At 35.4% G+C, this 60,948-nt stretch overlaps 4 protein-coding genes and 1 long non-coding RNA gene across 5 annotated transcripts; 2 read left to right on the top strand and 3 right to left on the bottom strand.

Annotated features, from left to right (window-relative positions):
• Positions 1 to 791: 791 nt before the first annotated feature.
• LOC110789246 (uncharacterized) lies at positions 792 to 7,593 on the bottom strand. Its single transcript, XM_021993893.2, has 2 exons — positions 7,105 to 7,593; positions 792 to 1,380 (listed from the first exon to the last, which is right to left on the bottom strand). The coding sequence occupies exons 1-2, from the start codon at positions 7,497 to 7,499 to the stop codon at positions 1,146 to 1,148; spliced, it is 630 nt and encodes a 209-aa protein (XP_021849585.1). The 5' UTR covers positions 7,500 to 7,593; the 3' UTR covers positions 792 to 1,145.
• Positions 7,594 to 10,498: 2,905 nt separating this feature from the next.
• On the bottom strand, positions 10,499 to 22,691 carry LOC110789245 (serine/threonine protein phosphatase 2A 55 kDa regulatory subunit B beta isoform-like). Its single transcript, XM_021993892.2, has 14 exons — positions 22,151 to 22,691; positions 19,519 to 19,622; positions 19,307 to 19,405; positions 19,079 to 19,198; positions 16,788 to 16,985; positions 16,477 to 16,568; positions 15,767 to 15,885; positions 14,555 to 14,678; positions 14,319 to 14,442; positions 12,646 to 12,714; positions 12,438 to 12,529; positions 12,265 to 12,342; positions 12,002 to 12,072; positions 10,499 to 11,202 (listed from the first exon to the last, which is right to left on the bottom strand). The coding sequence occupies exons 1-14, from the start codon at positions 22,272 to 22,274 to the stop codon at positions 11,066 to 11,068; spliced, it is 1,551 nt and encodes a 516-aa protein (XP_021849584.2). The 5' UTR covers positions 22,275 to 22,691; the 3' UTR covers positions 10,499 to 11,065.
• A 3,255-nt stretch (positions 22,692 to 25,946) lies between these two features.
• On the bottom strand, positions 25,947 to 27,779 carry LOC130466177 (uncharacterized). Its single transcript, XR_008926191.1, has 3 exons — positions 27,134 to 27,779; positions 26,843 to 26,904; positions 25,947 to 26,206 (listed from the first exon to the last, which is right to left on the bottom strand). It is a non-coding gene; the product is annotated as an uncharacterized lncRNA (long non-coding RNA).
• Positions 27,780 to 38,366: 10,587 nt separating this feature from the next.
• LOC110789243 (uncharacterized) lies at positions 38,367 to 42,731 on the top strand. Its single transcript, XM_021993889.2, has 5 exons — positions 38,367 to 39,402; positions 40,735 to 40,787; positions 41,136 to 41,302; positions 41,390 to 41,541; positions 41,997 to 42,731. The coding sequence occupies exons 1-5, from the start codon at positions 38,571 to 38,573 to the stop codon at positions 42,389 to 42,391; spliced, it is 1,599 nt and encodes a 532-aa protein (XP_021849581.1). The 5' UTR covers positions 38,367 to 38,570; the 3' UTR covers positions 42,392 to 42,731.
• Positions 42,732 to 51,389: 8,658 nt separating this feature from the next.
• Positions 51,390 to 55,467, top strand: LOC110789242 (protein NDL2). Its single transcript, XM_021993888.2, has 11 exons — positions 51,390 to 51,567; positions 51,934 to 52,033; positions 52,400 to 52,497; positions 52,775 to 52,869; positions 53,179 to 53,239; positions 53,341 to 53,427; positions 53,506 to 53,583; positions 53,689 to 53,745; positions 53,908 to 53,963; positions 54,656 to 54,791; positions 54,870 to 55,467. The coding sequence occupies exons 1-11, from the start codon at positions 51,508 to 51,510 to the stop codon at positions 55,089 to 55,091; spliced, it is 1,050 nt and encodes a 349-aa protein (XP_021849580.1). The 5' UTR covers positions 51,390 to 51,507; the 3' UTR covers positions 55,092 to 55,467.
• The last annotated feature ends 5,481 nt before the right edge of the window (positions 55,468 to 60,948 follow it).

Below are 60,948 nucleotides of genomic sequence, written 5' to 3'. Positions count from 1 at the left end.
AATTGTGCGATATTTATGGAACGTATATAACATAGATATTATGACGTTTCTACTCCCAAATCCCAATTGATTTCCTAATTATACATCACTGTTACAAAAAGATACTTCATCTGTTCCCTTTGTTGGTTACGTTTGGAAATAGGGTCGTTTTTAAGAAAATTGGAATCTTGGTTTGTATTGGAATTTGAGTAATGATTGGGTGTAAGAGATTGTATATTTAAAAAATAAAGTAAGGAGAGAGAAAGTAATAGGAAATAGAAAAATGGGAGGATGGGAAGGGTATGGGAAAGGTAAATGAATTTAATATTGATAGTTAGAAAAATTAGGTGAAATTTGGAAAGAATCTTTGGTAATTTTGGTAAATAAGAAAGGATATAAAGGTGTTTTGGGAGAAAATAGGTGTCCAAAAATAGAAACGTAACCAACAAAAAGGAAACGTAACCAACAAAAGGAAATGGAAGGAGTACGTGGTAAAATTAAAAATTAAAATGAAGCACTTTAACGTTGCTTATTTTTCGATTAACATAAACACATAAATTGTAAGTTAATTGTTCAAACGTTGTAATCATCTTCTATGTATTTAACTTCTGGGAAAACAGGCGGCAGATCTATGATAATCCAAATCAAGGCAGCGTCTGAGCCCATAAAGTCCATAACTAGTCAAGACATTGGATTGCACGAAGTTGGTTTCTTCTTCATGGTGATTCCTTACAAAGCCACAAGTGTCGCAACGATCCCAAAATTCTATCTGACAAAAAGTGAAACTTAAGCCCACATAAACTATATAAAAATTACAGTAAAATGCTGCAAAATCTTTTATTAGAGATTGAATGTGGAGGTTTTTCTTCATCATCCCAAGGTACAGAACCAAAAGAGAGCTTCACTTCAGCCGAAAAACAAAAAACATTTTCAGAATTCCACTTGAGAATCTGTTGGAGCTATTAAAGAAAAATGCATATAACTATCTTATCCAGATACAATAACAAACCACAACTGAGCTTCAAAGTTCAGAGCAATTTCAAGGGGACTATCTTCAGATATGATGAAGTGTCCCTTAACAGTTACAAGTAACCATAATACACAAATTAATTATTCTCTCGCCATATTGGAGCAACGTCAAGGGAATAGAAGCAGAATGAACGAGCTCACTTGGTCCACCAGTGAAGGAAATCCTTGCGCCTGCTAATCTTCTTCTGTAGCTGCAGAAGTCCATAAAGTAAAGCCTCAGCTGTTGGTGGACATCCAGGGACGTAGATATCCACTGGAACAATCCTGTCACAACCTCGGACAACAGCGTATGAATAATGGTAGTATCCGCCTCCATTTGCACAGCTTCCCATAGATATCACCCACCTTGGCTCCGGCATCTGATCATAAACCCTGAATTTTTTTGATGTTAGCACATTTTTCAATAACAAGTTGCCTGTAATCACATGATGGGAAACAAGGGAAATAACAGGAAAAGAGCAGTTGGCTATGCCAATTGCCTTGAGCATGTGGAGCTGGTGGATCTCAATAATGTGGCTTTATTTCTCTAGAATTCACATTACGTGGTGTCGTGGTCTACAAATAGATTTTGACTACATAAATTTCACAGAAAATTCAGCTTCCATCACAAACAAGCAGGGCTTCACCAACAACTACTTCACATAGCCTGTTGAGATATTATTGTAGATTATTGTGGAATATATTACTGAGTATATTCACGAATCCTAATTCTAGCAACCGCTATCCCAAAGGTCTAATTGCATGCAGCCCTGAAGACCCTGAACCAAACTTCAAACTCAAAGAAAACAGCCAAAGCTTACATCAATGACACTGAAGGATAAAGAATATGGCAGAGGATAACATAAGGGATGCCCTTCACCAGACGAAAGTAGGTTAAGGAAAAGAATTTACAAGATGTTGAAGCATAGCTAAATGCAAGGCATGTTGAGATATACGGGACGATACAAGCGACCCGGGGGAGCTTTGGAATCTCTTAAAGAAGAAACTAGTCCGCTTTCAGATTCTTTTTCTTTTTTTAAATGAACTTTTTGAATCTCTTAATCGAACTTCTGACCTGCCTCATTCCCTTGAATAATTCACTGTTGTATTCCTAGCCCGGGATGGCAGTAATTATGTGTTTAAGGCTTAAAGCAAGGAAATTAGCAAGTTAACAACCCTTCAACTTATCCCAGAACACACAACCTAAGATTTTCAACAACATTCCTCAACAATATAGCAAACTCAGCTCAAGAGTTTCAGCTCAAAGTCCCTTACAAGAGAGAGAGAAGCTAATTTTTTCCTGATAACAATGACACTCAATCAGCATCAATTACAGTTGCTGCATTTTGCTTCACATCATCCACAAGTCAGTTATCCAATTTCAAACCAAATCCAGTTTAGAAAACACATTCATCAGATGGCACAAAAAAAAGGAACAAGCAGTGCAATAAGAAACTAAGCCCCAGTAGAAAAATAAAGGTTACGAAGGGGGAATGAGTATGGCAAGGAGAACCTATCAACCAAAATGCCTGGCTCACATGTTTTCTACATATTTATGGAGGAGAATACTAGAACCAATGCCATAATAGCTCCCTAAAAACTTCCACCTTCAACACTGACCTCCAATAGAATGAAAACACCATCAATTTCAGCAGCAAGAATCTCCAATCCTCAACACAAAATCAACAACATTCATTACAGCAAGTACTACCTCTGGAAAGTTTGGAGGGTTTTCGTATACTAGACGTGATATCTCTACATCCCAACCAGTCAATACCAGGAGATACACAACCACGGGTAACCCACCAAAAAAATACCTATAATGAGAACCCAAATTTAATTCCCAACCACCTCCTGAACACATATGATGAATTCATCCTAGAAGGAACATAACTATCACATTACAGTTCAGAACACCACGCCACTTGAGATATCTGGCATAAACAATTTGACTTAAGTCAATCTCTATAAGTGAAAAGCTGAGGTTAATATAGTAAATCCACTTTTGGTGTCCCCTTGGAATAGACTACACTACCCTCCACATAACATAATTAAATTCAATTAAAAAGGTTATTCTTTATTGATTTAAAAGGCTGCTTAGTAATTCATTAAAAAAGCAGAATAATTATTAATTTTCAAAACTGAAAATTTAACAAATAAGGAAAATTCAGTTAACTAGGGAGTAATTAATCGGTAATGAAAACTTTTTAGTATCGTGGATTCGTGGGTAGATGGGAAAAGAAAAAGTCAATGTTCTCTTTCCTCTCATAAAAATATTGGCTGTCAATATTCTATGCAAAATCACGGAGTATTATTTCACACTCCAAAAAGTCTAACTATTCATCTAATTCTTCACCATCTTCAGTACCTAAATTAGGCAAATTTCCAATTTTCTAACAATCTAAATAATAAATGATATCAACTCATCTCCTTAAATTTCTCCAATTCTCTGATTTTTCTCTTCAAATCAAATCCATGGCAACGGGAAATAAAATTAACCAAATAAATAGATGAGAAGTCATTGTATGATGCGTATGCGGTACAATACACTGCTACTAGGCTCCGGTATGCTGCTGCAGATTGACTAATCAGAAAGAAAGGGGGAAATGAAAGGATTGATGAATGTTGAATAATATTCTCATCTATTTATTTGGTTAATTTTATTTCCCGTTGCCATGGATTTGATTTGAAGAGCAAAATCAGAGAATTAAAGAAATCTAAGGGGATGAGTTGATTCCATTTATTATTTAGACTGTTAGAAAATTGAAAATTTGCACAACTTAGGTACCGAAGATGGTGAAGAATAAGATGAATAGTTTGATTTTTGAAGGGTGAAATAATACTCCATGATTTTTGCATAGAATACAGCAAATTGATAGCCAATACATTTATGAGAGGAGTATTGACTTTTTCTTTTCCCATCTACCCACAAATCCACAATACTAAAAAGTTTACATTACCGATTAATTACTCCCTAATTAACTGAATTTTCCTTATTTGTTAAATTTTCAGTTTTAAAAATTATTCTGCTTTTTTAATCAATTACTAAGCAGCCTTTTAAATCTATAAAGAATAGCCTTTTTAATTGAATTTAATTATGTTATGTGGAGGGTAGTTTAGTCTATTCCGAGGGGGAGACCAAAAGTGGATTTACTATAGTAACCTCAGCTATTCACTTATAGAATATAGATTATATAATGAGCATAGGCTTAAAGAAGCAAGGGATAAAAGGAGATGGAAACTTGATCTCTATGTTTCCATTACCACCAATGGGCAATGCGCCCAAGGTGATCAGAAATTGGTGGCTGTATATTCAATTATTCATACACAAGGCTTTTTGAGCTCGAGTTCGGTTCTTAGGGTAGCTGTACACTTATATGGTTAAATGATTCATAGAATTTGATGGAAGAAACTACATTGAAATGATCAATTGTTGTATACTGGTCTGTATACATTAATAATTTTTCGCTGGTGTAATAAAGGCAACATCTTTTACCTTTAGCCTTCATTTTATCTCCCTATACATGTCTGCATTCATTTTATCTCCATATATTGTCAATGTTATCTAAACTTATTGATATTTATGTGTGAGTTACTAATGATTTAATAGCCTTTTAATTTGATGGTTTTATGGCCAAATAAATGGTTAGTTACAAAGTCTCTCATTTTCCTATAACATTTAGTTTACATCTACACCTATCTAAAAAAGCCGACAGAATTTGCGTAAGATGAATAGTTTGATTTTTGGAGGGTGAAATAATACTCCATGATTTTTGCATAGAATACAGCAAATTGATAGCCAATACATTTATGAGAGGAAATAGAGTATTGACTTTTTCTTTTCCCATCTACCCACAAATCCACAATACTAAAAAGTTTACATCACCGATTAATTACTCCCTAATTAACTGAATTTTTCTTATTTGTTAAATTTTCAGTTTTGAAAATTAATAATTATTCTGCTTTTTTAATCAGTTACTAAGCAGCTTTTTAAATCAATAAAGAATAACTTTTTAAATTGAATTTAATTATGTTACGTGGAGGGTAGTTTAGTCTATTCCGAGGGGGAGATCAAAAGTGGATTTACTATAGTAACCTCAGCTATTCACTTATAGAATATAGATTATATAATGAGCATAGGCTTAAAGAAGCAAGGGATCAAAGGAGATGGAAACTTGATCTCTATGTTTCCATTACCACCAATGGGCAATGGGCAACGGGCAAGGTGATCAGAAATTGGTGGCTGTATATTCAATTTTTCATACACAAGGCTTTTTGAGCTCGAGCTCGGTTTTTAGGGTAGCTGTACACTTATATGGTTAAATGATTCATAGAATTTGATGGAAGAAACTACATTGAAATGATCGATTGTTGTATACTGGTCTCTATACATTAATAATTTTTTCGCTGGTGTAATACAGGCAACATCTTTTCCCTTTAGCCATCATTTTATCTCCCTATACATGTCTGCGTTCATTTTATCTCCATAATATTGTCAATATTATCTAAACTTATTGATATTTATGTGTGAGTTACTAATGATTTAATAGCCTTTTAATTTGATGGTTTATGGCCAAATAAATGGTTAGTTACAAAGTCTCTCATTTTCCTATAATGTTTAGTTTACATCTACACCTATCTAAAAAAGCCGAAAGAATTTGCGTAACTTTTACTGGATAATATTACCCCCGCACTCGATTAGTTATTAATGGAATACAAAAGGTTTGAATGACACGTGTTTCAACTTTTCTCCATACTTCCTTTTATTCTGAATTAAGGGCATGAATTATTAAATTGTTTTACTATTTAGATTATTTTAAATAGAGATGATGTCTTACATTTCTTCAGGTGAACTTTCCGAACATTTTTTTCTTGCCTATTATTTGTGGTGATTTACTGTAATAAATATAATTTCATATAATGCCGCACGCATCGTGAACTATAGACCAACAGCTAAGGCTCAAACAATAACAGAGGGACTGACCTAAAAGTCTAAAACACCCCTATTGTAAGAAGAAGACAAAAGATCATGAAACAAATGGGAAAGATGCAGAAGCAGATACATTTCTCAATGTACAGCTGAATATGTTCTACAATAAAGGAAAGTATTGTACTACCTTAACAGCACAAATGATGTCCACAAGGACCACAACTTTTTCAATTATATTTGGCAGATGAAGGTAACACATCAAATAAACTTCATCCCTTATTCTACCAAAAGAGACTAATCAGTAGATGTGGGAAACGATTACGAAGAAAATTAAATACCAATCCGGTTTAAAAGAAGTAAAGAGCATACAAGAACTCTACCCCTAATATATTCCAACAAATTTTCAAACGTCACACAACTAGTTTGTAACTGTTTCACAAGGTTCATTTGTCCAAAGCACAATAGTGCTAATAAATATGGATAACAGGAAAAGGTATAGAAACAATAAAGTGGCAACTAACAGGATTCTACAATAAACAAAGAAAAACAGTAGTTATAAAAGGGTAGTATCAAAGTGAAATATATTGGCTTGGATAAACAAATGAAGGCAACATCCCATGTATTCCAATATAAAGAAACACATATACCAACTAAAACACATTAAGATGAATTTTTACTCCCTTGCAATGCACTAATCTAAAGGTCCCAAACTAATTCCCATCATAAGCAGACTAATCCACCAAACTCATCCCATCCAATCTGATTGCAGTTGAATTCAACAATTGTCACTTCGTTCCCATAAACACCGACCTCGTCTTGATTTCAAAGTCATTAACATACTCCATCAACTATCCATCACCCACCGCCAAACCTTATTTTACCTTAATTCTCCAAAATTCACGAACTGATCATCTCAATCCCCAATAAAATAGAATAAATTACCACAAACCAAATCCAAAATGTACCTAAAAACAACGCTAATTCTCTAGATTCTCTAAAAACAACCCAGAATCACAACAGTCAAACACCTAAAACTCAGCCTCAATTACAAACAAAATCAAATCCCCAAAATCTCTGGGGGAAAAAACAACACCCAGAAACAATCCAATTGAAAATTAAAAGAACCCTAAATACCATCAAAATCGAAGCAAAAAAAAAAAAAAGAGAGAGGGGAAGGAGGGGCGTACTTGCGAAGAGCAGGAGCCATCTTATTAGTAAGAGTACCAGCAACAATCATACAATCAGACTGACGAGGGCTGGGCCTGAAGATGATTCCGAACCGATCCAGATCGTAACGGGCAGCACCAGTATGCATCATCTCAACAGCACAGCAGGCTAGACCAAAAGTCATGGGCCAAATGGAACCACGACGGGCCCAGTTCATAAGGTCATCGACTTTGGATATGACGTACTCCGCCGACTTGGGAAGCGCGGGAGGTGGAGCCTTGCCGTAGGTGGTAGGTTGGGTGGTGGTTGAGGTGGAGGAGAGAGAAGGGTGGGTGGTGTGGAAGGAGGAGGAGAGGTAAGGGAGGGTTTTTAGGGTGGTGGTGCGGGTTGCTGCCGCTCGAGCTAAGAGCGCCATTGTTGGGGAGGAGAGAGAATGAAAATAAGGAGAGAGAAAGAGAGGGGTTTGTTTAAAGAGAAGGAGAAGAGGGTCGGTTAATTTTATTTTTTCCCGGAGGAAGGAAATCGTCAATTTGGGAACATCTGTCTATTAACCGTATTGGTTTATTCACAATCAATGAATCAATGATGTTTTTAAATCGGGTCATCGGTTCTGTTTCGGTTTCATCGGTTTGGGTTGAAACTGTTTATTTTGTTATTGGTTCGGTTTGGGTCGAGTTGAAAAATTAACAGTTTGATTCGGGTTATGTGGGTCGGGTTCATATCAATTCGGGTTCATATCGGGTCGGGTCATATTTGGTCGGGTCATAAACGGGTTAAGTCGGTTTCATATCAGTTCAAGTTCATATCAGTTCGGGTTATAACCGGGTCGGGTCAGATCGGGTCGGGTTGTAGGGTCAATTCGATTCTGTTTGTTAACGGGTTTAGCCGGATTGTAATTGGGTCGGGTCCATATCGGGTCGGGTTGTAATCGGGTCAGGTTCATATCGAGTCGGGTTCATGTTTAGTCAGATCAATTCGGATACAAATTACAAACAATGTCGGGTTATACTAAAATCACAATTTTTAATACGTTTATATTATAATATTTACATTATTAAAGCAAAGTGAAAGGTAAAAGAGGTCATCTAAAGAGCCCAAGGTAGAATAGCCGCTTCTCCCCTCTCTCCCACTTTTCTCTCTCTTTTTTAGGGTTTACAAAAACTAGGGCTTTCTAGGGCGGAAATAGCCAATTTTCTTCGGAAATTTGGTTATTTTCGCCCTTTCCTTTCAATTCTGTTGTGTTTTTAATTTGGGTTAGATCTCAATAAAACTACATAGTTTCAGTGTAGTAAGTACCCCTATGGTGGGTTTGATTGTTTCAGTGTAGTAAGTACCGCTATAATGGGTTTGTTTCTAGTTAAGTTTTGTGTGTTTAGTTTAGTTCAGGTTGTTTCCTTGGTAAAGATTTATGCAGGATCGAAGAGGATGTCAATCTTTCGACTACAATCAGACGAAAATCATATTTGTCACGGCTACAACAGATCTATAGACCCCTCGTCAATGAAGGCTGTAAATCACGTGATATAAAAGAGGGTATACAAAATGTTTGATATACTAAGATCGTAGCTATGGTGAAAGGAAGTTTTTATTTGATACGATTGTTATTTGTTTGTTAGATTTAAATCTTTATGTAGATGTCGTATGACTTTTTATCAATGAATTAATTTGTTTATAAAAAAAAGGTAAAAGAGGTCATATTTACGTAATTTATAACTAATGTTATTTTCTTTTTTGACGAACAATTAATTAGGGCTAGTTGCTAAGACTAAGGGTCAGTGAAAGGTAAACATTGTTTTATTATTTTGGCCTAGTTGCTAAGACTAAGAGTAAGTGACTAGTGTATAATAGGTTTAGTGATCCAATCTTCCGCCATCATTTGTAATTTATATTGATTTTGTGACTCATTCCCACAAAAAAAATGACATATGTAGAGCCTAGTAGGCTTCAACTAATCTCGATTCAAGCAAAATCATGTCTCAGTTGGAAGGAACCGAGGAAGCTTTCTCAAGACCCAATAATTGTTGTTCCGTTCCCAAGTCTCAAACATGAGATCTTAGTTCGAACTTGAGACCTTGGCTAAGCGGGAAGCTGAAAGCATGACATAACTCCTTCATCAGCCGATCCAAGCACTTCTCGATGTTGTCATTTTCAAAAAAAGTAAGTTGAAATAATTTTAAAATATGCATAGATGTAAATTTTTGGATACTAGTTGCAAATCAAATTATTCTAGTAAAATTTTCAACTATGTAAAGAAATATTGTAATGACACGTAGGGTTAGATTTACAAGACTAAAAATGATACCGATTTAGTATTAGTACATCAACTAACAATCAAGCTTTGTTCTCCTCACTTTGTTTCTCAAAAAGACGTTTTAGGGCTCATAAGTTAAGGTAAATGAAATTTTATAGAGGAAAACATACTCTTAGAATGCATTTTCACATATTGGAATTTATATCATCTTATCACTTTTAAAGGTCAATTCAAGATTATTATGACATTAATGAAATTGTGAAATGAAATCATGTAGCTAGACATGTCAAAAATCAACATGTGCGTTTTTTTTCTGGGTTTTGGGCAAGATTTTTCAACACGAAACCCAAATAAACCTGACGCGTACAACCCGTAAAATTGCGGGTCTTAGCGGGTCAGGTTAGGGTCGAGGCAACTAAGAACTGCAGTTATAAAAGGAAGAAACCCTATTTCTCTTGACACTTCCTCTACCATAATTTTCATTTACCGACCGCCATAGTATTTTTCAAGTCTCACTTATAGATGGTCTCGCATTCGAAAAAATGTTAGAAATCATTTATATCAAGTGAGACTATTAAGTTTGTGTTATTGAACATTGAAAAATAATATGATTGTATTATTTATTGATTTGAGTATATATCAAATAAAGAGGAAACAATAGTTAGATACTCATTTATTATGAAAAATAGAAAAACAAAAAAGTTAATGAAAAGGTATCACACACTCGCATTTAAACCTAACCCTACCGAAAACCCATATACATCCAACCCGTATTTACCTGCCTGAAGTACATTGGACCCGTTTTCCACCAGAACCTGTATTTACCCGACTCGAACCCGACCCGTCTGGCCAGTTTGACAGGTCTACATGTAGCCTTTATCGAAACCGCGCAAATTATCCCAAAAACCTAAATAGCCATTAAAAATTCACACAATACAATGACATCTAACCATAATGCATCATCATTCATCATTCATCAAAGTCGTTAGATATACTAATCCTCATAAAGAACCGCTGTAATAACCACACAAATTGATCGATGTACAACTCTTTATCACCACAATAGCAAAGAACATACGCAAGTCACGAAGACAACAACACCAAAGCCTTTGCCCTAAATGATGTGGGATCGGCTAACATAACCATCCACGAAACATGAAGTATGGAAAGTAAACGGTGAGAATAAATTAAATGAGAAAGTAATGATTATCACAATATTACAAATGAAAAACATTAGTACTTGTAATCATATGATTATACAACAGAAAATTTGGGAATTAAGGACAACACAAAAGAATTGGTTAGCTGATAAATGACTATAATAACAACAGTAATAAACATTTTGCAGGAATCCTAAGAGTGCTAATGGTTCAATAATAACAATCATAACAATAATAACAATAATAATACAAAGGGCGGATGGTATTGATGTGAATGATGAACCTTAAGAGCTCCATTATAGCATTCTGCAGTTGAAGTTCGATCTCATGTCCACAAGCATCATCACTGCCGACTGAGACATTCTCGTCGTATCTACTGTTATAAAACACTTTTCTTGTAACCTGTAACTCTTTTTTCATCTGACCTAACAGCAGAGGATAACCCATTTCTGCTTCTAACATACTGCAATCTGTAAAAATCCTTCATTCTGGAATTGTTACCAAAAGAATTCTTCTAGTTCAAGATGAACTTTTTATTTTGCAGAAGCACATTCCGGTCAAAGAATATCTCTAGGCATAATACATATACAGGCTGTTTGCAGCAGCACATGCAATTGAGTTTTCGGTGGGGTGCCATGCCAAATGAAGCAACTTCATATTGAAATCAAATGCATTTCCATTTGCATCGCTTCCAGGGCTCTCCGATCCTGACAAAAACACAGTAAAACATACATAATTAGTAACCAGCAGTTTCACGGGACTACCGGTACAACTGTAATGACTTGATCCAAACTTTTGCAGCCCAGAAAATTCAACAGATGGGAGATGTTTAGCAACATGGAGTAGATGGTGATTAAAGTAAGCTGTAAAGAGAAAGAAATAAGAGTAGGACATAAATTAACATTGGATGGTGTGTGGTACGACTGCTGTTAAATACTTTGGTAAGAAAAAGTTTGTAAAGACACGTCAAAGGATCATTGTCCAAGGACCGGAATTTTGAAGTTAATCTCCTAGGTTTCTACCGACCTCAATTTTAGTAACAACAACAAAAGAACAAGTCAGAAACTATTGAAGCATTATTAGCTCTTCAACATATGAAAATTCCTTCAAGATTTGAGAATTGTCTTGATCCTTAATCCTTGCAAAGTCTTAATATATTTTGTTCTTTTATTGATTTTAGACGAGATTCGTTTCAAATCTATATCAGATAAAGATATTTTCCAACATCTAAAATCTTTCATGTCAAGTGCAGAAACATATAGGTATGTAAGTGTACATGCTAGCTTCACCCCCATAATGAAGCAAGTCAGTCTGGTTGTATCAACAATTCTACTAAAGAGACTTCAACATGTTACTGAAAACTGAATGGTTGTATCTACCATCGGTATCAAATGAGGCTTCAAGCCACCAAGAGAAAACTACAACCAACCGTTTTTTCATAAGATATTCCAGTAAACTAAAATGCTCATTCTGGAGTTTCTAGGAACAATACATATCAATGCATACCTTGCCTTGCACCACGTGTAAAGGTGCCTGTTCTTGAAGGTCTATGGTTTGTTGTGGTTGGAAGTTGCTTCCTGAAAGTAGAGCAATGCACCCAGTGAGATAAACCCAATCAACATAAATGATGAGATTGACTTGCTAGTTGATGCAAATTGCAGAGTTTATTCATTTTGTCAATAGAAAGCAACAGTAAATTAAAAAAGTGTAATATTCTCATATTTATTCAGAAAGCAAGGCAACTAAATTTCTAGGAGTAAGACTTTTACCTCATGGGGTTTTTGCTGGCTTCTAAGGTCGTGGCTTCTGCGCTACTCGAAGAGCAGCCAAAAACACGAAACAAGTTGCTGGGAGTGGAGAATGTTTTTAGACATCAAAATAGTCGGAATACAACACAATAATTGAATTGAATGGTAGTCAGTCATGAGGCATATATAATCACCTGTAAGAGCCAGTTGCTGCTCGCTGCCCATCTCCACTCAGACAGCATTCAAATTTGTCAAAAATGGAATCATTTTCATACAAATCACAGAGCTAGCAACACACATCAAATGAACTTAGCAAGATCAGCAAATTAGTTAAAGGCACACGGATATGAAATTTAGCAGAATCAGCCAACACAAGGAAGCAAAACTGATAAAAGAACTAACCCTTGGTCTGAGATGTTCATGGACCTGGAAAGTTGAAACAGGCCCAGAATCCATATGTATATCCCACAGCTGAAAGAAAAACAAAGATGTCTTACGCTTAAAAATTTGTGCAGAGTTGTACATTACGCTTAATCAAACTGTAAAACTAACAAAAAGAGTCCATGAAAAAGTCAGAGGTACATTATATATATATATATATATATATATATATATATATATATATATATATATATATATATATATATATATATATATATATATATATATATGAAAGTTGTTGCAGCAAAGTAATGTAGATGAAGAGGACCAGGTTACATGAATCCTCCCTCCAAATTCTAACTACACAAAATTGTGGACCCAACTAATCATGTAGCAAATCCGTCAAAGAGATCGCATGGAAAGCCCTAGCTTCATGAGTGCATAAAGAAGAAATTAAAGCAACCAAACCCCAAATTTCGTCGTTTCTATCAATAAAACCCACTTAATAACAAGAAAGACATTTTGCCAACAAAATCTGGTACTAACCCTACAAACCATAATTCAAGCTAAAATGATGCACCAAAAAGTTCAGAGACACACTTCTTTCATTCCTCATTGCTTCATCAACAATAGGATACCATCATTATCTTCAAAGGCATTTGGTGGCTTATTAATGTATCAGGTTTCCTAGCTCCATTTAACAGAGGACCATCTACCTTTTTCATGTTCTTTCACTTTCTCTCAAATTTCCCTTGGACAATTCATGTTTAATAAGATAAGCAAATTCAGTATGCCGGAAACATAAAAGTTATAGGAGTGGCATAAACAATGTCTGAGAAAAAAATATTATAGATGACTACAATTTTAGGAAAAAGTATATTAAAAGAGTGGCATAAACAATGTCCGAATTTTCAGATGAAGAGCAAAGGCCTTGGTACTTTAGAGAAGGTGACTTGTTTTGGCCTTCGAAAATACAACAAGGAGATTTATAACCACTCAGCAATTGGGAAAGGCTATCATCTTTTTACCTCATTCTGTTAACAATCCAGTCTTCAAAAAACCTTACCTTCAGTGTGTGTTGAACTATTTCCACAAAAGTAGCAGCCCCGACATTTAATTAGAACACAGATCTTACACTATACCGGCTATTTAATTCTGTGCTTTACAGCAATGATCAAAGCCATTAACTGCTCATCACCAAATTTACATTAATAAGTTATCCCATCATTTTATAGCATTGCTAGTGATATTATATGATAAGTATCTACCTATGATTCTAATCTCCTAAGTGCCTTTCCCTCACCCACAATAAAGGATTATACTCGCTCCAATTTTTTTTTTTTATGATTACACTTTGCGTTTCGCGGTCCCCAATCACAAGTTTGACCATCAATAAATCCAATTACATATGAACTTTTTTATAAAAAAATGATATTTGAAAATACATACTGAAAGGAATTCCTCGAGCATATTATTTCGATTCTTGTAATAGCGGGAATTTACGGTCAAAGTTTATAAGTTTGACCACAAAAATTAAAGTGTAACCATAAAAAAAACCGGAGGGGGTATCAAAATTAGCGCAAGTCACAACCTGGGCAAATTATAAGCTGCGAAACTTTTCTAAGGCATAAGATATTGTGAAGCCTGAAATGCAACTCAGGAAAATCACAAGTTGCAGAGCTTGAAATACAGACCTTAAGAGTCATATAGTCACGACTGAGCATATATCTACCATCTTTTGCAAACTTGATATCTGAAATTGAAGCAATTATCTCAGTGAAAAAAGATCTTGAACCAGGAGCCTCCTGCACCTCAAACCTGCAAGCGTTGACATGGGTTAACAAACTAACCACACATTAAAAACTTTCTGTATTCTGAGCAGTTAATAATTTATCAGAGAGAGGAACTTAAGAGATAAAGTATCTCTCACAGTTTGCTATGACTATCGCATAAAGCAGACTGCCGTAGGTCAATTAGTCGGATAGAACCCTTTGAACTACTGTATGCTAACGTGTTGCAGTGGGTAGGGTGAAATTCTGCTGACGTTATCACCTCTGGCAAAACAAGGTGAAGCAAGTCAGTTAAAAAACATAGCATTGGAAGTCATGTGCATCTTAAAAGTAGGAAACTATTCCTTTTTTCAGTAAAGTTGATCCATCTGCAGGATTGGTCCACCATCTATAGAATGGCTGAAGAGTTTAGACAAGTTCCTCGATGGGCATAAAACATAAAAAATATAACACAGTACAAAAGGTGTTCTTGACTTTTTTTGATGTATTATTATACCCTAGTAGTCCCCATGTCCCTTCCTTTGATATATTACTTTCCCCGTCTTTTTTAATTGACTGACTTAAAAGACTAGAAGATTCTTTTGTGGACAACCTGGGTATAACTGTGAAGAACAATTCATATACTTCCTCTGTTGCGTTATGTTCTACTCGATTACTGTAGATTCTTGTTTCTAGGAAAGTTTGAGAAAAGTGAGCGGGTGTAAGGAAAAAGGTGAGTAAAGTAAGAGAGAGGGTCTAAAGAGGCGGGTAGGTGTAAGAAAAAGGTGGATAAAGTAAGAGAATTAGTAGAAAGGTGTAAAAATTATGAGGAAATGGGTAAGATGGTAAAAGTTGTTTGCCAAAAATAGAATAGAGTAGAAGTGAGTAGAACACCAGAACTTTACGAAACACCCCAAAACAGAGAGTGGGTAAAACATTATGAAACGGAGGGAGTGCTTCTACTTTTTTAAAAGCAGGAAAACAACAACCACATAACTGTCAGAATACTGGTTTGAGTAGGGGTAACTAACAGAAAGAGAACACTCACATAACTGAATAAATAGAATGTCCTCAGTCCAAAAATTAAATAAATAGACGATAAAGAAGGCACAAACTAATCATCCTACCATCTCAAGTAACCAGTAGCATAAGTAGAGCTGGCAAAAGCTGACCCAACCCACCAACCCAACCCAGTAGCATAAGGTGGACTGGTGGAGAAAGAATGGCTCAGTTAAAAAGGTACGCTATTCCAAAACAAATTACCATTAGTGGGGAAATTTCATTCATCCCATAGAGCAAATTCAAAAGTAAGTAAGAAGAAAGAAAAAGAGATTCAGGCATGCGACAACTCTAGGGAATGATGAGAGTTGTACCAGTCAGATCCTCCATGTTTGACGGCTTAACATCAACGATATTGAAGCTTTGACTGCTAATTTCCAAGTTCCAAAGATTGATGCGGAGATCGTCAGCCGAAATAAAGGTCTCGCCATCACTAAAGTAAAGGGGAAAGGGAAAAAGTCACGGTCCTATACTTGAAGTAAACAAGTAATATAAAGCAAATAACTTGAAGCAACTGGCAACGAATAATAGAGAAATGTTATATAACCTAATTGACTGATATGCTTCAAAGGGAGGTGTAGCAAAACCTCAGGCGTGATCATGACCATTAATCAGCCCCCAGCTTTAGAAACTTAATACGACATATACGCTACTAATTACTAAGTTAATATTATTTCAAAGTTTTTGAACTCTATAAAAAAATTAGTTAGTTTTACCAGTCCACAGTCTAAGTAGATACTATTCTATAAGTCGAGGAAAGAAAGTTTTCTTTACTAAATTACGAAATAAATGAAAACCCGGTGTATAACCAATAAGAAACTCGTGAGGACAAGGATGGTAAAAAAGAAATTAAATGAAAGTGCCCAATCCTCAAGATGCCGACACGCAGAAACATTACATATAGGGTTCGTGTGATTAATAAATAAATAAAGATGAGTTTTAGTTGCAGTCTTGCAGAGAATATATATAAACAAAAATCGTTGTAATCCTCAGGATGGCCTTCTTAATAAAAGAAGAAACAAACCTGTTATTTGAAATAGAATTGATATGATAGTCATGCGCATGACCATATACTCTTCTACAACTTGCCATAAGACTTGTTTCTTGACTAGTTACCTGGACATTGAACTAGGGAATTAGTAAGACAAATAACATGATGTTTTTACCAGGTTGATATAGTCATATAGTCATATAGTCAAAGTGACTCCTTGGTTATCGTGTTTTTATAAGAGTCAATACACTAAGTTAAGAGAAGGTTACTGCAGATTCCTACATCAACAATCACTTTATTCAAACAAGAATAAAAACTGCCTTCAAGTAGTAGAATTCAATTACCGTAGGTAAGCGTAGTGATGCAATGCCCCCAGGCGGGAATGAAAAGTCAGTGCTCAAACAATTGACAGGTTTGATATTAGATCCTCCATTTGAAATGCCTTTAGGACTTGCCAACATACCAGCATCAGTGGGAGAGCCACTTATCTTGGATGGATCCAAATTCACATTGCACACTTTCTTGATTTTCTTGTCTTGGACCTGTATCAAAAAGACATAGCCACAGCAGGTAAGATGGGGAAATTAAACGTCAAACTACAACAAAAGTTGACATCATCTTTGCTTGGTATTATTCAAATTGCTTACTCAGTCGAATCAGTGTCCAGCAGAACATAGAAGTGATATATTAGAATTCATTTCACATCATACAGATGACCTAAGAAACAAACACAATATAACATCATCAAACTGTTCCCAACACCAAAATTATTGAAAATGAGTAGCTCTAGCACCCTGCAAATGCATCGTTGGGAGATCCCTTGACCTCTCCAATGCCTTTGTTCTCACTCATACTTCATCATCAAGTAAGTAGTTCTAAAGAGGTTCTTGCCACAACTGAGTCTATGGAACTTGAAAAATCACTTGATTGGTTAAGGTCATTAATTCAGCAACTTCCTTGCAAGTTACAAACTTACAACACATAAGGAGGACGGAAGAGTTAGGCATGAGCCTTGATTTACTCCAATAACTCATTCTAACACAGCAATTGCCGAGTTGTTGTTCTTTTTGTGTTTCGACTCTACTGAAAACGGGCTTATCTTCTGTTTGCTCATCTGCATTGTGAATGAGTATAGGAGATAAGGCTAGAAGACGACAACTTTCTCACTTTAATTATAACCCATCAGTTTACAACCCAACTATCTTCGACGTTTTCTGTCTCTCTTTAGTTCTTTTATATCTAATTAACATAAAGCATCTTAGCAATTTGAAGTTTTGAACACAATTTTTTTTTATAAAAAATTATCAATAAATTTACAAATCAACTTGTTACTATCCATAAAAGCTTCAAGATTGCGTTTAGACCTGTTTTAACTGGAAAATACATGTCCATAACGTTGCTCATATTAATAAAATCTATACTCTCCCTGTATCAGAAAAGTGCAATCTTCCTCTCTTTCAACCCTATCAGAGTAACGAGTACTCTATCACACCTAAGAAACAGTGAAACAGAAAGGGGTATACAAAAACGGAGAAAAGAGGCAACGAAATGCTGGAGAATGGAGAGCAGAAGAGAAGAGAGAAGGACAGAAGATGTTGCATCCATTGTTACGCCTCCAACTCTGAACAAATTTGGCCTGCAGCTATGTGAACCTAAGAACTTTTTCCATTTACTCCAATGTCCATCGTGCCACTTAATAATTATTCAAAAGAATGGAAGTGTACATACATGACTTATATTCATTTTGTTGCAAAAGTCTGGAAAAACTCATAAGCAAAAGCGTTTGAGTACAGTCCAGTAACTCTCAAAGACCATAATAAATTTTTGCATGAGAGCTCAGCTAGTATACGAGTTAAGGAAATACAAAACATACTTCGTATATTATTAGCAACTTAAGGAACATCGAGAAATATGTTCCATCTGAAGTGTGAAGAAATGGAGCACATTTAACATAGGTTCATAATTATTCAAAGTTGAACTGATGAAACCCATCCTTTCCTTTCCCATGCCCTTTAAAGTTTCAACTACCATTCCTTTACTGAATATTCTCTTCTCTACTCCTAGAGCCCTCTTCCTTTCCTGCAAAAAACTGTTTTCCTATTGAGCATGAATTTCTCCTCCATAATCAATTTTCCGATCACTGACCGACTAAAACCCAGCAAATGGATAAGTTAAACCAAACTGCCAGTGGAGCCAGTCATTGGCAACTGCAAACCAGTTAGTCTTCCTTGTCACCAATCACCATTTGGTCCAGTTTTAAAAGTATGACTGACTCAAAGATCAGGCCCCATCCGTATTATAGTCTTACTCTCCTGGAAATATTTCTCAGTATATATATATATATCCTACAATAACATCAAAAATTCTCCGAATTCTACAATTTTCAAACATACAGATGATTCTTATATCAAGTTTCACAGACATGAAGTAAACTTCACAGACATGAAACAAACAAATGCAGTTTACATATATTCCAACTACCATTAGTACCATATGTAGAAAAGGTAGACAAGAAGAGTAATACAATATACCTCTATCCACAGGAGAACTCTAATATGTTAACTCAATAGTATAATGGCAATAGACAAACTATATGATAAGTGCAAAGGGATAATGCAAGCGTTTGTGTCCTCACCTTCCAGAATTTGATGGTTTTGTCATTAGTAGAAAGAAGAAACAGAGCACCATTAGCCATCTGACACCATCTGATTTTATTAATTTTCTCCTCGATCTCTAAGCTCTTTAGGTAGTCAAACTGAAACCAAACAGTAAAAATATGGGCTCATTCCTGCAAATACATTAGGAACTAAGAGCAAGAGAAACAAACAACAAACGGGTTGACCGATTTAATGATTATACATACCTCTGGTTCATGGCTCTGAAACTCGGTCTGATAGCGGAACTCGGGATGCCTACTAGTTGAACAATCCATCTTTTCAAGATCTCTTCTAGGTCCATCATGCTACATATCATATGATCACATTAAAACTAGGCTATGGGCCTCAACATGTGATCATACAGCAAAAAAAAGAAAGTTACTTTATTACAAAATCAACCAAGCAAAACTGCACTTACACCCTTTTTGTCGGTCCTCTCAAACAAAACAACCCGACCCCCACGATCACCAGTAGCAAGGTGGTCCCCAGTCTTATCAAATTCAATAGCTGATATTATATCAACTGCAAGGAGAAATTTGCATGTAATCAGATCACAGAATGCAGACAACATTACAGTGCTACAAAGATGAAACTGATTCTGACTCTACACCAGTCAAGCAATGAAAATGCGAGTTTATAATAACTCCTTGACGTTTGTGATGCCAGCGATCAGGGTCCTGGAAATGAATTTTCTACAGAATGGGAAGCCTTTTATGGTCAATTAACTCAATTTCGTATGCTTCTTTTGTAAATCTAAATGAGATGCTACCAGCCTGTGCCATGTATTGCACCATATCTGGTCATATACTGCCATGTTATGGCAACAAAATCATCTTATATGATAAATGGTGCCCAAACTCTAAACCTCATCCCATCATATAATTCAGAGAATCTCATAGATCAACGGAGTATACAAGTCAAATGTATGCTTTATATTATCAGTAATCCTGTATTATGCTGACTGAACAGTTCTGGAAACAGTAATTTCCCTCTGGCGAATATCACCACTTTTCCAGGAACTATGGAGTCTGGAGATAGAAATTTCCATAATGTACTTGTTATAACAAAGGATAAGAAAGACGGAAGGGGGTACATCCAAGTTCCGCAAAACTAAATGCTTAAGAATATGCAAGAAAACCATAGCTTCATCAAGTACTGCCATCCTATTCATCTTAAATTCCACTTTTTTCCATTTACGTATGTCCAATACCCTTCACCAAAATTAGACATCAATGGAATGAAGATAAAACAGTAGCTTGTCTATTGCTTTGCAATGACATTTTGATTATTGAAGTTTGACAGGTTTTAATGGCATTATTTTATGAAAAGCCTTCAATATTAGGCGATTAGCTTGCCCGTGAAATATGGTATGGCTCATGTGGATTATGCTACTGTAATAAAATAATACCTTCAAAAAAATTAAGGCAATACAAGGGATACATAATTGTTAATGTTTGAAAACACTGGACCCCGCCAAACAGAATCATTTTATTAATGGCTAGTACAAAATAAGTTAAATAACCCTAGAAAGAATTTATCCACCTAACAGGAAACCAAAAGAGTCACCAATTTCAGGGAAAATACACTATGTAAGAGGGAGGGGGGGGGGGGGGTGATGGGATAAATGACAGGAAAAGAAGTGTGTCTTCACAAGGAAGCTCAAAAGAAGGATGGGCCTCTTTTCCTTAATTAAAGTATTGAAACCGAACCTACTCTGCATGCTAAGGTCTTATATAACTTTCTTAATTTTCCCTCCTTCGATTTGATTTGTGTCCTAAACTCCTAATCGTACTTGCATCACTTGTCACTTCTTCATTGCTGAATAGCACCAAGAAAGTTATCATTATGCCAAAAAAGCAGAGACTGCCAGTTGCTTTTTACTTTGGTTAAATAGGATAAGTATTCAGTGTTCTCGATAACTTGGTGTATAGTAGCGGAGAGAAACTTGTATTTACTTAATTTCTGAACAACACAAATCATCCACATCGTAGCAAGGCCAACAACCTATATTCTTGAAGAAGCTTATTTAAAATGCAAACTCCCCTGCCACCCTAGTTAGTATCGTTGATACCGCTAAGCAGAGCTATTCGCAGAACTCCCTCTTCACTCTTTTCTGCATGAATGCATATCCTATGAATACAACTATACAAGTACGAGATTGTGATGTTCCCTCATAAAATTTGAAATAGTTTATACAAGTTGGTAACTAAGAAATTAAGCTTGATCTTGGATTGAGAACAAGAAGTGAACTCAATGTCAAAATGACCACAGATAAAATTTCTATGGAAATTTATCATTTATTTATTTTACTTTTGCGGAAACCCGTCAAAGGGATATGCTCATTGATTCATTATACTCGCGACAGCTCTCTAACAACTACAAGTACCTGGATAATCAAGACCAGTTAGGAAAAGAGTCGCATGTTTCAAGTTGAATGTGCAACAGTCTAATAACATTTTATGAATGCAACTCAATCAAGTTCAAACGTCCAACAAAATAGGTGGAAAATTGCTGTTTAAGGGAAAACTCTAAATTCAGGCCCTTGCCCAACGACAAATACAAGCTCCAACCTTATTGTACAGGATTCAGCACCGAAGGTAGTCAGCCTTACGCAAAGCCTAAATAGAGGCAAATCCTATTAGTGGTAAGTTTGCATCTTCAACCATATTGGATATTTCCAAATTGAGAACTCACCTTGTACCGTTTTGCAGTACTATTTCTACTTCCAAAGTCCTAATTTATATACTTCGTACTAATTCAATCTAGGGGATGAAGCTATCTAAGTTGATAAAGCCTCGAGGGTGGTACCAGAAACTTGAGATTAAATCTCGTCTACATCATTACCTTTGAGGCTAAAATACACCCAAAAAAGAACATAATAATAATAAATCAATATCGAATTCTACATTTTTCTGTTTCTACACAACTTCACAGTCTATATTCAACAACTAACATAGTGAAAAAATGCTGAAATCACATAAAACATAAAAGTCCACACCAAAAAAAGTCAGAAAATCGAAAAAACGCTAAAATTAAAAGATCTAATATACCTTCTTGAATCTCTTCACCAGCAGTTCTCTCCCCAAACACTTGAGAGAACTTCCAATCCAGCGGCGGCGACGGCGGAGTCATACCTCCATCACCACCACCTCCACTACCACCGCCACCGTTCATTCCCAGCTGAATTTTCTGATCAGATTCACGATCAAAATCAACCAATTAAATAAAGGGTATTGCATGAATAAGCTGATCAAATCCCTTGAATCAGGATAAATTAGAATCTTCCATTCAACTTCCAATCTCTTTTTTTCTGCTCAAATGGGGTTTAAACTGAAATGCCCAATAGCCAAAAAAGAGAGAGATTATTTGCACAAAAACAGAGAATATAGCTTATGGGTTATCTTTTTTTTTATGGATTCTAATTGATTTTCTGGGTTTTTCACAATCTCAATGATGAACGATCTCAAAGGATGAAAGATTCCCAAAAGCTACAGACACATATAGACACTTTCTCTCTCTCTAAATACAACAAGTATGTTGCGGGGTCTTTGTTAGTGAGAGAGAGTAGTGTAACAACGAGACTACGAGAGTAGAATAGATTGGATTCGGCAAAGTGTCCACTTTGTCACATCTCGTGTTACGGAGTACCTCGGACTTGTTTGGTAATTGGTTTTTCGGTTTTTCCTCTTCTATCTTCGACTTGTTAAAACAAAGTACTCCTTCTGTCCCGGAATACTTGAAACGGTTTGACTTTTTGTACTATTCACATAAATCACTTTGACCCTATTTTATTTTAATTATATGAAAACAACTGTTAGTATATAATATATTGTTGGCTTCATATTAATATATATTTTTAAAATATTAATATTTATAAGTTTTTATAATATGTATTTAAAGATATTGATGGTCAAAGTTATTCATTGGCAAGCGTGTCCAGTCGAAGCGTTGCGAGTATTCCGGGACGGAGGGAGTAATACTTTTTCGGTTCTTTTTTAAATGATAAAATTATATAGGTATGTTTGTCAAAAGCACAATTTTAAGCATTACTATCTTTAATTATTATGAATAAGAAAAAATTATAAAAAATTGATATTTAGAATTTATTTATTGAGAAAAATCTAATAAGATCATGTGCATCATTGACCTTCGGTCAAGTGAAAAATAATTTATCTCTCATCCTTCTCCTTTTTCCACCTCATATTCCACTAACTTGACATACCACTTACTTAAATTTCTCATTTTTCTTCTACAATCTTGACTCAATGTCGTTAATTATCTTACCAACTTTTTTACTTTTACATATACTCCACTTTAAATTCACCTTCAAACACAATTATTAATTTTAACAAACGAATAAATATGAAATTAAATTAACATTACATATAAATAAAAATGTAACGTATAAATAAAAAAATTAAAATTTCTTCGGTACACTGTGCACACGTGAATTGTTATCATGCAAAATGGAAAAAGAAAAAAAAATTAATTAGATGCAGTGCATGCGTGGAAGGTTCACATGAGCCAAAAAACTTGAAATATTCATTGCATGAATACAGTAAATATGCACACGGTATAAAATGCGTTAGTATTTGCATGCATACATCAAATATTAGCCTAAAATTCCGTATGCAAACGGGTAACATTATGCAAGTGGCGCATAAGTCGGTCCCACATCCAATTTTAATGAACTTGACCTTGGGTCACATATGCGATCCGGGTCAAGTTAATAAAATTTTGACCCTTGTACACTGTCAATATTGTAGTCATTTTGTCCTGTCAATTATCACTTGACCCAAGCTACATGTCAAAGTTGTGTGTGATCTAAGATCCCACATGACTATATTTTTTCTTAAGCATAAATCACAAAATGGAGTCAAAAGAGATTGTGTGAATAATCTCCAAAACTCAATTGTGTCATGTAAATAAGAACGGGGAAGTAGTATTACTTATTGATTGGTTTCATCACTTGATATTTCATAATATTTATTTATTTCTAGTTGTTACTGGGTAAGTTATTATTAAAATATCATAAAATCAAGTAAAACACAAAGTCACGATACCGAATTCTCTTTTAAATAGGGTGTGCTCTGCGGTAGCGTTTGAGGTAACGGGTAACGTTTTGACCTAGTCAAGACGCTAGTTGCAAAATTTGTAAGTGTTTGGCAAGATAACGATTTAAGTAGCGTTTAGCGGGAGAGGTATCAGTTGGGTAGCTTTTGTCAAACGTGAAACTTAGTAGCGTTTAAGGTAGCGGAAAACGTTTGACAAATTTATATTAAAGTTTTAAACAATATTCCAGCTTTTATTTTATTTTACAATATCAACCGCTAATTTTACCGAACACTCATATTAGATATCCGCTAATTTGACAGCTAACCAGTACGGCAGTATCGCTACTATTCATCGCTACTCGCTACTCTAACCGTTATTCGCTACTCTAACCGCTACCCGTTACTCAACCGCTAACTGATACCCATCACCGCTAATTTTACCGAATAGGGCCATAGTATGATAGAATTTAGATTAATCTAATTTATACTTTTGGAAATATTACTCACAATACGAAACCAACAGAATCTAACCGTAACTACTAATAACAAGCATGTATTCCCATTACCTTTCACAATCTCCACTAGTAAACATGTCCAAAATGAGAAGGTTTACCGTTTATGTATACATCGCAAATAATTTTACTTTATATTTCTTTTAACAAAAGATTTTTCACGCACTCGGTATACAATAAATTTATTATACCGGGATAACTTTTATCTGATTTTTAAAATAACTTTTATCTGATTTTTAAAATAACCTTTATCACGTTTTAACAACTTTTACATTTATGGAAAAAAATGATGGCTAAACATTTTTAAGCGTTTTTCGTACATTATTAGTGGTTTTGTAAGCATATTTTTTATTTAAATGAAACCCTTTATCAATTAAAATTAGATAACTTTTAGGCAAATTTGTCAAATATTAGCTTATAAAAAATTTATGTTGTAAGATATGATATTGGTAAGATTGAGCACTGATTTAAGATTATGGAATTGGCTTTATTAGGTGTTATTCTAGTCTTAAGGTGAACGCGCGACCCTTAATTGGCCATCATTTTAGGGTGACAAGCGACCCTTATTATTTTGAAAGGTCCAAAATTTTTTGGGGTGTTACAACTACGTCGTTGATAAGTTGCATAACATGGATGGACATAATCATATCATGAACTATGAAGTTGTGCATTGTAAGAAATGCTCCGTAAGTATATAGAAGTATGGCGGAAACATACGAACATGTAACTCGTGCATCATTAAAGTACATGAATTGGTACATAAGCATCACTGTGATTCTCATATTTATTCGTACCCACATACCTTTGGGAATAGGTAGTTAAACCTTACCAAACATAAAATCCTCACACTCAGATAGTCAGATACTCCACTCACGTTTTCATCTACGCATATGAATATTAATTAAACTTCTCTTGTCACTAGTTGATCCTTGTACTCACCAGTCACCAGTTATGTTACTTACTTTTACCGAACATTATATTCCATATCCAAGCTCGTCGTCCACAATAATATCTCCTCCACAATCTAGATTCACATCGGAACAAATGAGTGTTTTTTTTTACTCCATTCATACTCGAAAAAGTTAAACCATAACTAAATTACTACTCGACTAGTAGTAAAATCTAAATTGGGCGTGATCTCACTATTTCACATGCTCAATAGTTTTTTTTGGCAGCTATGTATTCAATAATAAAGTCAAGGTGTAACGCCCCGACTTCTAAACACCATAAATTAGGTTAATTATCTTTAGTTAGCAGCGGAAAACCCTAGCTTAGTCGGAGCGTCACATGCCTATTTCCCTCGTGGGAAATACAAGGCGACATAACCTTTTTTTAAATTACTAAATAAACTTTAATAATAAATACTTTTAACATCTGATTAAACATTAATATTAAAATCTAACTCAAATCATGAAATCAAACTTAGACTTTAAATAATACATCCCTTTATTGCTAATGACATAGTTATCTTTACTAAACATCGATCGTGAATTTGGTGGCTGCATCCTCACTCTAAGGCATCCCATGATCTTCTTCGTACCTAAAACAAAAGCAATATCGTGAGCCGAGGCCCAGTAACATACTACCCTAACAGCGTAACCTCATTTCAATTCATTTTATTTACTTTGCAATCAGGGAGAATAGAACATAGTAAAACATTTTCATAAATGCAATAAAACATTATTTATAACTTGAAACTTTGATAGTTCCCATTATCTTTCATAAAACCTTCATTTTACTTGGTAACTGACAAGTTAGCCTTGCGGGACGTCTCCCACCTTGCGATAGTCCTCAAGGAGCACTCTCCCTTGTTGGACATACGCCCGTACCTAATTAGTTTCTTTTTTTTAGCTTGCGGTAACCCTCAAGGAGCACTCTCCCTTGTTGGGTGTCCCGCGGTACGGCGGTACGTGCACGACCTAGAAATAGTAACCCCACTAACTGCCAGAACCTGTTACACTTTTATTTATCATGTTTTGTATCTTATTCGTAACTCATAAACATCACTCTTATAAAATCATTTATCAACACATTTGAATATCATCATGCATAAAACAAACTTCATAAATACATTTCATAGCCCACAATCCAAAAAAACATATCATTATAAACACATTTCATAATTTCATAAAACACATTTCATAAGGGGATTGTGGGTGTTAGCAATAGATGTTACCTCAACCGTAGTTTATACTTCATGTTCGATGGATCGTTCATCCTGAGCCTCGAGTCTGAATTCTTTCAAGATATTAATTAATTAAATTTAGTATTAAAACAATAAGTGCTTTAAAACCACTAATATTTCCATAAAATCAATACATGAAAATTTATTAAATCTTAAGTCAAAATAATTTCTAAGTTATTAATTTGAAATATAACAATGTAAAAGTAATGATTTATTTATTTATAAGAAATAACATTAATACAAAAATAGGTGTGTGTGTGTCCAAAGTAGGTAGAGCTTTACCAAAAATGGATATTGGGCTTGGACTTTGGTGTTGGCTGACTTGAAATAAGATAACAAAAGTTCCCAAGTGGAACTTTGTTTCTGGAACGTGGGTAAGCAAGCAGCAGGCCGCACGAGTGCACGACGGAAGAGGAAGAAGGAGGAGGAGGAGGCTGGGTGGCTGGGCGGTTGGGCTCAAGTGGTTCGGCGCCGCATCACGGAACCGCGCCGGAGAGGCGGCGGTGGTGGTGTGGTTTGTGCCGGCGAAACAACAAGAAGGGGGAAAGGTGGTCGCGCGAACAGGGGAAAGCAGAGGGGTGTTTCCGGTCGAGTCTGGGCGGCAAGCAGCCGTTCACCGGGGTCTTTTTGAGGGCGGGGATTTACTAGGGGGTGGTGCGGTGGCTGGAGAGTGGTGGTGTGGTTGTGGTGGTGCAGGAGGGGGACGAAAAGAGGGAGGCAGGGGAAGGGAGTTGTGGAGCTGCGAGGAGAGGAGGGAAATAAGGGGTGGCTGCGACGGTGGTGGATGATCGAGGTGGTGCTAGGCAGCAGGGGTAGTGGTGATTGTCGGTGGTTTTGGTGGCGGCAGCCACCGATGGTGGTGGTGGTTCGAAGCAGAGAAGAGAATGAAAATTGAAATTTGGTTTTGATTTTGATTTCTGATGTTGAATTCCAATTGGAATTAAGACTGATTTGTATAGTCAAGTAGAGTGAAAGAGAAGCTGAAATCCTTGAGGAGCAAGGCATGAATCAAGACTGAATTGAGGGAAGGAGAGGAATGAAGAATTTTCTTCATTCTTGCAATGTACGTGGAGAGCAAAGAGAAGAGGGAAAATGGAATTTTGATTTTCTAAGGGCATTTTTGTAATTTTATATAGTTGGAATAAATTCAGAAATTTGGTTGCCATTTTTGGAAACTACTAAAAATAGAAATGTTAAGCTAAAATAATTCTTTATAAAAAAAATCGTTAACGAAAAATAATTAAATTTTCGTTTATAAATTTATTGTTTAAAATAAATCGTAAAAATGTTTAAAATAACGAAATTTGATTATTCGTAATTATTTAAAACGAAATCAAGCTAATAAATATTTTTAACTTTAATAAATCAAGTTTAAAAATTTCGGGATGTTACACAAGGGCATACCCATTGCTCGTGAATGACTCCCTAAGACACTAACCTAATTGGAACAGTACAACGACATTGGGACTTCCTGCAACTAGCACATATGACACTTACAACAGTTTTCTTCCTTGGATGGCTAAGCTAATTTATTTCGAAAATGATAAAGGTCGCAACATGCGACCTTTAAGGCGTGTCACAATGATGACATGGCATGCTTATGTGTCATGATTTAAATTGGAAACTAAAATATTTAACTTATATAATCTATTATACATGTTACAAAAAAGGTAGAAAAATCTTAATATTCTGATTTGTTTCCTTCCTTATATCGATAATCTCATTTACATATTTTCATAGTAAAAATATTGAATTGGTAGTAAAAATATTCTGATGACGTATAGCCTACGTGGCGCCTAAATGTGCCAATTAAACTGCGACACATAAGATTGCGACAACTAAAAGTTGTCGCAACTTGTGACCTTTATCATCACCCTATTTATTTAGGGAGAATGATCACTCTTCCTTTTGCAACCGACTTGAAACCTACGAGCAAACTTAGAATTAGGGAGCTAAGAAACATCCTTGCACCAAAACATTATCTAACTTCTTCGGTCTTATTTTTATCACAACGACAATTGAGGTGATACCACCTTTTTTTATGACTTGCTCCTCAGCTTGGAAATAAAATCACAAAAATTAAAGAAGGGGTATCAATCTCCATTTCCTTGCCCCTTTTCTCTTTCCATTAACCTTAGCCAACTTCGGTTTATCATGGTTAACAACCCATTAGAGCTATTAAACAAGCAAAACCTGAGGTAGTTTACTCCCTAAAGCTCGAAGAGGTTTTGGTATGAGGATTTACTATTACAAATTCGCTTCTTTACGAATAAGAGCTCTCCAATTTTCCTAACCCCCTTACAATTTCCTTGTTGTTTGGTTCTACCTTATTTACTTTCCTAAATTCATCTTATTATTTCTCCAATCTTCACAATTGTACTAGAGCCAACCCCATATAAAAGGATCCTTCACATTTCTCTTATCATTCTCCAATATCCAAGACCAAAAGACAACATCTATGTTAAATTCGTTTAATTTAACCGCAAAAGTCGTAACATTCAAATGCAAAGAGATTGCGAGTTCTCTCAACTCCAGATTGATATCACTCGTATTAATGTCCTTACTAACACCACAACATTGACATAAAAATATTTGATGGCCTTTAAGTACTTGGCCAAAACATTACTAATGTCATTTCTTTTAAATTGAAAATTCCCTTCCTCCTTAAGGGAGAACATATACTCCATGGCCATTTACGTTCAACCACGTCTACTAGTATTCTATAAAAAAATGTCACGATGTGGTTGTCATCATCTTCCAAGAATGTACTCTAAATGATAATAACAAAATAAGAGCAAAAATTTTCCGTACCCTTATATTAAACTAGGATTAAAAATTGAAACTCTAGAAACTAACTAGAAAGTCGCAAATAGCTACAACAGACAATTCGAAAATGATAAAGGTCGCAACATGCGACCTTTAAGACGTGTCACAATGATGACATGACATGTTTACGTGTCATGATTTAAATTGGAAACTGAAATATTTAACTTATATATAACATATTATATATGTACAAAAAAGGTGAGAAAATCTTAATATTCTAATTTGTTTCCTTTTTTATATCGACTACCTTATTTACATATTTTCATAGTAAAAATATTGCATTGGTAGTAAAAATATTCGGATGACACATAGCCTACGTGGCGCCTATATGTACCAATTAAACTGTGACACATAAGATTGCGACAACTAAATATTGTCGCAACTTGCGACCTTTATCATCACCCCAGACAATTAAGGAGACCAAAATGCAAAAATCATACAAACACTACAAGAGACACCTCAAGAAAGGATGGAAAAGCTACACTACACCCACGAATAATCGACCGAAGATTAATGGAAGAGACGAGAGCCTTGCGATTAGACGCCTAACGAACCTTACTGCTCAAGATTGTAAGGAAATTAGGCTCGTTGGTGACCACTGACGGGCTGCATGATGGTGGAATTTTTGTGTGGTGGAGAGGTTTATAACCTTCTGGAGAGAAATGGATAACTTAAGTCAAACATCCATGTTTAGTAGGCTAGCCCATTTGGATCATTAGTTGACTACACTGCATCGACGATCACTAAAGTCGCGCCTTTACGAGGGCGTCAAAATCGCAGCCATGCATGTATTATGAAATACATGCTATGGGCTTGTTTGTAATTTCCTAGCCATTTTGAAATTGTTGAATAGTCAACTCCGTTTGCCAACTTGGATCCTATGAATACCATTTTTGTTATGAATATTATGTGGATGCCCATTATACCCCTAGTATGTTTCCAGAATATTCTAGATCTTAGGGTTTATTGTTCCTCAAGCAAACCCTATTCTATTGTATGTATATATACCCTATTGTTCATGGAATAAGATACACAGTTGTTCTCTCCCAAATTCTCCTCTTTTTCTGTATTTCACAACACGTTATCAGCACCATAGATCTACCCTGTTAATTTAATCAAGTCTATCAAATTGCAAATCACAACCATATCTCGCTAATTTTAATAAGGTACATCCGAAATCGATGCTATTATGAACTCAATTTTTTATATTTCAACCAATTGCAATTAGATCTTTAGAATCGGTACGTCAACTCTATATTCTAACTAAGTGTAAGTTTTTACTTTGTTTCTGGCACTTTTCCTTTGTTTTATACACAAGGGAAATTTTGTTTGCACGCTATCTTGTATGCGGTAATACATATTATTGTCTCATAGTAATTTATTTGTTTGCTATATACGAAATTAATGTGTTTTTGCAGCACGATAGGATATATTTTTGTGGTTACCTTTTGATAACTATATTCGATTTGTTAAGTTTACATGTGCGGAGTTGTTTCGGTTGATTTCAATCATATTTTTTGGTTCTTTAGAAATTGTCTGTGCCTCAACTTTATTCGGTGCTTTGCTATTATTTTTAAAGGGTTTGCTTATTTCATGAGAGTTAATGAGTTATAGCAATTATACATTATCAATTTATCATGTATTGATGTCAAATGTGGAAATTTCAATATGTTTTGATAATATCTTACTCATGGCAGTAGATCTGTCATATTTCTTTTCATGCGCATAATAGGTGACTAGTCTGCAAATTTATGTTTTAATAGTATTTTGGGATGATAATGACATATTATGTTGTTTAGGTTTATCATGATTAACCTCTCTTTGATTACTTTCCAATCTTGATTGTTGGCAAATAGTCTGTCACTTTTATTACCAATTTTCATAAGACTAAAATACCAAGTTATTCATAGCCAAACGTAAATTTCGTTAGCATTTTTTGTGAAAAAGGCTATAATGCATTTATATTCGTATCATGATCTTAGATAAATTTTAATAGTACTTTTTTCCAATGAGTTTGAGCCAAATTATTACAATAAATCTCATATTAAAAACCAACAAATTCTTTGGAGTAATATATCTAAAGGAAGGATAAGTATGACCACCGGAAAATTGTGATAGAGAGTATTACCAAAAGCTCGTTATGAGTGATTTCATTAAGATTACCTTATTTTAGTCTATGAGTGAATGAACTCAACTAAGTTTAGAATAATTTCTCGATTGAACTTATGTGGGGAGGAAATTACTGATGCAAATAGATAAGAAAATATGTACTCCACCTTTCGTGCAAATAATGTTGTCCTGTAGACACAAGATCGAAAAAAAAAAGTTTTAAGAAATATTCTGAATTGATATCTTGTCTTCTCGTGGGTGAGAAAAAATAATGAGTTATTGATGAAAAAATTAATAATCATGTCCAACTAGTCCTGCTTCATTCCCTGAAGCGAATGTACATCCAATAATGGGAAAGAAAACACCACACAACAAAAGTGGTCGAAGACGTGGTCATAGATGTGGGCGTGGATACGAATATGGTTGAGTTCGAGGCCGAGGACGAGGTGGTTCTTTCAATAACTCATATCCCCACCAGAAGTGGGAAAAAGATGGTAACAAAGAAGAGAGAGATAAAAAAAAATGATATGTGACCAATGTTTATTACCGCAACGGAGAAAAAGGCCATTGGTCTACTAAAACAAGTAGCATTTATAATAGAATTTAATAGATAATATTGAAAAATATAAATATTTGGTCTTGCTCTTCCCTGAAGAAAATTATTTATCAAGGGTGTTATATGTTGAAATGTGAATATACCCTTGACTGTTGTTTACAAGTCAAAATAGGTTCACAACTTAAGTTTATACTTTTGACCATTAAAGGCCCGCAGACCTTTTGGGGGAGTACAAGAAAATATGACCTAGAAAACTATAATAGTTTCTAAATCTTGTTGTCAAGATACCCTACATTTTTTTTTCATGAAACTAGTGTGGTCCTGCAGACACTATATTTTTTAGAGAGATTTAAGAGTGTTTTTAAATAGTTATATATTGTCTTTTTTATGGATGAGACAAATAACGAAATCCTGAAGAAAAAATATTATGATCACGTTCAATTAGGTAAACCATTCCCAGAAGTGAATGAGAAATTGTATGACTAAAGATAGTGAAGATAATCTCAATAGTCATGATCGAGTATGTGAAAGTAAAATATAGTATAATCATGGGTGAATAAATGAGTACAAATGTAATTTCAAAATACATATATACACACCAGAAGTGAGATTGTAAATGATGAAAAGCATGTGAAAGTTAATGATGAGAAAATACAAATTCTATATTTTTGGTTGGTTGCAGAGGAAAAATGAACAAATGTTTGGCCCATTACACCAAAGCATCTTGTTGAGCTTTATTAGCACCCATCAACGGAGAATAAATTGTAGATAAACATGGTGTATGAAGATATTGAAAGAATAAGTCTAGTAGACATTGTAGCGCGCTCTCCGAGCTAAATTTATACAGAAATACATGCAAGGATTAGGGGGAGATAGCTTTCAACATAATAAAATTAGTAGTATATGATCAAGATTATAATTCAATTATCTTGAATTTGGTACAAATATGAAATATGTGTTCATATTTTACTCGCTTTATGAGCATGAGTACAAGCATACATTCTGGAGAAGATACTTTTGATATGTACCAAAATTGTAATGGATACTCCTGAAGAGTACCATCTATCTTCCATAAGTTTTGTTTAGATTGTCTTGTCGTTAAAATTGATACACCAGTTTGTGTCGTTATATCACATCACAATATGTTCAAATTATAGTATTTTATAACTACAGTGATCACTTTGAGAAGATAACCAGCAGTTATCGAATGAAATACTTTATATGATATTATATACGCATGATGTGATAATTCAGGCCATCCGGGTTTAAGAACACCCGTTATGAGAATTTGAAAATTTTTATCAAATAAAATTTTATGTGCTGACACTCCCTCATATGTTGTATATATTCAAAGGCAGGACAAAAATGATGAGGTTGAGTTGTATTTCAATCGAATAGTTATAATGAATCGATTGAGAAAATAAATACAAGAGATATTAATGATTTTGAAAAATTGTATAATGATAGGTGATTTGAAGTTCACCATGATAGTAAGTGGCCTGGAGTTCACCAAAATGATAGTAGGTGACTTGAAGATCACCAATAAGTTTACAAGTATTTTGTGATTGATTTAAGTATCATAAATAAGCATCATAAATCTCTTGATCGGGGCAATCATACGTCAGCACGAAAAGAGAAAATATGAAGAAAACAACTGCATATTATATCTACTCCCCAAAATCAATGTTGATCTCCAGAAGAGAACAAAAGTATGTAATATTTATCAAAATACACGTTGAAAAGTGTATTATTTAGTTGGTGAAATTTTTATGCCCCATAACATATTGAAAATATTTTCCCAACTTAGGGGGAGACGAGCAAGAATAAGTTGGCAAAATTGAAAGATAATAAATTGATCCCCATATGAGTAAGTGTACATGTCATCTTTATGTCCTCGAAGTATGTTTGGACATAAATATCTATGACTTAATAATGTTAAGTTTTACAATGTCTAGAGACATAAAGTTGTATGATAGTCATAGTGCTCGATGTTACGTATAGTAAGTGTTGAGAAATATATATCTTGCCAACATTTATTTAAATCTCTACACCTGAAGTGTAGATTATATATACGGTTCCAACATAGTGATTATATGAAAATGATGGCAAGATAATGCAGTTGATGATATTTTTGAAAATAAAGATAACACTATTAATTATATAGTGTATGAAAAACCCTTGAAGGGGTATAGATATCTGAACAATAATAGATGGCCCGTGAGAAAAAATGAATGGTACCTATTGAATAAATATTCAGATATCATTGATGAATAGCATGCAAAATATATGTTGAAGAATTTTGATGATACCGGTAGATGATGGAACCGAAATATAATGCATATGCGAGAAATAATGGATTTTGAATAGGGGATCGTAAATCTATGTCTGTTTCAATGTAGACATAACTATAATGATCAAATGAGCTCATGGACCTGAAGTCCAACAAGTTATGGATTTGAAATATCCACACTGTACAGTGTTTTGCATTTGAGTCTTACATTCATGCACATGTGTAGTTAATAGTTAAATGCATCATTCATCATACATTTAGTTTGTTTTATGTTTTATCATGGTATGATATAGAATTAGCTAGTTATAATTTCATATAACATGTTTCAAAACTATTATTATGTCGTATATGAATATGCATCCAAAGAATGGTGAGATAGATTTGCAACTTTATGAAAAATTTATAAGTGGAGATTCTTACTCCATTGGCTTAATAGTTGTGAAAGAAGTATATATATAATGTTGATTTAATAGCATGTTATGAATCATGCAAATAAGAAGAGTTCCTGAAGAACTATACATGATGTTCTTAAACATCTAGCCTTTTAAGTTTTGCACAATGAATATACAACATTGGTAAGATATTATCAAAACTCTAAAAGAGTATTTTGAAATGTCGTCTCAACCAGTAGTTTGAGTACTTGAGAGTTTTGAAATATACATATTAATTTATTCATGAAAGAATTCTTGTACAAATATGAATCATCTTAAAATATAAGATAAAGGTATGTAATGTCCTTCCAGTGGATATTATGTCATGGTCCAGAAGAACCATAAATAACATTATTATATTATCTACATTATACCTCCAAGTTGGACGATGATATTGTTATTTATCATGTATTGCCATGAAAGTATGACCAAAAAAGGTTTGATCAATATTGATCAAAAACTACAATTTATGACCTCCAGAAGAAGGTATATATGTCCAATATGTATGGATAAGTCTTGTAATATCACATACAAGAAAATGTATCTATCTAAGGTGAAGCTAAAGTATTATGCATCGAGAAACTCGAAAACAAACGTATCGAATGAGATAGAGAAAAACAAATGATCTTACAGGTATTATTTTCGAAGCTTTGGTGATAAAGATATTCACTTCATCTGTTCAAGTAGAGAATTGAAGATTCAAGTTAAACTATGGAGAATCGAGTTTCAAGGAACTCCATGATGCTGCATTTGAAGAGCTACTCAACAATATTGGATTGATTGCACTTAAAGATCTCAAACATTGTATTCATCAGGGGGAGAAATACGCGTTGCACTCTTTTTCCCTTAACCAAGGTTTTGTCCCACTGGGTTTTCCTGGTAAGGTTTTTAACGAGGCAACATCTCAAGCGTATTATGAAGAATGATGTACTCTTTTTCCTTCACTAGGTTTTTATCCCACGGGGTTTTCCTAGTAAGGTTTTAACGAGGCATAACCTTCAATAATGGACATCCAAGGGGGAGTGTTATGAATATTATGTGGATGCCCATTATACCCCTAGTATGTTTCCAGAATATTCTAGATCTTAGGGTTTATTGTTCCTCAAGCAAACCCTATTCTATTGTATGTATATATACCCTATTGTTCATGGAATAAGATACACAGTTGTTCTCTCCCAAATTCTCCTCTTTTTCTGTATTTCACAACAATTTTAAAATATTTAGCACCATTTTTGTGATATTAATACCACTTTATAAAATTTAGTACAAAACGAGTACCATTTAAAAAAAGTTTAGTACCATTTTTGTAATACCAATACCATTTTTGTAATACCAATACCAACTCAGCAATGCCAAATCACCACCCCGTTTTACAAATTTACAATTCCGTTATACATTTCCCCCCAAAAATATTTAACATTTACATTTATCTTTTTATTTGGGGTTGGCATGTTTTTGCAAATACATGTCAGGCATGTATTTGGACTTCCTCCGCCTTTACCTCCCAGCTCAATTGGACCTGCCTAGCAGGAGTAGATGAGTAGTAGCCCCCACCGACCATGGTTCACTCTTCTTATAAATAATTGAAAATTTTGTCTATTACTACCTACCTTATATTTTTAGGAGTTTGTCAATTATTACATATCTTTAAAAAGTTTCAAAAGGTCTTGCGTGCACAAGTTGTACAATAAATTTATTGTGCACCAACATAACTTTAATCCAGTTTTCTCTAACTTTTACTCAATTTTCTCTAACTTTTATACTATTTAAAAAAAAGTTAATAGATAAACATTTTAACGTGTTAAATGATTAATTTTATACATTATTAGTGATTTTAAATAAATATTTTTGACTAAAATAAAATTTTTTATTATTAAAAAGTAGCTAACTTTTACATATATAATGGTGACTTTTAAGCATTTTACGTCAACTTTAACTTCGGTGTACAATATTTATCGTACACCTCATGTAAATAAGAATTTGTGTAAAAAGTTGGCATTTACTGCTTAGTTTTCTAACATGTGATGCAAATTGATTTCTTGACCTGGTTTCCGACCAATTGGAGCAACTCCAATGGTTAAAAAGGAGACATGCTCACAAATAAAAAGAATACGTGAACATGTAGCCCACTATTGGTACAACAATGACATAAGCGACTGTTAAAACCTAAACCTTGTAGCTATTTTGGGCAGGTAGCTAAAAAAAAGGTAGCTCAAATAAATTAATTGTTTAAGTTAAATATTTTAAGGAGCTACAAGCCTACAAGGTAATGTAGCCCACCAATGTGAAAATTTGTAGCTTAAATCAATTGTAGCTAGAAATTTGATGTGGCAAACTTAGCTACACCAACTTGTAGCTCACCAAGGAGTTGTTCTTATGTTTCCAGTGACATCATAACTTTTTTTTGAAATTTTAATTAATTCATTAATTAAAAGTCATACGACATCTACAAAAGAGATTTGAATCTATCAAATACATAACAAATCGAATCAAATAAAATCCGTTTTCTTCAAAACTACGATCATCGCACGTCGAACATTTTGTATACCCTCTAACACATCGTTGTTTGATACAACCTTCAACGAGAGGGTCTTTTGATCTGTTGTAGTTTTGATATTGAATTAAATCAGATTCAATTGATTCTAGACGTAGAACTTACATCTGTTGTGACACCGCACAAAACTTCACCGTTGAATCAACTTCTCCTGTGAAATTAAATAATATTTTTCCCTCGTACACCAGAAGTGTAAGAACCTCTAACCTAAGAAAAAATCTCCCTAAAAGGATAAGAAAAACCATGTCTTTTGAGGGATAACAATTCGTATTATTAAAACCCTAAAAAACAAACAAATTAAAGAAAAGAACAACGAAATAAAAAGATTGGGGCTTTTCAACGATAAAAATTGATGGAAGCCCCTTCGAAGTTCACCAACGGAGGCTAGGGTTTGAGAGAGAGAAAAGAGAGACATCATAACTAACTTAATCATTTGATGAATTAATAAAATCAAAATCCCATTTCCACTCAAAATGATTTAATCGCAATTACGGGTAATTATGATGCTATTTGTCGATATAATTGACGATAAAAGAGATTAAGTTAGCAATTTACCTCACGTATTAGAAGAGTAATAAATATTACTCCGTATTACTATTGTTATTATTTTTATAGAACACGCACTCGTTTTTTTTGTTCTTTTTTTTATTGGGATAGGAAACACAATTAACTCACTTGATCGTAAAATAAAGTTTTTTTTTTTAAAAAAAATTGGTCGAAGCTCATGTGGCACCAAAAAAAGATTCAAATTCTCGCCCGTTACAGAGAACCCCCACACTTTTCCCTCTTCATACCCACGATTCCGCAAACCTAGGGTTTCAAACTCCCCACTCAAATTCCAACCAAATTCATACCCCGAATTTAATTCTCTCGAATTTCTTTCAAATAACCATTCAAATTCCCAGAAAAACCCACAAAATCCCCCATTTCCCCCCAATTTTCCTTGCTCAAAAATGGCTGCAGTCAATTTCCTAAACCCTCAAAACCCCACTTCCCCCTTTTCAACAGAATCTTACCACCCCATGTTACAAGAATCAATTCAGCTCTTCTTATCTCAAATTCAATCTGGAATTTCTGATTTTTCTCACTTCAATTTGATGTTTTCCCGCTTAATTCAGACAATGCCTTCACCACCCATTGAAATTATTTGGTTTTATTCAGCTGTAAATTTTCACACCCACAAAAAATTAATTGCCCAGAAAAATTTAGCTTCCCAGGATGATAATTTGGGCAGAATTTTAGCTATTAAGGAGCTTTTCCACTCATTAGTTTCTTGTTCCGATCCTTGCAATAGTAGTAGTCTCAAGAAAGTTGCTGTTTTAGCTCCCCTACTCTTTGAGCTGTATAATTTTGTTCTCGATTTGAAAGTAAATGTTAGGTTTAGCTTAGATAAAGCTATTAATGTAGAGATTTGTAGCTTGGTGGAGCGTTTAGTGAGCTATGTTAGCTTGTGTTGTTGTGAGGGGTTGGATGATCATGATGACACTATGGCTTTTTCGCCGTGTTTTGTGGGTTTGGTTAAAGTTTGGACGGTTCAAAGACGGGAGAGTAGTTCCGGTTTCGAGGATGATTTTAAGATGTTTTTCCCAATGGTTAGCAGCGAGGCTCGGAACGGGTTCTTGGTGGGTAGCAGGGTTGGTGTTTTAGCTGGGATTGTCATGTGCCAGACCTTTTTGCTTAATCTGAGCTTGAACTTTGGGTTGGAAGCTTCACAGAAGCTGAAGGAAGATGTCCTGAATTCGTCTGTTAATACCATTACCGGGTTTAGAAGTTGTTACTTCTTTGGTAAGATTTCTAATTCAGGAAATTTTTCTTGTTATGAATGTGCTATAATTGGATGCTTTATAGATTGGCGAAACCACTGTTACCTGATTCTCTAGTATGAGATTCGGTACGGGTATGCAATTCACTACCTAATTTGCTAAATTAGACCAAATTGTACCATTTTCATGTTATAATTCGCTTTTTGGGTTCGCGGTTCGTGGAGGTGATTAGAGAATTAGGTAACACTGGGCGAGACATTTAAAATTCCTGTCTGTACTAATTTATCGATGTTATTACCCGTGTAATTATCGATTAGTATCTAGTGGATTGTCTTGGTTGATGTAATAAGTGATCACATAAACAAAGTGATTGTTTACTTTTCATTTATGTTTTGATTTGATAACTGATAAGATTTTGCTGCCTTGTGACTTTGGTGTATCCCTCATGCCATGTTAAGTGTAAGAATCAGAATGTGTAGTATAAAGTTAGCCATATGAATTTCTGGTAAGCTTGAATTGTCGAGTTTGGTGAACTTGCTTTTTTTGTTGTTGCTATGAGACGATTAATATGGCATAACCTGTATCCAAAACTGGACTACATTACATGCTCATAGCTTTGTATGTTAATGACCTTTTGTAAAATAATTGGTTTCTGGATATTTCTCCCTTGCGAAGCTTTGAGAAACGGTGACATGGTGAGTGCCTTTGACTGTATTGTGCTGCAAACTGGTAGGAACCAACATTCTGTCATTCTCCAAGAAGGCCTCTTGGACACAAATTACTGACCCTGTTGCCACTTGATGGACCTATGATTCACAAGGATTCATATAGAACAATAAAAGGGTCCTCTTTTACTGTTATTACCTTTGGCCCCTTGGCATTATGCACCTGATCACCTCCTCCCACCCTCTTCTCGCTCCTTTATGTGGATGTGTGATCACTCTAGTTGACTAGCTATTTTCGATTATCACTGCTTTACTAAAATAGGTTGGACTAGTTCTAGTTACCACGTCGGGTTGGATTATTTCTACTTTTACAACCTCTCTTTAGTACTTTCCTTCTCACAAATTATTCTCTTTGAGAAACCTTATAAAATCTCAACTTTCCTAGACCTCACTAACCGTGGAACACATGATGCATATGTTATTAAATGCTTCTGGTTTTAAATTTTGAAGTGTTATATTTGCTACGGAGTTTACTTCTCCTTGGCTTTCTCATAAGTCCGGTTCTTAAGCTCTCTAACTTTGCTCCTTTTCTTAAAAAATACTTGTATATATTTTCACCTCACCCATTAAAAATGTACTGGATGAACAAAATAATCTTGAAAAGTATTGAATTGGTGGATCTTTGACAGATACTCTTCTCAAGATGTTGTTGGAGGTCAATTTGCCTGTCACCTCCCTGCTGGTGAGTATATCTTTGCTGCACTTTTGAGATAATTATTTCCATTGTTCTGCTGATGTTATAAGATCAACGCTATGTGAAGGTGAATCATTTCACTTAGCCCTAAATGTCACAGTATGTTGACTTTATCATTAGTTGTAGTCAGCTATTAGTCTTTTGTACACTGTACAGTTAGAGGAGTTCCTTGCGGACTGGATACTTGAGTTGTAGACAACGCCCTCTTTGTTGGACCTTTGTGCTGTGTAAATGGTGGGAACGAATCAAGGGTAACATATCTTTTTCCTTCAAGAGGCAATGTATAATCTGCTAATGATATAAACATTTAGCTTTGGTTGGTATTGGTGTCTGCAGACTGTGGTTGATGAAGTTTTGTTGCGAGAAGCCCTATTCGACGCAATCATATTGGTAGATTATCCATTCTTTAATCCAGGATGTGGAATTCGTCTTTGTAGCCATCACTTAAACAGTCTTGCTTCAACATGGTTATTTGTTGCAGACAAGGCTATGCATTTTGTTTGGTACGAGAGATGCTAGAACCTATGGTTGAATGCTAATTCGTATTATTTTGTTATGTCCAGTATATTAACTAATTTTTTTGGCTGCAGGCGTAATGGTAACCGAACTAAAGTCATCTCCTACATGAAAGCTTTCTCTAAGTCTCTCATACATTCTCAGCTATTGAAGTGGGTCTGTACTCAAACTTTCATGGTAGAGGATGCAAATACAACAAATATGTCTACTCCAGCAGCTTTTATGGGTGAGTGATTCCAGTTTATAGCACTCCTAATTGTTTTCCTCCCATAAGGGTCTAAGGGCTTCCTCTGCTATCTTCTATTGCTGGTATTAACATGTTATTAAGGCCCCCATACTCTTTGCACTTTCTGTATCATTTTGGAGGTTAAGAAGTTGAAGCACATTCTGATGATGCTGATAACTCAGCCATTTCATTCAGATAGTTTGATAGTAATTTTTCCCAAAAGTTCGTTAACATCTACTTTATGGCATTTCTGCATAAAGATTAAGGAGAGCGTATACGATACATACATAGAAATGTGGATGAAAATGTGAAGAGTGAGATGTTATCTTGATTGTGGAACATCCTAAAAGAGAAGATGATAATGGTGGGATGGAGGGAGTAATTTAAACAGAGTTCTACCTGCTTCTCTTGAATATGCAAAACTTTGATAGTGGACTGTCTTTTTTTCTTTTCAGAATGGCTTGTACAGCTTACAAGTCATACTTCAAGGGGGGGCTTCAATGACGAGTTCTCAATGCTTGTTGAAAAAGCCATGAATTACACATCTGAGATGAAAACTGCACACCTGTACTTGGATTTAGATGGTAATTACGATTTCTGCTTTGACCAAAAAGTGGGAGAAGAAGATGGAGGAGGAGCTGATGGGGATCTTGAGATGATTGATTCAACAGAGGGTGTTAAAGATGGGTGCAATACTAACTTTACAGACATTGACACTTGTAGAAAGCGTAAAGGAGAAAAGGACGAAGGTGGCATACGAGTGAAACTTCTTAAATACCAAATGCATGATAGTCCAATCAAGAACTTTTCACCTTTCCAGAATGAAATTGGTTTGATCAGAAGGAGCTAAGCAGATAAATTTGTAGTTTCCCAACGAAGATGCAGAAATTTTGTTGCAACAATCAGACTGGTATGGTTTATGGTTGATTGTGTAATTCAGGTTGCCTGCAGTGTAATAATGTGTAGTGTAGAAGAGTCTGGAATCTTCCAGAGGCAGGAAAATTTGTATCCGCCCGTAACTGTGATTCTCTAAGACACTGTAATGGATACTGGTTATTGAAATGTGTTGTTATAAGCATAATATGTATGGTAGGGAAGCTATTCTCCAAGAACTTGAAGGAACAATATCCTTTTTCTCTGCAGTTTCTGATAAGAAATTAAGAATGCTCTACATTGCATTGGAGTTGTAATTGCCAGTTCTTCATAAAATAGTCTAATCTTGGGTTGTTTGCTTGTAGCCTTGTAGTATTATTATGATTTGGGTTGTGCAACAAGTTCAGCCCTTTGGCCCAACCCGGTTCAACCTAACCCGCTGGCACTAGATTTGACTCGAATTAATAGGCCCCCAAATCATAACAAAGAAAATACAACACAAAATGAAGTGGAGTAGATACTAACCGAATCTTACACAAAAAGTCTTGCACGCATAAGGTGTACAATAAATTTACTATACACCAGAATAGGTTTTATCCAGTTTTTTTAATAACTTATTAACATACTTTGTTTAACTTTTATATTATGAAAATTAATGGATAAATATTTTAAAGGGTTAAATGGTTAACTTTATATATTATAAGATTAGGTCCCGTGCATGCATATTTAAAAATTATTATTTGACCATCATTTTTATAAAATATTTTTCCCTTAAAGGTAATGTATAATTAATAAATCTTGAATGCACTAATTTAATCGTCTAATGTATTTTTATATGTTTAATATGATAATTTTGAGTTTTGAAGGATACTCCGTTGACTAAACACTTACGGTTTACACATGACATAGAATCTTAAAACCACAAAATAATACTAGGAAATAAACTCTCAAGTTCTAGTGTTCTACGGTATAAATTCAGATGTAAATCCAAGAACATTATTTTTATACAAAATGCTAAAACACGTCGAAAGTTCATTCATTAATGATTTAAATTATGCCTGAAAATATGGCAAATCTACAAAAAAGGGTTGGTGGCAGGTGAGACATCGAATGATTATGTGCATCACCATGTGTTACACTGTTACTCATTAATGTCCAATTGTGTATTCAACGTATCTCATTTGATCTGTTTTTATGGTTCTCCAATTTTATTTTATTTAAGTGTAAATTGGGTATTTAAATGTTTACGTTTAGTGTTAGATATGCTGATCAACTTCGTTTGATATGTTAGTTCGCGATCAAATTCTTCATCCTTATTGTCAGTTTATAGAGAAGCAAACTGTGTTGTTGACCAGATCATAATGTAAAATAGATCATCTAGTTGGTTTCTGGACAAATGTACATTTATATGTGGACAAATTGTTTTTTACCACCTAAAAAATTGAAATTTTATTTTTTACCACCTAAAAAAATTAAAACTTGTATTTTACCACCTAAAATAAATAAATTAAAACTTATTTTTTACAAGCTGAAAACAGGAAAAAAGAAAGAAAGATGGAATCGTTATGTGAGGCTTACTAATTCAATTTTATACACTTCCTCTGCGATTTTCTTTAACTCCTTCACCCTCATCTCTTCATTTCCATTGAATTTTGTTAATTTTATGAATTAATGAGAGGAAAAATCACGTGAATTCATAAAAAAAAAATGAAATAGGAGAAGAGAATGAAGTTAAATACATAAAATCGTGGAAGAAGAGAAAATATTAGATATATTACCGCTTTGTGACCCTCCACGTAACATTTTCGTCTAACTTTTCCATTTTTAGTTGGTAAAAAATAAGTTTTAGATGTTTTTATTTAGGTGGTAAAATATAAGTTTTAGTTTTTTAGGTGGTAAAAAATAATTTTTTGATTTCTTTAGGAGGTAAAAAATAATTTATCCTTTATATGTTGTATCATCACTCTAATTTACATTCTACAGGAGGATGTACACGTAACACATTAGAGACACATAATATAATTGCTTAGTAGATTGAATTCGTTGAATCTAGTGTCTTTATTATTTTTCAGTATTTCTGATATAATTATAAAGAGCTCGAATGCAATTAAAGACACATAATGATATAAGAATACTTGTTAAGATATGTTAAGATATTAGATATTATTCGCACCTAGATGATGGTCATGGGGGGCTTGACCATTGGAGTTTGGATGAGAGTGGGACTACGGGTCCTGAGACCGTGTCGTCGCCTGCAGGTGATACTGCTGGGGTGTCGCCGCCTACAGGTGATACTGAGGGAGTGTTGTCGCTTCCGGAAGCTGATGAGGGGGTGTCATTGACCAGTGGTGACGACAGGGGAGTGTCGTCGCCTGTGAGGGAGGAACAACAACATGAAACACCTAGTCGAGTGGATTCAGACGTCGTCTCCTCACAGACAGGTGTAGAGGAGACGACGGGTAGTGACGAGAGTGAGACAAGGCAGTGTGTGGAGGATACGGAGTTAGGAAGGGGGAAGCGTGCGAAGTTTCCGTCGACAAAGCTGAAAGACTGTGTGATACATACAATACGGGAAAAATATAGTACTTCCGACAAAACACCTACGGCGTCATCACTCTCAGGTACTCCTTATTCTATCACATATTTTGTTAATTATGAGCGTTTTTCGTCAAAGCACAGGCATTATATAGCAGCATTGCAAGAAGGGCAAGTTCCTAAGAGTTTTAAACAAGCGATGCAGCATGAGGGGTGGCGTCAGGCAATGGCTGCTGAAATCGACGCGTTGGAGGAACAGGGGACATGGACGTTGGAAAATTTACCGGAAGGGAAGAAAGCACTGGGGAGTAAATGGGTGTATACTGAGAAGCGTGATGAGGATGGGAATTTGTTGAGACTGAAGGCTCGATTGGTATGTTTAGGGAATCATCAGGAGGAAGGGTTGGATTATAATGAGACATTTGCTCCCGTCGCGAAGATGGCGACAGTTCGAACTTTCCTAGCTGTCGCAGCTGTCAAACAGTGGGACGTGCATCAGATGGACGTCCACAATGCGTTCTTGCACGGTGACTTGGAGGAGGAGATCTATATGAAGATTCCTCCTGGATTCCAGAAGAATCACTCTGACAAAGTGTGTCGAATGAGAAAGTCGTTGTATGGGTTGAAACAAGCACCTAGATGTTGGTTCCAGAAGTTGTCGACGGCATTGACGCACTATGGATTTCGATAATCGCTGTCCGATTATTCGCTCTTTACTCTGTCTAAAGGTACGTTGCAGCTGAGTGTGCTCATTTATGTGGACGACATGATTATCGCGGGCAATAACAAGTTTGCGCTTGAGAGTTTTAAGGCATACTTGAAGGAGTGTTTTAAAATGAAAGACCTCGGGGCTCTGAAGTACTTCCTTGGGTTAGAGGTGGCACGAAGTAGTCAAGGGTTCTATGTATGTCAGAGAAAATATGCCCTCGACATCATCTCAGAGGCCGGATTGTTGGGAGCAAAGCCTGTGGACTTTCCCATGGAACAGAATCATAGGTTGGCATTGGGAGACGGGCCAGACCTGTCGGACGGTGAGCAGTATAGGCGTCTGATCGGACGTCTGGTTTATTTGGCTGTCACGCGACCAGACGTTGCCTACTCTGTACATGTCCTATCTCAATTTATGCAAGCACCAAAGGAGGCACATTGGGAAGCAGCTTTGCGAGTAGTGAGATATTTGAAGAAGTGTCCGGGTCAAGGTATACTACTTCGGTCGGACAGTGCGTTGCAGTTGGAGGGGTGGTGCGACTCGGATTGGGCAGGGTGTCCAATGACGCGTCGGTCGGTGACTGGATGGTTTGTGTCACTTGGTATGTCGCCAGTTTCTTGGAAGACCAAGAAACAGCATACTGTTTCTCGGTCGTCTGCTGAGGCAGAATATCGGTCGATGGCAGCTCTGACGTGTGAGTTGAAGTGGTTGAAACAACTACTACGCGACTTGGGGGTGACACACGACCAAGGCATGAGGATGTATTGCGATAGTCAGTCTGCGTTGCATATTGCACAGAATCCGGTGTTCCATGAAAGGACAAAACACATCGAGTCAGATTGTCATTTCATTCGAGATGCAATCAAGGAAGGGATCATCAGTCCGTCGTACGTGTCGACGAAGGTTCAGTTAGCAGATATCTTCACCAAAGCGTTGGGGAAGGCGCAATTTGAGTTTTTTTTGAACAAGATGGGCATTCGAGATCTACATGCTCCACCTTGAGGGGGGATGTTAAGATATGTTAAGATATTAGATATTATTCTGTGAATATTCTGTAGAGTCCTAACTATGGTGAGTTACCTAATGTGTACCTAGGGTTTAGGTAACTGAGTTGTACTATATATACGTGTGTTATTAATGAGAATATACGAGATTGCACAATATTTGACAATACTTTTATAGAAATTGAACAAAAAATTTTTGATAGGAAGCTAATGTAATTTGTAACCTCACCAAAAAAAAACATTGTAATTTGTAAGCAACAAAATAAAAATAAAAATATGAAGATGCAAAGAAAGAAAGAAAATTCAATTTCTTTGTTCAACGAAATTATTTGTGTCATGTCTTTAAGAAGGGTCTCTAAAATAATGAATTGCCTTACGGGAAAAAAATGTGTAGTGTATGAAACGGCTTTGAATATTTATATTAGACAATTAAAATGATTTCCAATTTATAATCGTGATGATTATGAACTATAGTGGGTTTATGCTTTGAACTTCATCTTTAGTGGTCCAATTTTCAACAACTATATATTTGATGGTGGATTTTACAATCAAGAGAACATCGATCTACTTATATATAATAGGGAAATCATTGTCTTGTAGAAATGATTACATTTAGATCTACCACGATGATATATAAGTAGTAATCTTGTAGGAAGGATTAAAATGAGTGATCAATATTATTGACTATCCACCAATGAAATCTTGACCTAGTGATTAAGAGTAAGGATGTGTGTACGGTAGGTATCAGTTTTGAATCCTCCGCCCCCATTTATTACTTATGTTGATCATGTGACTCATTTGTGCCAAAAAAAATATACTTCCTCCGTCTTTTAATACTCGCAACGTTTGAACTTTTGCCACTATTCATATAATCTACTTTGACTATTCGTAGTGTTTTTTCATATAAGATAAAACATAGTCATGTGAGATCTTGTTAGATTCGTCTCAATGAGTATTTTCAAAATATCAACTTTTTATAATTTTTGCATAAAGAGAATTTAAGATATAAATGATCAAAGTTTTGCATTGGCATGCGTGAAACTTATAAACGTTGCGAGTATTAAAAGACGGAGGAAGTATTAACTACCCTCGTTCAAAATCCAGAAAAGACAAGTTTTTAATTAGGCCTTTTTAATTCCAAGTGAGAAGTGATCCTCGAGGAAGGCTATACTCAATTCATTTGGATTGAATGAAGCTGAACCAAATTGAAGTTATTTATAGTGTTATACTGAACTGAAAGAGGCCGAACTTATTGAATTCGGTTTGAATGAAATTCAACTGAATTGAACCAAACTAAAATTTTGATAAAGCCAAAAGAACATTGTTGAAGTTTGCTTGTATATATTAAATCATTTGCTAGTTTGAAATAACTAAGAATGTAGAGTGACTTTCAAATAGTAGGGTGATGATAAATATCGCAAGTTGCGGCAATTAAATGCAAATACGCAATCCTACGTGTTGGATTCTAAATGATACATATAGACTCCACGTAGGCCATGCGTCATCAAAATATTTTTACTATGAAAATATGTAAATAAGGTAGTCAATACAAAGAAGGGAAAACAAATATTTATTGCATTTATAATAAATTAAAATATTAAGATTTTCCTACCTTTTTTGGAACATGTATAATATGTTATAGTTAAATATTTTTAGTTTCCAATTACATTCATGATACATAAGCATGTCATGTTATAATTGTGACACGACTTAAAAGTCACAAGTTACGACCTTTATCATTTTTGCAAATAGTATGCAAGCGGAAAGACATAGGAGATGGAAGCCGCTCGAGGAGAAGGAGCTGAGGAAAATGGTGGGAGTTGTGTGTTGTGGACTCTTTAAACATACTTCGTATTGAAAATGATTAGTATAAAACTAGAATTTCCAAGAAATTACACCAGCAACGTATTTAGAAACCATTACATAACTTACCGAACAACCAAAATACAAAATGGTTAGAGGTCTTAGAGCCAGAAGGATAGTAAGCTCTTTATGTGAAAATTTTGTTTTGTCGGAGAAATGATAAATCCGAGGAAGAATTTCACTTCTTCCAAGGAAATCAACTTTAAAAAATATGAATTTCCTTGAATTTATCCCTTCCCTTTTTGTCGACATAGTCTTGCTTGCACCATCAATAAGGTGTTATTGTCCCGGAACCACAATTAGATTCTAATAATGGAAAAAATGGAGTCAAGGCAGTTGTAGTTGAATGAAAATACTAGAAAATCTTGAAGAAAATAAAATTCTACGTAGTACTTTTGTTTCTAATGAACTGGTCTTTAAAGGAAATTTCAGCGCAATCTAATGTCAATGACATATACCAAACTCAATATTTATAAAATAATAAAATAATATAATGAAGTTATGGTATTTCAACATGTGTATAAAATTATAGATGATGAAGCACTAAACGCTTGTGATGTTTCAACAGAATTTTTTGGACTGAAAGCTAACCAGCCATCTAAATTATGTTTACTAAACAAAATTACTAAAGTTTATTAAAAAAAAGTGTTTACTTTATTAATAGTAACATTTTCTTTAAGATACTATTTTAGATGTGTGTAATTAAATTAATTTAAACTAGTTTCAACTAGTTGATCTTATGTAAAAGTAGACAAGATATAATTTGTTTATAAAGTTAAAGATTGCCTCGAATTGAGGTCAATCAACAAAGTTATTGATAAAACAAATTATTCATACCTCGTTTTTTTTATGATCTTAATTAGTTAGCTATTCCTCTCGTTAATTGCGGTTCAATGTGTGCGATTAATACACTTTTGGCCTAATTTAATAATGTATTGCAACATGAATCTTAAATAGTGAAGATTTTGAATTTTGATTTGTCTAATTGTACTCCTATAATTAAGATGCAATTTGGACTAGTCATCAAGCCAATGTGAATGTATTATAATGCCCGTATTTTTTTTAAAAATAATATTGATGTTATTTGTCCAAGCAGAGGTATTGAAAATATTATTACGTATATTCTTTAAATATTACATTATGGTTGACTTTCCACGTATACATTTGATTGTTCATATCTTGAATTATATATAAGTAAAAAATTATAAGATCGAATTGATATTTAGAAAAAGTATATCATAACGAATCCAACAAGATAGTAGTATCACATAACTATAATTTTCTTACGTTTGAATCATAAAAGAAGACTAAACATCTAATGTGAAAAGTGTAAAAATCCAAATGGTGTGAAATTTAAGAAATCGGAGGTAGTATATGACTATTATATTAGTGGAAGTTGAACATTAATTTTGATAATATGAGTACAAACTTATAATTAGAAGCTTGTTACGACCATAATAAATCCACACTTACATTATATTTAATTATAAAATAATTATATACGGAGTACTTTATAATTAGAAAAATATACTCTTATAGTCATAGTAATGTTATTTTTTATACAAATAATTAATTAAGTTAGCTATCTTTTCTAATAGTTAAGGGTATCATGCTGATACAAAACTTACTCTTTATTTTAAGAAAGTGATTGATGCATAAAAATTGAAAAGCCAATAGTTACCATTTCAAAACAATTCATATACTACGTACTTCATAAAGTTCCAATCTTGAATAATTTATACGAAGTAGTACATATTTCATTTAGGATATTTTCAAATATTTTAGCGACTTTTGATGTATTTTACTCAACTAACATTTTCTTAAATTTAGGAATGAATTGTTACTAACCCACCTATTTCACATAAAATTGACATACGAAATAGACATTGCAATTCGTGGACTATGGACCGTGGTGCACATAGAGCTACGTGCACCAAAAGAACATGTGTGCATAAGTAAAAGAACACGACACTACGGCAAAAGAACATGCGATATAATATTTCACTTTTTTATTATAAAAATAATTTATTATTTTACTATTTATTAAAACCTAAATAAAAATAATACTCATGTTCTTTTCTCGTAACCAGATGTTCTTTCAATTATATACCGTGTTCTTTTGGTGCACGTAGCTCTATGTGCACCATGGTCCACCTTCTAAATTGCGATAGACATTGTTGTAAGAGGTGTTTAAAACGATATTTTCATTTTAGTATATATCATCACAATGTAAATGTCGATTTCACATTTCTAAATACGAGATCATCTCTAACTACAAAGAAGACATTCTACGATTTGGCCTCATCAACAATGAAAACTAAATTCTACTTGTATAATTACTACATTGATAGTTTAATACTCCTCAACACCTCATCTATTACCCAAATCAAAAGGAAGAAAAAAAAGAAAATGACATAAAAAATAAAATAAATAAAACCATTCACCAACTAACAATGATAGATTTTGCACTTTTTCACATTTATTTTCCTTTTTATATTTCCTTCTTCCTCTTGTCTTTTATTTATCATAAATAATTTATTTTTATTTTTAAAAGGAGTAGATTTTGGAGCTTTAACCTCAAGATCCACATGACTATTTGACCATCAATAATTAATACTCCACATTTAAAAAAATTAAAAAAAACCTAAAAAAGAAGTTTCCATAAAAATTCCCTCACCTTAATAATTTCCATAAATTACCCATCAACATCAAAAACCTACCATATAAAACCAAGGCTAAATCTGTCATTTCAATAAACTGTCGGTACCCTTAACCCAAGTCAATCTCCTTAACCGTGGTTAAACTGACCTCATCACCTTCCTCCCCCAGCGTCGGTGACTCACTGCACTCTCTCACTCGCAGAGGAGAGAGAAAATAAATTTTAGTCGTTTATATAAAACCCCCACCTCACCGAACGCAAAAACCCCGAAATAAATTAAAAAATTTCCAAATATAGAGAGAAAAGTTGGAGAGAGAGAAATAATGGGAGATTCTAGCGACTCTATTTCTGTTCATATTGAATCGATCTCCATTGATAGCAAGGTACATTTTCATTTTCATTTATTTCTTGTAATTATTTCACTGATTTATTAATTAATTAACTGTGATTTTATAGCATTAATTAACGGGTGCTGCTAATTTTGGATACTTGTTAGTTATATGTTAATATGAGAAAACTAATTTTAGCTGATTTTACGAAATTGGTGATGATTTTGGGATTTTTTAAGTTTTTGTGGGGGACCAAAATGGATGATTATATTGCATCTTAGGACAGAAATTCAAATAGTTTCTACATTTGGAACAAAATGATTCATTTTTAATGTTTGTTTCATGAATTTTTGATTATTGTTGTTGTTGTTGTTGTTGTTAAGTGCATTGCGTAAGTGTTTAATGTTGTAATTTGTTCAGGAATATTATGTTAAAACGGGTTCGGGTCCGGTGTCGGTAGCTGTTTATGGTGATCAAGATAAGCCAGCTCTTGTTACTTACCCAGATTTAGCTCTAAATTGTGAGTTGTATTATGTAACTGATTGATTGATTGATTAATTAATTAAGTAATTAATAAAGTTTCAAAGTTTTGTTGATGTTGTTACTTTCCAGCATTTGTTTATGTGTGTTTTAAGTCTTGTGGAGTTGTCTTGTGGTAGGTATTGGTGTTTATTGTGTTAACTTCTACATGAATTTCCAAATGTTTGTTTACTAAGCATGATTATGATCCAATGCCTAGAAAAAAGAAACAAAAGACTGTTGCGTGGCATTTAAGATTTGTGTTTAATTATGATTAACATGTAAATTATGTAATGGCTACTCCACTTGTATTACAATTCGAATAATGAATTCGATTTTTAATTTATTTGCGGCTTATGTTAAGCAGATGCTTCGTGTTTTCAAGGATTATTCTTGTGTCCCGAGGCGTTATCTTTGCTTGTTCACAACTTTTGCATCTACCATATCAGCCCTCCTGGCCATGAGGTTTGTAACTTGGACTAGTTAGTCTTTTTATTTTATTTTATTTATAATACTATGTTTGTTCGCATTCAGTTGTCATATTACTCGTTCAAATTACGTTAGTAATATGACTGTTTATTTCGGGTGGAGGAAATGTATATTTATTTTCTTCTTTCTTATATATTAATAGGAGTAGTTAACTCGTATTATTATTCATCTTGGTTGGCTTCTTGTTTGACTACTGTTGAAGGACCTTGGTTGCATTGTTTCTAATATGAACTTTTGTTAAGAGCTGTTTCAGTGGGGAGCTGCTCCAATAAGCTATGAATACGAGGCCTCCACGCCTTCCGTGGATGATTTGGCTGACCAGATAGTTGAGGTTCTTGACTACTTCGGGTAATTTCCATTACAAAAACTTTTTACAAGCTTAGTATGCGTTATATTCACCTGATTTTCACCTATTTTTCCTTAACTTATCTTAACATTTTAAAACTTGTCAAAACTTATTTTAGTTTTAAATTATACTTGGTTAACCCTTATTTTTCCAAAAATAAGTGGAAATAAGGTGAACATAACATAACCTTAGAGTCTCTTGTAAAATATTACAGCGTAGTGCTGTGGCCTTTGGTTGCTACCTTGACCCTTCTCAGATTAGCAGTGACTAGCACCATTGGTGAAACTTACGTTGGATGTCATTTGTTGCAGGCTAGGCGAAGTTATGTGTATGGGAGTTACTGCTGGAGCATACATTTTAACCTTATTTGCGGTTAGTTGTATCACAATGTTTTCGTACCAATTGTGCCAAAAAAGTTCCAAAAAAGTTGTATTTGTACTCATTGTCATTCTTTTTTCCCTTTTTGCATGCAGACGAAATATAAGCAGCGTGTTCTTGGTTTGATACTTATCTCTCCTCTATGCAGAGCACCGTCTTGGACTGAATGGTTGTACAATAAGGTTCCTTTTCTGAACTTGTCTACCATTAGTTCAAAAGAAAGAATCTTTGCCTGATAAAAAGCTTTGTATTTCTTATAGGTGATGTCAAATCTGCTTTACTTCTATGGCATGTGCAGTGTTGTAAAAGAAATGTTGCTTAAACGGTATTTTAGCAAGGTAAAAATCGCACTCAGCCTGTATTTACTATGCAATACGAGTATGTTTGTTTAACTAATTCCTTGTACTGAATCCTTTAACGGTGCACTAAAACTTCTGTTGCAGGAACTTCGGGGTAATTCTCTAGTACCAGAATCAGATATAGTTCAGGCATGTCGAAAAGTAAGTTCCTTGGCCATAGTGTCCTCATTTCTCGTTCTGAGCGTTTTTCCTCTTTTGATATGGAGTTTTCTGTCGGTGTTATATGTGAGTGGGAAGTTCTGTTTATTGGCTGTGGTGTGGAAGATACTGATATATTTTTTTTCTTCTCTTTGGCCCTATCAGTTGCTGGATGATAGAGAAAGTACTAATGTCATGCATTTTCTGGAGGCAATTAACAGGTACTGTCTTCCTCTTTTACTTTCTTGATTTTGACATGTTTCTAAAAATCAGGGTCACACGGATATGTTGCTGTTTACTTTTAATTCTCCATTATGGGTGTTTAGAAAACTTTAGAGGGTATTTTCTGGTACTGAATTTAATGTAGCTTTGCTTACAAACGAATAGTAAGTACTCCTCCACCATGACCAGTTGACCACTGTCATTGACAATGTTTCTCGGACTCGGATACTCATGTCCGACACGGGCACGTGTTCAAGTGTATGACTCGGCTAATTTTTTTTTTTAAGTTCCATGATTTTGGCCCAAAATGAAGTGTCGAAGTGTCCATACTCATGGCCTGTAACAGAGTCGTGAGTCTCGTGATCCATCATTTAGGGTCTTAGGGATGGTGGGAAGTGTCCCTATTACACACTTTTCAACTGTCCTTTTAACTTAACTACTCCGTATTAATACTAAGATGTTTCCTTATAATTGTTGTTATGATCCATTATATTCCACGTCTGTGAATAAGCCTTTCCATGGTTCTGGCAAATTAAGTGGTGAAAAATCTGGTGTCCTTTTTATTGTTGCAACTAAAGTAGTACTCTCTATATCTGTGTCTTTGTCTTGACAAGTCATCAAATGTACTGGTTGTCTTCCTCGCTGTCACATTTAATAGTTTACGTACTCACAACTTTTCCTCTGTACACAGACGGACTGATATAAGCGAAGGACTGAAGAAACTACGATGTCGTTCACTAATATGTGTTGGAGAGGACTCATCTTTCCACTCAGAAGCAGTTCACATGGCCACAAAACTAGATAGAAGATTTAGTGCTTTAGTGGAGGTATCCTAATAGTTAGCCTATGACGTTAATGTTACTTAATCTTTTGTTGCGATCGTTCATAGAATGAAAAAATTGCAGGTTCAGGCATGCGGGTCTTTGGTAACAGAGGAGCAACCACAAGCTATGTTGATCCCTCTAGAATATTTCCTAATGGGCTATGGATTCTACAGACAATCATACAAGAGTTTGAGCCCGAGAAGCCCGTTAAGCCCATCTTGCATTTCTCCGGAACTGCTGTCACCCGAGAGCATGGGCCTAAAGTTGAAGCCCATCAAGACTCGTATCTCACTGGAGGTATAGTTCGAGGATTAATAGCAAGATAAGTAATTTGTAATCGTTATGATTATATACACGCAGTAATGCATCGTGTTAGGCAATTTTTTTTTTGGTTTGGTTAGAAATGAGTATGAGGTGGTATAGGAGGGGGGCTGTAGATAAAGATAAGAGAGAAAGAGCACAAATATAAAAATTATAGAAGACAGGACAGGTATTAAGATTAGTTTGGAAAGGTTAAGAGATTGAACATTTGTTAATTTTGTAATCATAGATTTTATTGGAGGGTTGAGTTGTGTAAATTGTTGGAATAAAATAATATCATTTATATCAAGGAAAGAAATAATAAGTGCAATTCTTTGAGGAAGGAGTAAATATTTTCTCTTTTCCTGATTCAAACCAATTTTCTTTGATGCCATGATTTTTGTTTGGGAGATCAGTTCATGTTAAGTGTTGTACTTCCATCGATCTTTGAGTACGGAGTAGTATTGGCTTATGAGCCTGTGGTTAGCGCGAGAATAACTTCCGTTCTTGGATGCTTGTTGGTGGTAACACTTTGGGTCATAATAAAGATGGTTATGTGCTGGGTCGGGCTACAGGCTGAGCCCACGTGTCGTGGCCAGAAAGAGCCGGCCACACCAATCCTACTATGCATTAAGCCGGGTCGTGCCGACTGAAAATTTCAAAATAGGGCCAGTTCCTGCCCATCCCCACAGCCCGGCCGTTGTGCGTAAGCGTACCAGGTCGAGTCGTGTCGTGCCTTGTCGTGCTTTTTCCAAAAAAAAAAATTGCGGACCACGTCCCACGACATGTGCTCGTGACGTATCATGTTTTTTCTTGTCGGGACGGACTTTGGCCAGGTTGGGTCATATCTTATCTTTAGGTCATAATGAGCTGAATATTAGCTTAACTACATCCCTAATTAGACCTGATGGGATGAGTAAGGGAACAGAGGATGCCTCAGTTCATCAGTCTTAAAAATCAATATGGCTAATCCGGATTGATTTTTCAGTAAAATGATCCGAACCAAACTCAAACCGCGCCCAAGTACCCGATCATCAGTCAAATACAGAGTTCAGACCACCCTGTTCGCCACCTAAGTGTCGTACATGGTACATCAAACATACAACCAGTACCGCAAACATAGATATTCTTTAGTACCTACAACCACCATTACTGTAACTCATAATCAAGTGTACTTATGACCACACGTACACTGCCTGCTAAAGTCAAGCTGTTGCTCAGAAACGATTTTAAACTTGAACCACAAAGATGAAGAGAGTTTGACAACGTAATTTCAAACTTAATGAGGGACTTGGACCGTATTCGGAAATCGGAATGGACCCAGGTTGCAGCGACATGGATAGAATTAAAGTCAGTAAAATCATAATCTTCAGGTATAATAAGTACATCGATCTGCTTTCTTGATCATTAGAGAACTAATCAAGTTCAATGTTACAAACTGCTCCTTCATGTAGTACTAATATAGCATGCATGCATGCCTTTTGTTACACCATTTGTAACTCTTGTTAGTTTAAATTAATTTAATTGGTGTAAGTTAAACAAGTACTGTGACAATTAAATCCGAACAATGCTAGGTAATGATAAAGAGGAGTATTTTGAATAGTACGAATCTTACGAGTTACGAAGAATAGGAAGGCAAAAGGTTACATCCATGAGAAGATGACTTAAAATCATCAGAGGATAACTTTAGCTGAATTCGTGTTGATTTCAGAGAAAATATTCAAAATTGTCTCGATGAAAACAATATTTACATCGCTTATAATCCTCAAATTATAAGCGATGCCAACTTATGTTGTGAGTTAGAGATATACAAACTAATTTATGATAACAACGATTAAAACGCTGAAAAACGGTTAAGCAAGAAAGACAAGCATTAATCAAAACAAGAAAAGTTTGCTTGATAACCCGAGTGTTGAAAGTTCTAGTTGGGAAAAACCAAATAACAGTGTAGGAAAGTGAAAAGCGTGAATCGCCCCACATTGGTAGAATATCAATTTTCCTCCTTGTTTATACTATTGAGGTATAAGTGCGTGTTCTACTTATTTGAGAAGGTAGAAGAAAGATTTCCGTACACACAACACACACGTGTGACGGAGGGAGTAATTATTTTGGGTACATAACCCTACGGGTTGAATAATTCCCAGATTACTCAAAAGTGAGATTGTTTTTAGAAAAACGCCTAAAGGTTTTGTTTGGTTACAAGCAATTAAAGAAGAGAGTGTGACATCCAACATCAACTATACTCCCTCCGTTCCAGATTAGTTGTTACACTTTCCTTTTTTGTCTGTCTCATATTAGTTATTACACTTCTAAATTAGGAATGACCGGCCCGACAATTATTATATTGTCTCTCTCTTCTCACTAAGTTTTTTTTGTCCCCACACCCTCTCCAATTCAATTAAAAAAAATACTTTACTAACTCCTATCACATCTACTTTTTCAATAAAATAACAATTGATAACCGCACAACCACTTATCACCTAAAACTTTGTGCAAAGGTAAGTGTAACAACTAATCTGGGACGGAGGGAGTATTAACTAATCATACTTGTGGTAAAACAAGGTTTTGTTTGGTTACAAATTAAAGGGGAGAGTGTGACTTCCTACGAATTGAACATTCACCCATTTCTTTGACTATTTTTGGTGATTTATGTGTAAGATAAAACATAATATTGTGAGATCTTGTTAGATTCGTCTTAATGTGTATTTTCAAAATATCAATTTTTTATAATTTTTGTTTAAAGAGAATTAAAGATTTTAATGATCAAAATTGTTCATTGACATGCGTAAAAGTGACCAACGACTGAACAGAGGAAGTATATTTAGTGTTTGATAAACATACTCTAAGAGTTTCATACGGTACTTAAAATTAATATTTCCCTATTTAATATTCAACACGTCTCTTGCGTGACTAGCCACACCATCAACTTGATGGTGTTACGCACGCGCGTAACTCCCTCGCGCATAGCTACTATTTAGAAGGTTATTGACTGGTGTTACTTGATTTTCTATGCTGATGTTACTTATACATGGTATTCGCCGTTTTTTTTTTACTGCAATTTCTTGAATTTGATGTTAGATATTGCTTGTATAGTCTGGTGTTACTTGACTTTCTATGCTGGTGTTACTTATACATTGTATTCGCTGTTACTTTTCTGGTTTTATTGCAATTTCTTCAATTTAATGTTAGAGGTTCCTTGTATAGACTGGTGTTACCTAACTTTCTATCATGGTGTTACTTATACGGAGTACATTATTTTCGCGGTTACTTTTCTTGTTTATTGAAGTTTCTTCAATTTCATGTTAGAAGTTCGATCATTGTATACACTGATGTTACTTTATTTTCTATAGTCTTATATGCATGCGATGCTTGCGAATACAAGAAACAGATTAGGGATTTTCTATTCCTATTGGATAAGTTGTCATTACATTCTCTATTCTATAAGTGTGGAGGGTATTTTAGTAATCTAAGGGGACACCAAAAGTGGATTTACTAAAATAACCCCGCTTATATAATAGAGATGTTGGTGTTACTTTTAGGTTTCGTACATTAACCAATGTGTTGTGCTTTAAACGTTGTTTGGGCTCCCAATTGATTCTCAATTGGGCCACTAAGTCCAAAGCCCAATGGCTCTAAACAAACAGCATCAAACCTACCAATGGCTAGCCAGCCATCCATCAAGGCCCAAGGCCCAAAAGCAATAAATGACCTATGGGCATTTATTATGCAAACACTATAAATAGGCCGCCAAGGCTCACACCTCAAGGTACGTCCAATTTATCGCCTTAAGACTACTCTTCTAGAGAACTTCTCTCTAGAATCCGAGCATCGTTCTTACTTAGGCATCGGAGGGGCTTTCCTCGGAAACACCCCCGAGGCTAGTGACTTTGCTCTTGTGCAGGTGAATTCGGACTCTACTCATTCAAACAAGCAAGATCTTCAACACATACGAAAGGGCCTTCATTCGAAGCCCATTGTTTCCATATTTACAACACCGGAACAATTTGGCGCCGTCTGTGGGGAAGAACACTTCAAAGCCTTTGAAAGACATCAATCACCTCTTTTCGCGAAAATGGTTAATGATGCTATTAACAACAATGATGACGATATGATGGTGCGGTCAGATTCAGAATCTGACCAAGAGGAGCACCCTCAATCGATGGCGAGGTCACAGCCAAGCAGAGCTACGACCGCCACAAACGCAGGACCTCCGATTCCAACTAGGGAAGAGCTCACTGCGGCCATGACCATCATGCAAAACTTCCTCTTCAATGAGAAGCAGCAAGGATTGGCAAACGACCGCAGAGAAGAAAGGAGGACCAGGCGAAGGCTGAACGAACAGCCCAGTGTAGAAGTGTCCAGACCCGAAAGAGAGCTCCTCCCCTTGACAGGAACACACTTGACGTCGAGATGGATGGAAAGCACGTGGGACACCCAAAAAAGGGCACAACAACAGCCAGATTGGTTTGCAAGACCATCGCCTACTCCAACAGCTCTCCAAAGCGAATCGACTACTCGTAACACTCGGATCCGAAGCTCGGTGCTCAGCAGGTTGAGGCCCTCGGTCCACTCAAGGTTAAGACCTTCGATCCACACGAGACTCGGGGTAGGCGAGCCAAGCAGATCTGGCGAACGACCCGAGGTCAGTAGCCGAGAGAGAAGAAGAGACAGGAGGCATGATCGAACCCCTAGCCCCCATCGTACGCCCGAACGTTCTAATCACAGAACCTCGGCAAACGAAGGCATCAGGGCTAGACTCGGGAAAAGAATCATGACTCCCACGTCATCCCCTTTCTTGGACGAGCTAATCATGGAAGAAATACCAAAGGTAAGACTGCCAGCACACCTAACCTACAGCGGAATCACAGATCCGAGGGATCATGTCATCTCCTACGAGCAGCAAATGTTCCTGAGTCCCTACTCCGAAGCATGTTGGTGTAAATATTTCCCAACCACGCTAACTGGAGTGGCGGGAGAGTGGTTTAGATCGCTGCCGAAGGGATCGATCAAGAGCTGGAAAAAGCTGAAAAAGAGATTCTGCACACAGTTCGTGAGCAACAATCGCCCCGAGCGAACCACAGCAGAACTGACCTCAATCCAACAAGAAAGAGACGAAAGTCTAAGAGAATTCATGGCCAGATTCATGAAGGAATCAACAAACATACCAAACTTGCAGCCAGACGTGGCCATCTTCGCCTTGAAGCACGCGCTCCAGGAGGGGAAGTTCCGTGACGAACTCTCAATGAAGAACCCCTCCAGAATAGCTGACGTGCTCCAAATGGCTGATGCGTTCATCAGAACTGAAGATTTCAACAAGGCCGCTGCAAGACTGAAAGGATCGTCGGATCCGAGAGACACAAAGAATACCCAGAGCAAGCCCGAGGGCAGCTCAAGGAAAGGGAAAGAGAAAGTAGGAGCTAGAGAGATGAGCCCGAAGAAAGACGGGAGAAGGGGTGAACTTCAACCCAAATACACTAACTACACTCCACTAGCTCTGCCCCGAAAAGAGATCTTTAGCCTCAACAGAAATGATGAAAAGTGGAAACTACCGGGGAAGCTCAAGTCCAACCCAGCTCGGAGAAACAAGAACAAGTGGTGCGAGTTTCATGATGACTTCGGTCACCACACCGAAGAATGCAACTCGCTGAAAGACAACATTGAGGACCTCGTTCGTCGAGGCTACCTGAAACAGTACTTGTTAGACCGAAGGGAGGAAAAAGAAAAGGCCGCCAGTGGCAAACAACATGAGCAACCCCAGAAGAGGGTCTACGAAGCAACAGGACACAAGAAAAACGACATCCTAGTGGTGTTCGGGGGACAGAAGTCTGGCCAGGCCAGCAAGAAACACCTAAGAGCCCTC

The sequence above is a fragment of the Spinacia oleracea genome, chromosome 1 (genome assembly GCF_020520425.1).
Source record: "Spinacia oleracea cultivar Varoflay chromosome 1, BTI_SOV_V1, whole genome shotgun sequence".
Lineage (NCBI taxonomy): Eukaryota > Viridiplantae > Streptophyta > Magnoliopsida > Caryophyllales > Amaranthaceae > Spinacia > Spinacia oleracea.
This window is presented reverse-complemented; position numbering and strand designations above follow the sequence as displayed.

Bases quoted from the DNA above. Each gene is read 5' to 3' on its own strand.
- LOC110789245 (XM_021993892.2), bottom strand. From the start codon at position 22,274: ATGAACGGTGGCGGTGGTAGTGGAGGTGGTGGTGATGGAGGTATGACT. The intron at 19,623-22,150 runs GTATATTAGATC...TTCTCCTTGCAG, and splicing joins TGGTGAAGAGATTCAAGAAG to TTGATATAATATCAGCTATT. The intron at 12,343-12,437 runs GTGATTATATAT...CTCCACTCCCAG, and splicing joins GCAGCAACTGGCTCTTACAG to CAACTTGTTTCGTGTTTTTG.
- LOC110789243 (XM_021993889.2), top strand. From the start codon at position 38,571: ATGGCTGCAGTCAATTTCCTAAACCCTCAAAACCCCACTTCCCCCTTT. The intron at 39,403-40,734 runs GTAAGATTTCTA...GATCTTTGACAG, and splicing joins TAGAAGTTGTTACTTCTTTG to ATACTCTTCTCAAGATGTTG. The intron at 41,542-41,996 runs GTGAGTGATTCC...TTTTCTTTTCAG, and splicing joins TACTCCAGCAGCTTTTATGG to AATGGCTTGTACAGCTTACA.
- LOC110789246 (XM_021993893.2), bottom strand. From the start codon at position 7,499: ATGGCGCTCTTAGCTCGAGCGGCAGCAACCCGCACCACCACCCTAAAA. The intron at 1,381-7,104 runs GTACGCCCCTCC...AAAAAAATTCAG, and splicing joins ATGGCTCCTGCTCTTCGCAA to GGTTTATGATCAGATGCCGG.
- LOC110789242 (XM_021993888.2), top strand. From the start codon at position 51,508: ATGGGAGATTCTAGCGACTCTATTTCTGTTCATATTGAATCGATCTCC. The intron at 52,870-53,178 runs GTAATTTCCATT...CATTTGTTGCAG, and splicing joins GAGGTTCTTGACTACTTCGG to GCTAGGCGAAGTTATGTGTA. The intron at 53,584-53,688 runs GTAAAAATCGCA...CTTCTGTTGCAG, and splicing joins TTAAACGGTATTTTAGCAAG to GAACTTCGGGGTAATTCTCT.